Genomic DNA, 72,089 nt, shown 5'->3' with positions numbered 1-72,089 from the left:
CTGACTTATTCATTCTTGAATCAGATCCAAACAGATTCTATAAGAATCATTATATTGTAGATGTTTACAATTTGCAGTGTGGCAGTGCCTCGAAATCCCAGTCAAGGACCAAGTTTATATATATGTCATTGGAAGACAGCCCATGCCCTAAGGATCTAGATGTTTCATTTAAAAAGCAAAATAATAAAATGATGACCATGCACTTTCTAACAATTTTAAGAAAGAAGTCAATTCATTAAGCAGTGAAAGATTAACCACACTTATTATTATTCTTGTACTGGAAAGCACAATGCCTTCAGCATGTCAGAAATCTTTCATGTCATTTTATAACCTAAATAAGTTCTTACCTTTTTCCCATTAAATTCAATGGTTTTTTTTCCAGACAACAACAAAAGCAGGACTTTTGTGAGTTATAATTAGCTTCAATTGTCCAATCGCCATCTAAAACAGACAACAAAACATCTAGATACCTACAGTGTCATTTAATAACATTTGTCGTTAAAGAACGTTAAAAGGCTAGACATTTTTTACTGCTAGTCATTGCTTTTCCGGCAGCTGCACCTTTAGTAAAGTATTAGACTGTATTTTGTGAAGTAGTGTATTTTGCTGGTGACAGCCAGTTGTTTTCTATCCATCCACAGAATAATTTGGAAGATGCATTCTCAAGCTTATGTGACATATTTGTGTGGGAGCAGAGGTCATGTCCACTTACATCTATTTCTCATCATACAAAAATTTGAAGAAATTCTGCAGGTGCTCTGCTTAGAGTCGGTAGTTTCAGAAATGCATTTCTTTAAGTGCACGCCTACTCAGATACCATAAAGATGTGTGGAAAATAATAGAAGGGCCTGAATTATCAGTTATCAAAAAACTGTATCAAAGTGTGTCTCTTGGGATCAGCTCAACCATCTACCACAGTACAGGTGAAGTTTCCTCATTCTACTGCCTCTAAGTTCAGGTATGTAACAGTTAACTAACAAAAAAAAAAGTGTAAAAAGTTAAAATTTTCCAAATATTCTCCCTTATCAGCTATCACAAAAGGGAAGCACTGACTGAAAATAGGATTTCTTCTATTTAAAATCTTCTTTATCTTTCTGTACTTAGTACAAAGAAGCGGCAGATTCAATGAACACTAGTTATCGCAAAAGACTTCATACAGATATGCAAAATAATGAGAGCAGTTTAGGATGGATACAGTGGGTCTCTCACAGGTTAGTCTGGAAAAAAGATCTGACGTAGGGTGGATTTGGATGTATAGGAAGGGGTGAAATTTAAAGGTGGAAAAAAAGAGACGAGGATATGTTGAGAGTGGTAAGACAGAGATGACAACTGCAGCAATAAAGAAAGAGAAGTGGGATTGTGCATCCTTTATAGGCAACAGCAGAAAAGAAGAGTTAAAGGAGACATGAGAAAATGAGTGTTACATTGCCTTGAAGATAATATTTCAAATCAGTATGAAAGAGGCCTCCTTCCAGCAGAACACTTAACCACATGCTTGGCTTGAAGGACATGGAGAATTTCACCGAAGCCAATGAGCTAATGTCTCCAGCAGGCAGTTTTCCAGGGTTCAGCTATACACAGCCATCACTACAGCAGCAGCAGCACAGACCCCTATCTGAACAGATAGTTGTGTATTACATATAGTTGTGTATATATATTGTATATATATATATATTAATATAGCTGTATATTATTTACCCCAGTGCCATTTACCTCAGTTTAAAGCACGAAGAGGGAAGCCAGCCTCTAAGCCTGTACTAGCAGGGCTCAGCAGCAATCCCACACACAGCACTGGCCACACAGCTCAGGAGTTTTGCGTGAGACAAGGACTACCCCCAACAGGCAGAAAGGGCAAGGCAAAAGAACGTTTAGCATCTAGACGTTGGTTACGCCATGACACTTGTCTGCATGGCCGTACAGTGTGTCTCATCCTCTCTTATTTATTAACGTAAATGTGACCAAAGCAGTACACGCAGAGACATCCAAATTAACTCTAATTTTCCATCTCAGCTCCTGGCTTGCTTCTGCACTACCTTATGTAGCTTATTGAGGGGGGAAATTCTGGCATCGCACAAAAAAGATTGACATAGATGTATACCATGCACTATGAACTTTCACTATTTTGTGAAAGCAATAATTCTTTTCCTGCACAGAGAACAGCCCCAGTCTATTTGAACAAGTCCTTTGGCCTTCTAGAATTTCAAGAGGCCTATGATTCTGCAAATTTTAGTCCCTGTTTGCTTTTGCTTTCCTGCTAATCCAGTATTTATAGTACCTCTTACATTTCTTCCACTTAGAAACTAGTCCCAGCAATTCTAAAATAGAAAACTCAATGGCAACATTAGCGATGTTTTCTCTTACAGGGTTTATAAAGCCTGTTTCACTGTTTTGCCATCTTCTCCAGACTTGCTGAAATAATGACTACAATCCAAACGCAAGCACAGCCCTGACAGTTTCTTTGGTGTTCCAGTCCAGTTCTTGCGCACAAGGAGTACGATGTGAGCATTTGCAGTGATAGCAACAGCTATGCAGAAGAAAGGCCATTACACTTGTTTTACCTAAGTCTTGGATGATATGCCATGATTTGTTTTCAGGGAGTTTTGCCAAGTTACTAAAATGACAGAGAACTAAATTTGACTTTGTTGTTAAGGGAATAACCCCAATGGACTCCAGACCTACCCAAGGACTGTGTTTGGTCTATTTTACCCTGAACTGATTATATATGCATTTTGCAAATTCTGTGTTTCGCAGTGACTGGACCCTTATAGCAGAAAGCGATCAGATAGCAACCATCTTCCAAGGAAATCAAAAGGCCTGTGGTCACATCCATAGGACAACAAGGCCACAGTAGCACACCTTGCCTGTTCAGATCAGCTGCTTTGGATTTGGTGGTACTTTAACAGAATCACAAGGCTTTTCAATAGGAAAATAGCTCACCTTTGCAACATTACAGGATTGTTTTGTTATTAATTCAAAAAAAACTATTTTGGTTTGATTTAACACTGATAGGTTTTGATAATCTCTCTTTCCTTGCATTTCTATTTCATGAATGCATTATTTTAGTTAGAAGGAAGAGATTTACTTGGACTGGCAGAGAAATAGATATTATAAGTAGATACAAGACTTTTAGACAATAACAATAAAAAAGCCCACATAGCAACTCTTAATGCATTTTTACAAACTATCTAGTACAAAGGCAAAAACAAAGTCAGTAAAGCAAGCAAACAAACAAAAAACCAGTTCAAACTTTCTCCAAAATTTTTTTTTTGTCTAAATACATAAAAGGTGCTGACTTTCATAAGTTCATTAAAAAATCAAAATAAATTGTCTTTTTTTGTTATTTTACAAAACCCTAGTTTGAATGGACTCAAAATGTTTAGGGAGGAAGAAAAAAATCCATTTCAGATTTCACAAAATTATGATTTTTTCATTACTTCTTTTTTCCTCACACTTTTCAATGCATAAACACAGGTTTTCAACCATGTCAATGTGTTCCTTGAAGTCCAATGGCCCGCTGCTGAGCTTTCTCTTCCAGTACTCTGATCATATTCTAAGGGTCCATATCCCAACTCTTTATCAAATCTTATGTCAACCTGAGCTCAGTGTTACTTTTACCAAGTTAGATGGTCTTTCACTCAGAGGCCATAAATCTCCTGATGAGTACTAAATGCTAGACTGTAAGTATCAAGGACAGCAGTCATTCTCATCATGTGTGATCTTGGTGATTGCCATGTCATGATAACCGACAAGAGTGATACCTTTTTGATCTTTGCTTATAGAGCAGTTGTTGGTTGCTCTAGAGAGCTTCCCCCCCTGTGAAAAATCCTCTCACCCTGCCCTGGTTTCTCAATGTAGCCTAAGCTCTGCCTGATTGCCAAATTAACCTTCTTTTTCTGCTATGTGACTCTTAAAAAATTGCTCGAGGAGAGGAAAAGAGATGACACAATACGATGATCTGCAAGTTAGTCACAGTATCAGCTACCATCATTTTTTCCATTCCTATTGCCACCAATGGCAGGTTAGCCATCGCGTTGTTGAGCTGCGACTTGTTGAGATGTAATTATGCCGGTTCAGAAAGCCTAAGCTAGTGAGTACATTACCATAAGAGAACACTGGCATTGAGCTTCTGCCTTTTATACTGCTCATGGTACATAATAGTATGCTTCTGCCCAGTATCTCTGCTACTTACAGCTCACAGCTTTGTCCTGCTGTTACCAAGCAAGTCTATTTATATTCAAGTCTTATTGTGTTTATACAATAGCAAAATAACTTTCAAAATTACATCATTTTTGTCAGTTTATAATGTAAAGCTTTCCAGTTAGATTTTAATTCTTCATTTCTGGTGAACACCGAAGTCTTGCAAAGGCCTGAATAGCATTTAAATCCTTAGTTGCTTGCTTTGTCCAGCATCTTTTCACTTCACTGCCACCAGGCACAAGATCAGCTGAGACACTTTGATGCTGTCATATTTCCAGTTATTCTTACTCAACATAGCCTTCGTATGTTTATTTTTCAAATAAGTATGGAGTGATTTGGGAGACCATTTTATAAGCTGGTAGGTGATTGACTGACTTTAAAAAGCCAGAGGGATTAATCTGGCTGCCCTATTTTAGGCTAAATTTCCAGGCAGCCCCAAGAAACTAGTGGCTGAGCAAGCTGCCTTACTGATCCCTTCACTTTCCTGTAGTGTGTTCTCACGAAGTAAAACACCCTTGTTGAAGCCGCTTCCACTGTGGTTTATGCTACCATAGCACATTCATTGAGCTCAGCTTAATGCACAGCTCCTTTCTCAGACAAGGTGACCCAGGTGCCTGCAACTTGTATTAGTGCTAGCAACAAATTCTGCTTGAAGTTCCTGTAAAGCAGTAGCCTTCTCGGAAACATCTGGCAGAAGCTGCCACACTGTAAGAGTTGGTGCGCTCAGCCTAATTGCTACAGAACAGGTTTTCACCTTAAAAGAAATGTTCCATAGTCACAGTGAAAGACCTAATTGTTTACAATGTATGATCCCTCAACAACAACAACAAAGACCTTTACACGGCAGGATTGAGACAATACTATTTTCTTTCTAGGTACCCCATTAAAAGACTTTGGTCTCTCAACAGACGAAGCAACTTCAACAGTCCTTGCCCCAAATTTTTATTTGGAAGAGAAAAAGATTCATGAGGCAACATTGTTAACGACTTTTGGGGTTTTTTCCTGGCTGCTGTAGTTCCTGTACATGACCAGAGACTAACCGGCTGACAACATAGCTCTGACTTTAGAAGGACATCAGTTATTTCTTCCTAGTCATTTTAAGAGCGATTATCCTGTTTAAATATCTTCCTATCTGTTATAAACTCACATAAATATTTAGTTTAAACAAACATCTTCAAAGTGTCTCCTTACAATCAGTAACAGAACTTTCCCAGACAAATACAGCTGGATGTTTTGAAATCCAGCATGATGAACTGTGAAAATATAAACCAAAAATTGTTAACTGCACATTCTTACAAAGCTGCATTTTTGAGGCAGTATTTCCATCCTCTGAAATATTAGCTGTTTATATTGCAATGTCTCTGGCAAAATGTGAATTTATACTGCAAAAACTCTGGCAAAAAAAGCCGTCCTTGCTGGATGGCTGGATGCTGACCAATGATGGTCACAAGAAGAGATTTTAATTTTCAGCCTGCTATAACAGAAGACCTCTGAAGAGGAAGGGGGTCAAGGATGAAAGGTAAGGCTAATTGTGCTTTATTTTAGCTGTTGACAAACTTGCTTCTTCATCAGAGCTAGTTCTTATCTGTGTGTTCATGGAGAGTTCAGTCAGTGGAGCATGAGGAATGATCTGTCCTGCCCATAAGTGGGTGCCTACATTTGATCAGATGGATTTCATCTTGAGCACTGGTTGACTACGTGATCAGTGATATGTTTCGGGACATGGTTTAGTGGGCATGATGGTGTTGGGCTGATGGTTGGACTTGATCTTAAAGGTCTTTTCCAACCTTAATGATTTTATGATTCTATGATTCTATATGTAAACCTGCAACATTAATCTCCTCTTGAAAACATTGGCATTTTTAAAATTGATTTAAGGAGAAGCAAGATCAATGATTTTCAAGATGTAGAAAAGTAATTACTACTATGAAAACTTACTTAATTTCTCCTTAGAAAACAACATTTTTAAGGGGACATTAAATAACTAAAATCTAAGCATGATTATTATCTAAGTAAGATTATTCTAGAGTCACCACATCAATAGTAGAAATTATTACTTTTAAGCTTTAAGTAGGATACACCAAATACAAACACTTCTTTTTCCATGTTAAAACTTAAAAAAAAGCCAAAGAATGAGAAATTATAATGTCTGGCAGCTGTTTAAGTTCACAGAAGAAAATTACTGGGAAAGAATGGTTGGATATAAATTTTTACCTCAGCAAAGTTTATGGCATCTCTCTGACAATTACAGAATACAATGATGCATACAAAAGTGTCATGATTAAGCAGACTGACCTAGGACGAGTTACATAACAGAAGTTTTAGCTAGAGCAGAATATTTATTACACATCTGACAAGCTTCTGTCTCTACAAATCAGTATTTGTTTGCAAAGTCACAGAGAAATAATGTCTTAGTATGCAAACTGATGTGCAAGGAAAAAAAAAAGAAAATAAGATCTTCAGGAAAAAATAAGATGTTTGCTACATAATTTCAGCTCTTAGAGAACAACTACAATTTAAAAATACAACAGATTGAAAGTATTTTTACTCTTTGGATGCTATTAACATCATCAGTGAGTAAGTAACAGAAGCACATATCAAGTCATTGCATTGACATCTGTATTTGCCAACAGCAAGGCACTGTCCGGGGATTGTTACAGATCCTTCCTCCCAAGCAGGACATGCTGGGGCACGTGCCTGACCTCTTGCTGGGTGGCAGCTAAGGCAACGCTGGAACTGCTCTGTCAGTCACCAATAAATTTTTAAAAGTTACATGACCATAACTGTACTACTGCAAGTTCTCTCATGTGATCTGAGACAAGAAATCATCACAAATACCAGGACAGATACCAAAATAAATGTGAATGCTAAAAAGTTGTCAGCATTGTGTGTCTATGCCAGTTGCTGCTGACTATTTTACTTCTGACAATTTACTTCTGCGAGGTATATTTTCTTTACCACCACAGATTATTACCTTTAGATTTATCATATGGCACTTCATGAGATCTAAAGCTTCTGCATTCTCTGCCATCTTTCTCTACATCTGTTCCTGTCTGCAAGCAATATGGATAGAACAATTTTTTTTTTTTTTAATTTTTGTCTAGAGACATGCAGAACAAGAACTGTAGTGCTACAGAGTGGTCAGAGTAGTGATACTCAAAGTGTGCACACATCAGATGTGTGGCCCATCATGGTGGGTCACACGGGCTTCTTTTTGTCCAGTGCAGTTCCTTTTGCCTGCTTTCAAAGCAAGATGTGCAGGTATTTGGATAGAGCTTATGACTGGGAAGGGTTTATCTAAACGTACCTGATAGATATATTCTGTAAACAAAGCACAGATCCCTTGCTCATCAGCTGATTTCTACATTAGAAAAATGCTCCAAATCAAAAGGACAGCAGTTATGGAACCAGACAGGGCTAAGGAATAGGGTGAGAAAAAGAAATCATCAACATTTTTAGTTAGACCTCATTAGCAAGAAGTGTTAATTATTCTTGCTCTATTGCATAGCCAGGACAGCCACATTACTGCTAATTTTCTGCTGTGTGCTAATATATAAATCCCATCAAAACAAAACTTTACATAGGACTTGTCCTCACATGCTCATGGTGGATTTTGGGGGTCAAAGAGAGACATCATAGATCTAAAGTTTCAGCTTTAAACAATGTCAAGAGAGCAAGTTACAGCTGGACCAAAGGTTTAAAACTAGGGCTCAGCACTCAAGGAGAATGGATCCAGAATGGACAGTCCCTGTGTCATTTCTACCCAAACACCTTTTATTTAACTAGCACTTTCTTCTGAGCAAACATCAGACGGATTCTAGCACAAGTTAAAGCCACTATCAACTTGCTTTGACTCGTGTCTGTTTGCCATGACCTCAGGAGGCTGCTCCCACCGATGCACCCCCACCTTGTTACCCCCAGGAACGCCTCCCATGCCGGACAGCAGGAGGAGGAGATCTGCATCATGTGCTTTCTAGAAATGTCAGTCCCACACATCAGACATACCTATCTTCACACTATATTTCAGCATTAAGCCAGTTGTCCAGCTCTTTTGTGCCCAAAGAAAGAGGAATAACCAGTGACTCCAAGGCTATATCAAAAATTGAAGTAGAAAACTGTCTTTATTCTCTCTGTCTATCAAGCTGCTACTAAGCTCCCTACCAAAGAATTCAGTGGATCATGGCTGGAGTGCTGAACAAACCATAAAATCTGTACCTAGCAAATGAAAATATTTACGGTTATTATACTATGCAGGAGTAGAAGTTACCTTGCTCAACTAGAATATGCCAGATAATAGAACCAGGGCATGCCTACTTAAGTAACAGTTATTTTGATAATAAATGCTGATATTAAAAAAACATCCAAAATAATGAATTTATATAAAGTCACTAATGCCCACTATTAGATGTTGTTAAAGTGATTGGATTGGATCAAAGACAGGCAGATGCCTGTCTGTGTATGTCCATTATTAATACCCAGGATTTAATCCCTACATCTAGTTTATTCAAAAAGATATCTTTGTTTCAAATAGTTATAAGCTCTTTTATTGTCTGGTTTTAGCTTTCCTGAATTGGTATCAGAACAAGATATGAGTGTGTATTTGTTTTTTCAGGTTTGTTTTGCTTTTAATGTTGTTATTTCGTAATTCAGCTGCGATGGCTTGAAATTAAATTTAACTAAAATTACATTAAAGTGGAGCACCGATCACTAGATAGTATAAAAAAAAGAGTTATGTTTTTTGGTTTTGTCTGAATAAACGAATTAGAGTAGCCTATTGAGATTAAGAGCAACTAAAGATCTCTGGCATAAATGTTATCTCTGCTGACTTTAAATGGGGGACATGAACTTACCCTGTTAGTATATACTATAGGATGGTGCAATGGAGAGTAAAACAAGGAATCATAAGCTTTGTACCATAGGTGACATCAGAAGGAAAACATTGTCTGTGGACCCCCTTCTCTACAGATCATGGCAGAGTCATCAGTTCTTTTAAGGGAAAGTGAATTCAACCCCATTCACAGCTACATTATATGTTTACAAGGAAAGCAAACATTGACTAACTTCATTTAAAGCAAGTCACACCCTCCTCCTACCTTTAATAATTTCAACAGCAAGGACACATGCGCTCCTTGGTCATCAGCCTTATGGGAGCGTATGCTTACAGAAGGCAGATCTGGATACAAGCCTTATTTTCCTCGTCTTTATCACAGCCTGCTGGATTTAGCTTCTAAATGCACATTTTTCCTTCTTAAATTTCCTCATTGTTTTCTTTTGAAAGCATCTTTTAAATAATGAGCAGTGCGAGCTAATTGCCATAAAAGCACAACTTATAACTGGGTAGTTAAAATCAGATGTTTCCTCGCTATTTCAGAGCAGCAAATTGCCAAAGCAACCCTGTTAGAATGAACAGTTCTCCATGACTCCCTGGGGTTTGTTAGAGAGAAGCTAGACTGCACTGGGAAAGCACTGACAGATATTTAACTTCTTTTCCTGCAATTAAAAGAATGGAAACAAAGTGAATGAACAACACATGATGCCCTGCACTCTCCAGAGAGCATCCCACAGAAGGTTCTGCAGATGACTGGTGGCCCACAGAGCACAACTGAGGAGCTGCTGGAAGAGAGGTGCCTTTGAAATGAGCCTGTTTTGCTTGCGAGTTAAACACGCATTTCAAAGCGCGTTATGCTACCGCGTATTTTACGTTCTGTACAAAACTCACGTAGACTTTTCTTTAATTAAAGTGCCAGTACTTAAGAATACTTGTGAAATCACAATAATCCCTGTGTTTTTCACACTGTAGCAACCCATGGAATAACTTCACAATATCTTAGGAGCAATGGCCAGGGCATCTGAAGAGGAAACATGTTGATATTTCTCAAATCAGGACACTACACGCAAAAAGTACAAAAGCCCTTTTTAACATTAATATCGATCTAAATATTACGAGACATAACTGTATTCAAATGGTTTTAATTCTTATTTTTAATTTCCTTTCTTATTTATAAACTATTTTTTAGACTGCAGAACTTCATAATCTGATTTACTTGTTTATAAAAATACAAAATAAAATTGGTTGCATTGCTGTTTAATACAGATGGAAACATTTTTGCACACACAATCAATCAAGCAATGACTATGTTATGCACTTTCTGATTATGGATATAAACAGGCTGGAAATTATGTGACATATTATGCAGACAAGAAAAAAGGAGTAGCTAGACAGAAAGCATAGGCAGGAACTTGCAGCATTAGGGATAGAGATACCCGCCACTCTCCGAATAGGCTTCACTGTGTACATTTGTTTCAACACTACTTTTCCAAGAACAGCCCATTTTATGAAACAAACTACCCTTAAATTCAGAACCATTTCACGTTTTTCTATTTTCTTCATTCTTTCAGGTCTTTTTTTTTTTTTTAAAGAAAACCTTCTTGCCGCATAGTTTTTTTTAACCACTGCAGTGATCCCTAATCCAGCAATCAAGCTTCTGCAGCTCTAAAGGTGAACTGACTGCAGCAACACTGAGAAATCTGATGCTTTATGAGAGCTGGGTTTTGCTTTCAGATGTAGAACATGCAGGTTTGATAAGCAGCTCCCTTCACTATACTGTTCCTTGAATGTAAGTCTTTAATTGACCTGCACTGTCAGATAATACCCAGCAATATCAGTCAGAAAAACTACTGGGAAGATGAGGCTGCATAATAAAATTCACTGTAGGTAACCCACATACACAAAGGTCATGGGATGATTTTAAAAGCCAAAAAGTTAACCTAACGAATACACATAAGAAAATGTATTTGTTGGCTAGCAGACGTGGGTGAACATACTTTCTTATACCTTTTTCCTGATCAATCAAAACAACAGACTATCTATCTCAGTTGCTTTTATTTTTACTTGGGTACAGTATATCTAGTGTGGGGGGGTTTGTTTTATTTTATTGCTTGAATTACCAGTCCTTCTTCAATATTTATCATCACAGGCATTTATATCCATATGGACAAGTCCTTAATGCACAGAATCACAGAATCACTAGGTTGGAAAGGACCTTCAAGATCATCAAGTCCAACCATTAATCCAGCGCCACCATGTCCCCTAAACCATGTCCTGAAGTGCCACATCCACACGTTTTTTGAACACTTCCAGAGATGGTGACTCCACCACCTCCCTGGGCAGCCTGTTCCAATGCCTGACCATCCTCTCAGTGAAGAAATTTTTCCTAATATCCAATCTAAACCTCCCCTGGCGCAACTTGAGGCCATTTCCTCTTGTTCTATCGCTGGTTACTTGGGAGAAGAAGCCAACACCCTCGTCACCACAACCCCCTTTCAGATAGTTGTAGAGAGTGATAAGGTCTCCCCTCAGCCTCCTTTTCTCCAGACTAAACAACCCCAGTTCCCTCAGCCGCTCCTCATAAGACTTGTGCTCCAGACCCCTCACCAGCTTCGTTGCCCTTCTCTGGACACGCAAGGTTCAAGTTGTGAAAATTAAATGGATTTCACATGAGTGTGCGATTCAAATCTCACTAAAGAAAACACACAGATCACAGTGAATATTGAATCAGATTCACGATGAATGACTTGATGCACACTAAAGACACTTAACTCCATTTAGGACTTAAAAATACTATGCAGAGCGTTACATATATATGTATATATATGACTTTAAGACTGCCAATATATAGCATAATTGTTGTAGCCTTACCATGATCATTTTTAGCAAGTTATGTTGCTAAATATGGCATGAAATCTAATTAGTCAAGCTATTCAAGCAAATATAATGAAACGATCTAACTTTAGGAAGAACTACTTTCTAATGATAAAAAAGAAAAATCATTAAAAACAGCAACACTGAAATATTTGTTTCTAACCACAGAAAAATTAGAATCATTTGCTTTCTTTCATTGAAAGCTGTTTTCCCAGCTGTGTACTTAACTGTGTTTATGTCATGTTTATTTTAGTGGAAGAAATTTAAATTGTTTAGGCATTAGTACAACAAAAAGTTTAGGCTTTCCCAGGGCTTCTGTTTTAAATGACAGAAAGTTACAACTGCAGGACCTGTGGACATACCAGACATACTGAGGTTGGTGCCTCTGATGTAGGGGTTGCAAAGTCTAAACTGGATAAGCTTATAAAATGTCAGATACATATATGTGACAGAAATTTGCCTGTTGAATCAGAGAGCCCTTTAACAGATGAGATCTAACCAGATCTGAGAGATGATGTAAGCTACATTCAGTTTTAAAATAAAGGCATTCTTAATAGTGAGAGTAATATATTAATGAAACAAAATAATTGTAAATTTGAAGGTTGTGCATTTTTTTATTTCAGAGTGATAAGATTAATTAAAGTACTATTCAAAAACAAAACACATGGATCATGACTTATTTTTTACTCTCTCTTTTTTTTTTTAGATCACCTTGTCTAATTTCAACGGCCTACAAGCTAGAAGTCTAGTTTAGCCTCATTTGTTAGGTTCTCTTTACAGTTAGAATCACCTTCAGAAGGAAATTCATCTTCCCTCTTCTGAAGAAACCATTGTTACTTCCAAACAATACCACTGTGCAATCCTGGGCCATAACATCAATAACCAAGGTCCTGCAATCTGTGACCCTCTGCATAAAAAGTCAAGTAGTTTACATCTGTCAAAGCCAAGTTACCATTTTCCTAGATGTTTGGCCATTTTCTTCTCACTCATACAGTTAGACTGTGTTTCTTTCTCCTGTCCTAAGCATCAACTCCCTCCAGAAGTTCAGTAACATGCAAATGACTGCAAGGAGGAGCAGCAGCATGGGGCCATTGGCCATTGCGTAGGCTCAGTTAAATCAGTGGACCTCATGCTATGGGTAGTGTTTTGGGGATATGCACCATACAGTATAAACTATTCCACATCCTTAAAACACAAGCTTCCTGATCTTGCTCTTCCAGTTCAATACAACTAAACAAGGTAGCAAGATTTGCCACAGTATTATAAGCAGTCGCATGCATTTAATAACACTGCAATTGTCTTTTTTTTCTTTTAATTTACTTCTTTGAGGTTAGACCCAGTTGTAATATCTTGAGGACTAATAAGAGTGCCAAGAATCTTCACATTATCCAGTCAAAGCTGACTAATGAACTCCTCAGGAAAAATAACCTATGATAAAAGCCAAAGTAAATAAAATGTCTGGCACTTTCCAACATACAGATTTCACAGATAACTTTATTTGGCCAATTCAGCTTTTTATTCATGAAGTCTTTAAGATCAAATATTGCTCCAGGAAGACTTGCAACTAGCTGTAGAGAGACTGAAAGATGATGATGTTTGTAGCATCACAGAAAATGAACCCACTGATCAGCATGAGCAAGAATATATATAAAAGAGAAAAGCAATGAGCTGCAGAACACAGCATGAGGCAGCTTTTCAGATACTTTTATGATCCCTAAAGGGACACTTTAACATGGTAGATGTTTACTGAATGACAGAGATACAATACCTTCAAAGTAATAAGACATAAAAATTATTTCTTTGCAGTCATTTAAAACAGAAAAATGAAATTAAGTGGATAAAAAAAACCTGTATCAAAATAATTCAGCCAGTAAGTTTTTCCTCAGGGATGCAGAAGAGATGAAATAATTGTCACTTAATCTATGTTAAGTGTGCATAGTGTTATACAGAAGTGGGAGAAAAGATGACACTTCCAGCTAGTTTTCTAATCAATGATTAACAGACATTAGGATATGCCACTATATAAGATATACTAAACATCTTCCATTGACAGTTTTTTTCTTTAGAAATTCTTGTTTCTAAATGGAAATTGTCTGGAGCTCTTCCACTTTGGGAAGTCAAGGCACATTAGTAGTTAGGTATAAATCCACACCTTACCACTGACCTCCTTAGCCAGGTATGTTCTGAAGTCTTGAAAATCTAGAAATATCCAATTCCATTCTATTTCAAGCCTAAGGACTATACAGGTTTGCTTTCTTCAAGTGCTGGGAAGGCAAAGTTTTAGGTGATAGAGCTACCTTTTATAAAAACACTTGTACATAGGAAGCTGATATGAAGTCATTCTTACGCTGTCAGTTGATAACCTTAGCATATGGTCATATGCTATTTTCCCTAGGGTGACAGCTGTCACAATAAACATTGTCTTCCTCAATGGGAACCAGACAGAAAAACCATACAAAGGTACTGTGGTCTCTTAAAAAAAAAAAAACATTATGTATAAATTCAGTAAGGATAGATATGTTCTTGCTACTTTATAAGAAAGAATATTTAGTTATAGATAGATTTCTTAAGAATATTATTCAAGCTTGTTGGTTTGTTTATTTGTTCAATTATAGAGCAAACCATAAGTATTTATAGACAGCGGCACAGAAAACAACCAGCTTCTGGCAGACAAGATGTGACTGAACATACTGCATGAAGAGTGGTAATATTAATCTCCACTGTTTAATACAGCAACCCGAAGAGGCCATCTGCCTGTCATTTGCAAGCGTTTCATAAAACCTACTGAAGCATAGATGTGGATGGCTTGTTGGAACTGTGATAAGAGCCTGGAAAAAAAGACATCTGTATTAATTATACTCATTCCTAATTGCTTATCCTTTAGGAAATAAACAATACTGTTTCTACTGAACATGAAATAAGAATGTTTAAAAATGCAGATGGGTGTGTGGGCACAATCAGTAGCTTACAGAATGCTTGAAGAAATTCAAGCCTGACATGTGAATCTCTTCTCCAATTATTTGTTCTTCCTGCTCCTGGTTTATGGTAATAAATAAAAAAAAAGAAAAAAAAGCTACTCGATATGAATACTTCATTTTTGATAAAAGACAAAACAAGCAGAAAGATTTACAAAAAATGATGTTTTATTAAGCAAGGCCAGCCTGATTCTTGCAGCTTGACTCATTTCTTGGGCATGAGGAGGTGGACCAGAGCTAAGCACACAATACTGGTACACTGGGTTCACTAATGAAGAAGGAAGTACTCAGACTGAACGAAATCAAGCCAACAGGAGGGCCAGTGTTCATGAGTCACATTAGCTCTTTGCTCACCACAGTTGTCTGCTGAATGAATTCAGGTCTGCATAAATACAAGGAGAAACTATATAAAGATACTTGCACTCCTAATCCCAAATGCATTATTTTTCTCTCGAACTCTGAGTCTTTGTCATTTCTATTATATTACACTTGCTCTGTTTTACAGGCAACTAGCTCCCTTTCAGTGAACAGCATTGGGTAATTAGCAGTACCGTCAAATTTATGTCTACCAGGGCCTTTAATTACCATAGAGGAGGCCTAGTTTCTTTAGCAGGCAAGCAGGCCTGGGAAATACTGTTGTGATCCAAGTCTTCTAATACTTCATTATTAGGTTCATATTTCGAAAGAAAATGCTCCTGAACTTGGTATCTCAAGTCATTTCTCTTGCATTGATTTCTATTTCTTTTTTACAGCATCACAGTCCCTCTTGAGCTGAATGAATGTGGTCAAAACATTGCATAACCTGTCTTTTTACCTGTTTTCTGAAAGGATGAGTCTACATTAGGTAGCTTCTTCTAGAGCCAGACAGGTATTTAGCCAACTAGTTGTGATCAGACCACTAGAAGACATACTAGAGACTAGGATGATTATAGCTTCCCCTTTCTCTCCTACTAGCAGTATTCTTTGCCTCATATTTCATACTACTTTGCCTCAGTCTTCACTGGCAGTGTCTCTTCCCACACCTCTCAAGGGGATGGACTGCAAGATGGGAACTGGAGGAACAAAGTCACTCCCACTGTAAGAGAACATCCAGGTTCGTGACCACCTGAGGAACCTGAACCTGCACAAGTCTCTGGGACTTGATAAGATGCATCCCAGAATCCTGAGGGAATTGGCTGATGTAGTTTGGAAGCCAATCTCTGTGATATTTGAAAAGTCCTGGCAGTCAAGTGAAGTCCCTGGAGACTGGAAAACGGGAAACATTGCATGCATTTTTTAAAAAGGATAGCAAGGAGGACCCTGGGAAATACTGACCCGTCAGCCTCACCTTTGTGCCTCAGAAGATCATGGAACAGGTCTTCCTAAAAGTTATGCTAAGGCACATGGAGGGCAGGGAGGTAATTCAAGACAGCCAACATGGCTTCACCAAGGGCAAGTCCTGCCTGATCAACCTCGTGGCCTTCTGTGATGGAGTGACGACATCAGTGGACAAGGGCAGAGCTACGGATGTCATCTATCTGGACTTCTGTAAGGCCTTTGACACGGTCCCCCACAACATCCTTCTCTCTAACTTGGAGAGATACGGATTTGATGGGTGGACTGTTGGGTGGATGAGGAATTGGTTGGATGGTCGCATCCAGAGGGTAGTGGTCCATGGCTCAATTCCAGATAGAGATCGGTGATGAGTGTTGTCCCTCAGGGGTTCGTACTGGGACCAGTACTGTTTAATATCTTTTTCAATGACATAGACAGTGGGATTGAGTGCACCCTCAGCAAGTTTGCAGATGACACCAAGGTGAGCGGTGTGGTTGACATGCCTGAGGGATGGGATGCCATCCAGAGGGACCTGGACAAGCTTGAGGAATGGGCCCATGTCAACCTCATGAGGTTGGGGCAACCCCCATTATTGATATGGGCTGGGGGATGAAGGGATTGAGAGCAGCCCTGCCAAGAAGGATCTGGGGGTGTACTGGTGGGTGAAAAGCTGGACATGAGCCAGCAATGTGCACTCGTAGCCCAGGTGGCCAGGCATATCCTGGGCTGCACTCAAAGGTGATTCTGCCCCTCTACTCCACTCTGGTGAGACCCCACCTGGAGTCCTGCGTCCAGCTCTGGAGGCCACAGCACAAGAAAGACATGGACCTGTTGGAGAGGGTCCAGAGGAGGGCCACAAAAAGGATCTGAGGGATGGAACACCTCTTCTATGCAGAAAAGCTGAGAGAGTTGGGGTTGTTCAGCCTGGAGAAGAGAAGGTTCCGGGGAGACCTTATTGCAGCCTTCCAAGAGGGCTTATATAAAAGCTAGGGACAGACTTTTTAGCAGGTCCTGTTGTGATAGGACAAGGGGTAATCGCTTTAAACTAAAAGAGGGCAGATTTCAACTAGATTTAAGGAACAAATGTTTTACAACGAGGGTGGTGAAGCACTGGAAGAAGTTGCCCAGAGAGGTGGTGGTAGATGCCCCATCCCTGGAAACATTCCAGGTCAGATTGGATGGGGCTCTGAGCAACCTGATCTGGTTAAAGATGTCCATTCTCATTGTAGGGGTGTTGGACTAGATGACCTTTGAATTTCCCTTTCAACCCAAAGATTCTATGATCCTATTTTTCAGCACCATTTGTGCCTGACAACCCCATTCACAGAACGTCTGGCTCAATCCCCAAGTCAGGAATTTTTTCTTAATTAAGTGATGACTGTTCACAATATGTTTTCTACAAGTCTGTCCTCGTCTCTGAATAGCAGAAGGGGTTTTGATTGGCTTCTGATACAGAGAAGCATGATTTACTGTATTCTGTTACATTTGCAAACAGGGCCCATTGTTGTAAATGTTCTTGCAGAATATTATCTGTGTGGAAGATTCTATTTCACAGCAGTGGTCAAAGGCTCAGACACCGCATGGCAATTACAGTTCTGCAGCACTTTTAGATGGAGGTAAACTATTTTAAAGGTGATTAGGAGTATGTATACATGATTACACTAGGGCACTTAAACTGTTCCTGCTGATCAGATGATCACCTGATCTGTAAATGAGTACGTGCATGTTCTTAGTTGATCTAATGGCAAGGTAAAGCACATAATTTTAACATATACTAATTCTACTATGTTAGATACCTAAAAAATGCATGAAGTGCCCAAAACTTGATTCAGTCTTTCCCAAGTACAAGTATCCCCAAAAAAAGCAATAATCCACTTCTAAATTACTACGTACAGCATGTTGCCTAGTTCCTTTCAGTTTAATTTAAAGGTTTCCAACCTCTAAGTTCATCACAAACAGTAGACATTATATGACTTTTGAATGATTCCCAGAAAGAGATTAAAAGAGATGTCCCAATTGATTGAGCCAAACCGCTGACATACAGCATACAGTGGTTTTCATACTGCAAGCCTTCAGGATTGGACTACATCTTTGTCACAGTGCTGGAGAACAAGAATGTAAAAACTCCTATAACCATACAGAATTTGATGGCTACTGCTCTCCTGTTAGTGGAGGTCTCCCCCTCTGACAACTTTAAAGCTTCCTGATGAGAAATCTTCTGTAAGATGAAATTATAACCTGTTGTTCCACCTGATTCACCTCCCATGGCATTTTGCTAGGCAAACAGAAGTGTAAGGTATTCTAGAGACTTGCAGGACATGGGATGATAAACTGCCCAAAATTTCAAGGGGAAAAAAATGTCCTGTTGATCAAAAACAACTTTCACAGCACCTATATGAGAAGATGAGACACTCTGCATGCAATGCAGGTAGTCTAAAGCGTTGCGAGATGAACAATGTTGAAATGTTCATTATTTTTACTTCCAGCTCATTGAAGTCTTCCATTGCTATTAACAGACTTGAGCAAAATATTTGTAAGCTATTACCATTACCAGTAGACAATACAGCCTAGGTATTTACTACATGCATAGCAGTGTATGTAATACCTGACAGACATTGTTTAACAACTTTCCAAATCCAAAAGCAAAAAAATACACTAGCATGTATGCACAGTCTACATCAATGGAGATGGTGTATTACTGTACAATTAAGACAAGATTTTGGTTCTAAATATTCAAATTCATCATTCCTTCTCTTAACTGTGGCTCTGTGAAGTAGTAAAATAGAACGATATCAGGTGACAAGCCTTGGCTAATTTTCCCAGGAATTATTATAAAACTAAGAAAGCTGTTTTTCTTATGGGAGAGGATTTGTGTTTTAGCTAACTATCTCACTCAATTTGAACAGCTCTTCTGAAACTTTTAATTTACCTGTCTTTCCACCCTTAACAGCATTTTCTATTGCAACTGTGATAGAATTCTGTCAGTATTCTCCTCCTGTTTTCCTAAAGCTTAAGGTATTGCATTCTTCTGAGAGGCCCATTGGCTTCCTTCAACTGCTACATGAAGACTGCTTTACCTATGAACAATAGTATGTTAGAATATTTTGCTACCAAGATGTTTAGCAGATTTTCCATCCCATTTTAGTATTACAAAGACAGGGGGAAGCAAGCTTTTAGCTTGCAGATGGTAAGAGCTCAGTTTTTACCTCCTACTTTTCCCTAGTAGGGCTCTAGCTGGAGCAGCTTTCATTTTCTGCTCAGCTCTGTATTTTCCTTCAAAATCAGCTTTACAACTCTACCTTTAAAAACTATAGAGCAATAGTTACCAGCTTTCTCATAACGCATCTCACTTCCCAAGCCTTCTTTTCATCCTCATTCCCTCTATTTTTCCTCATTCCCAGGCTCACAGCTTGGACTCCAGCCCAAACCATTTCACTCCAGGTCAGAGTTATCCTTCCACAGTGTGTACAAAAGGCAGAGAGACCGAGGCAGCAGAACTCCTGCAGCATTCACTGTATGCTGCAGAGTTTTGCTCAGCTTGTCATACAGCACGTACGTACAGAAAAGCCTAAGTGGTGGAGGGGCTACTTTCAGCTTCTTTTTGAAGGAATCCCTGTAGATAGCTCTGCAGAATCTTCCTTCTCCGGACCTCCACACCTCTGTCACATGTTGGGTGTTTCCAGGAGACAAAAACAGAAGCTTTGAGAAACTCAGAGGAAAAGACATAAATATTTCAAAATGCAGTGTACTACAGAGCTCAGTTCCCAGCAGCGCTCCATTGGCAGGAATGTTACAGATGTTCAAGCATTTTGGTATGGAATGATAATTTAATCTAATGTTACATTTGTTTACAATTGTAAACATTTCTTCAGAAAGAGGTAACAATCTTTTTATACTTTCATTCTCTTCATATAGAGCTACTGCAATTCATGCTGCAGTCAGCATATGGCTTTAGCCAACCGAAAACTGCTTACTTTTTGGTATGTAATCTATTAGTGCCCAGTTGCAAATAGCACTTTAATCACAAGTCCAGTGGAACTGTGAATGCAGTACGGATATTTATCCATGACAAACATGTTGAACCACGCAGCCTTCCTACTTCATGTTTAGTCAAGTCCTTCTGATGCAGCAACAAACTTCTCCCCGGTGGTTCATGAACTGCATACTGAATAATAAATAACACAAAAGAATGCCAAGATCTCTACTTCGGAAATTATTTACAGAGATGCTGCAGATGCAGAGGTGGCAAGAAGTCAAGCTGTCTACATATACAGTCGGATTTTCTTGTACTGCCGTTGAAGTACTCCTTTGTGCAATCTCACTTTTGAGTTCCTTGACAATAATGTCCTTGCCTGTATTTTTAACATACCACCAAACAGGTGCTCACTCAAAAAGAAGGCTGCCGTGAAGTATTTCTCCTGATTCAGCGAAGTCCAGACTTAGTCAACACAACCCGTCTGTCTTTGAGCTTTAGAGCTTTAGATATTTTGATCTGAATTCACTTTCCCAAATACCCACATGTGCAAAGAGACAGCTGTCCACAACACCCTGCAGACTGGTTCCTGTCTTCTAGCATATTTTAGCTTTACTATTTCCAGTCTACCGCCAGCCTACTTCTGTGTTATGGTTGGCTGCCTAAGCTAGAAGGGAAAGAACGACTCACAACAAGTAACATTTTCCATCATACAAGCACAGGTTTCCCTCTGTAACTAACATCATTCTCCATGAGCAGGTGTTGATGAGGCACTTGTCCACGCTCTAGAGCACACATCCCTTGCTGCAGGCTCCACTTCAGGGCCCAGAGAATGAACTTTTGTGGTATTCAAGCCAATCCCACCCCCCCCAGCTCATTTTCCCACCTTGCCTGACTCCCCAGCTCACTGCAACAGCCGCCTTTGGAAGCAGCAGACATTTTTTTCTGCTGGGTTAGTTTGCTGATGGGTTGGGAAGCTAACCCAGCTTTCAGAGGGCTGGACAAGCACCAGACCCAGCTGGAGGGAAGCAGCAGGGACATACAGACAGGTGGGTGAGGAAGGAGGGACACGACTGTCTCTGTCAAAGCAGCCAACAGGTAAGTTGATGATAAGATGCCATACCTTAAGTGGCTTCTCATTCTCCTCTTGCAACTTTCACCTCTTTTGGAAGTAAGGGAGAGGTTATAATAAAGGCTCCTTCCCCAGAATATTTTGTCTTCATATAAAAACAACATAGGAACAAAGTTGTTTTTTTGTTTTTTTGTTTTTTTCTGGAACAGATTGTTCATCTTGCTATCTGCATGTATGACAATATTTTGTGCATACCTAAGATACAAATGACCCTCTGCTGGCCTTTTGGAAAAAATCTCTTTTATATGTCTTCTGTATACTAGAATTTAAGCAGAAACGGGCATTTCTAGTCAAATGAATATATGTAGCATTTTACCAACAACTGAACTCAATCCATAATTAAATCTACAAAATCCATACCCCCATATTTAGATTAATATTTGATATGAATAATGGTTCCTCACACAGCACATACCAAGAGACAAAATTTCAAGAGCCCCCATGGATCTTGTAGAATGCATCAGTCTTGCATTACTCAGAAAGAAAACTACACTGCTTGACCCAAGTTTCTTGACTATTATTTTGTTAGACTTCTAACAGATAAAAATTGTTAGTGTTACTAATAAACTGTAATATTCCTCTACTTTTATTTAAATATGTTTTAGATTCATTATAGTTTCTATTTCATAAATATGTTTAAAATAATTTAAAATTATGATGAGCTTTATTAAGATGCAGTAAATCCTAGAATCCATTAATTAATAAATAGCTGTGTTTATAGCATCAAAGAGTGATTCCCCATTTCCTGGACGGAGGGTGCTTTTTGAACTTGGTACAGAATCAGTGGCAAAACACCTTTAATATTTTATGTCAACTCTAGCTTCATAAAAATGATACAGTTCCGTGTAACTGATTAAGGAGCTGAATCCTTTTGTCCATTATGACAAAACCTGATGTTTCCAATTTTTCCAACCAGCATCAGTTTCCTTTTCTCTGCTTAACAGGTCACATTTGGCTTAATTACTGGTTCTTGTTCATCACAGTTTTTTGTCATAATTCCGAGGGGATTTCTATAGCACAGGCAAATGTCCAAAAAGATCCCATATGGAGAATTCTCAAGCAGTTCCAGTGTAAACAGATTAAAAAAAAAAATGAAATTTGCATTTCATTCCACAGCAAATGTTCAAAAAACATGCAAGAAATATGAAATGACATTAGAAGAATTATTCTTTTGAAAGCAATGGTTACGAAACAGTGTTGGCATAGATGAATGAATTGAATTAACTGCTTATACTTTGTTTTGAAGCACGTTCATAGATTTCCACTCAGCTCTTATCATAAAATATAGAACTAATTGAAACTTAGTAATCATTGTTAGTCTATCTTTGTGTTATTACTATGTGTATTGGAAAGATTATTAATTGCATGTGTTACTTGGAAGATACTTGCTAGCTATTCTCTATCAATGCTCTCATATTTTACTTACTACCAAACAAACTTTAGATGATGGCTGGATTCAACCTACTGAGAACACTGCTGAGATGTGGAAAGACCTCCAAAAAAATTTGACAGAAGGAACTATCAAAGTTTGAAGTTATACAGCAGTTTGCAAAGAGGTTGATCAAGAAAGTGTTTACCACTATTCCAAATATAAAGTATTAAACTAAATGCCTAAAAACAGAAGGTGAAAACATTGCTATGCCCCTAGTTACTACCCATCAGTCATACCAACCATAAAATATTTTACTCATTGAAGTAGTACAAGTTTGCAGGAATTTTAAAGAAAGTTGAAAATGATAAAATATATTGGCTAGTTGTCTAGAACAGGAAGTGACTAAAAAGTTAAATCAGTCTGTTGGGACATTGTCTTTTTGCCCATGAATCAGGTTATTTGGCTGAAAAAACAGAAGTCAAGAAAGTCATAAATCTTGTATTCTTCTTCCAGCTCAGAAATCAAAATGAGATGGACAGGATCTATTAATTCTACATCTTCGAAAGACTTGGACATGTCTTGATTCAGTTAAATAATTAAACACAGCCTGTATTTCTTCCATATGACAAAGCAATTTAAGCACCTGATATTTTTATTGCTTTTATTAAAGAAGTGAAGAAGTGTTTCTAATTCAATAGAAAGAAAATCTAGTTTGCATGTAAGTGGATCCTAATTTCCAATCAAATACAGCTTGCCACAACTTTTAAGATATATATTAGTTACTTAGTAATCAAGAAATATATTATTTACATTTTCCTATGTTGAAAACACTTCAAAAGCATTTATAAATACATGTAACTGTAAAAGTTGTTCAACTTAAAGAGATTTTGTATTTTGTATGTCAACGTGAATCTTGCAAGTTAAATTTAACTGCAAGGCAGGGTTCAGACAAGTTGTATTGGGAATGCTATTATATAGAACCATAACTGAAATGTAAATATACAAAAAATGTTAAAAAAGCACTTAACTTAGTTTTTCCTTTAAATTGTGATTTATGATCAGTGAATTAGATCGCTTAGATTAAATTTGATTATCAGGCATAGGGCAGACAAAGGCTGAAGTGTGTATTGTGATAACTGAGAAATTATCACTAAATGAGATCTGAAACAAGCAGACTTTTCTGTGAGAATCCAAATATTGAACTGCTGTTGTGTAAATATTAGACATGAACCTCACATTGAATAAATATACCCTTTTCTTCACTTTAAATAAAAATAGTGACTTTCCAAACAAGCAATTAAATAAATTAAATAATTAAGAAACTGTGCTTTTATTTCCAGTTACAATGTTATGATAATATTGTAAAAAGACAAATTAATTAGCCTTTTGGTCATGGATTAGTTAAAATGTGCCCTACAATCTTCTGGACTTCAATGTCAGTAGGTTGTCAAATGCTCTCCAGTTTGTTGGAGATTAAACTAGTGACATCAACCATAGTCTTTTTCTAATTACACAAATAATATAAGCAGGAAAGCCCTGGATTACACTTCTTCCTAAAAGTAAGCAATCTGCTGTTCTAATTCTGGCTCGCATTAAGCTTGAATCAAATTATACGCATGTTAGACATATCCAGGATAAATACACAATTTCAGAATTAAAATAATTTCTCACAATTGCACATTCCACCCTTTTTCAGAAGGACTCCATCTCAGGAATGTTTATTACTCCTAAGTGAAGCTAGATCAATTTTTATTTAGTCATAAAACAGAAATAGCTTTTTTATTTATTACATGCAGAAGGGCTTTTTGTTCCTGTTCAAACATACTCAACCTTGAAGCTAAATTCCTAACTAGAGATGGCCTACTGCATCATGTGTTGTCATGATGCAGCAGAAAAGCATAATAATGGATTTTGACATGGGTTTTCATCAGGGTCATGCTGAATTAGCATCTTGGAAGGCCTTCATCTTCCGTGCCTATCTGTAAAATGCATATGTCAAAGACATAACCAGAGCCAATGACTCAAAAAGAAACCATACCAAATCAAGGTGAAAAAAAGCAGTGGTTACTATGGATAGGATTAGTCAATACTGAAACAAACTATCATGAGAAGTGGTGGATGCTCCATTTCTTACTATTGATAAATCATGTCTGAATGCACGGCTGGAAAACATATCTTACAAGTAACTCTTATTGCAGGGGTACTCGAGTGAAACTCTCTGGCTGTTTGCATAGACAACACAAGAAGGCATCGCAGCCCCTTCTTTCCTTGAAGCTTATGTAGCAAAGAAAGTGAAGTGTTGTGTGTCACAGAAATGATCCTGCTGCTGGTTCTGCCCCTTTTAAGTGAAATGGTTTTTATTTATGTCACCATATTTGGTGAGACGTTATGTGCATGTCTCTGTTCTTAGAAATTTAGTACTGATTGATGGTAACTTTGATGACGGTAAGTATTAGTTTTAAATTTGGGAAATTAACATTTGACTGGTAGATATTTAAAAGGAAATTAAGTCTTTCCAAAAAACAAATGTTTACCTTGCATTAAAGAGGAGGTCTGCTGTATTTATTCCTATGCAAAGTTCGTTTAAGACATTTAGTGAAATACTCATTTTACTCCAGAACAGAGACACCAAAGCAAAACCTACTCAGAAAGGAGATGGTACTAGTTTTTGTTTTGTATTCAGGCTTCATTTTCTGGAATCTTCATCTTTTAATACATGTAAAATTAATTAGATCACTTTATTAACCTTCAAGGAAAGAACTGTCATTGTAACATAGCATACACAGTTCAAAAAGCCCTTTACAAGTTACATTTCTCACTTCAAAGTACAAGCAACTACTACACAAATCTGGGGGGAAATGGTGATGAAAAAGACAATACATGTGTATACTTCTGGTTTTCCCATTTGCCTGAAGTCACTTAGAAGGTCTGTCATTGTCTGTCTTATTCCTCATATTTTTCATCTATGAGATGACCATAATCATAGGACCCATCTTCATAAAGCTCTTGCAAATCTGCGCATAGATACTTATACATATGAGCTGAGCAATAACACTATTATACTGCTCTTCAATTAACTCCTGAAAGGACCAAATGCTGAGTTATGCAAATTAAACAGCATTTAAGAAAAATTAAATTATCAAGTCTTCTCTCATCCTTTCATCCAAAAATGTTGGAAGAGTTCCAAAACTACAATGAATAGTCCCAAGGTGTCTGGCACAAAACACAGTACTTGCAAAGCATTCTGTCCTCTTTGACTGCCCATGAGGAAGACAGACAGGGGTGTCACAAAAACAATTCCTTTGCAGTACTTTCTTTATGACTTGACTGTGAAGAGTTGAGGACATTTCCCCAGTCAAGGGTTTTCAAGTTTGTTCACTTCAGCTTTCTCAGTGCTGTTTTCCTTTCCCCAGGGGCAGTTGGCACTAAAAGTGTCATTACCTGAAAGTGGATATTTTGCCTGAGGAGAAGGTAGATCCTCCTGCCTGAGTTGAAGCTTGCCTGACTCCAAAGGGACTTTCCTGGCTTCACACAACTCTTCTGAAGATTGGCTGGAGAACTCTCAAAGCGAGAAGAAAAGGACTTCAAATATGAAACAAGAAAGTCTAACACCACAACAACCATTTCACCACCAGAAATGATCCATCAATCATACATACATCTTTCTTTGTGACCATGGAGGAAAAGGCTTTTTTAGGTTATACGTGCTTATAAAGCGTATAAACGTCATTGTGAATTGTTTCAGAGCTACGATTTACTACCACACATTGTACTAAGCAGTTTGGAATGAGTGTACTAATCCCAGGCCAAACACAAACTCCTTAAAAGCAGAACTGTAGGACCACACAAAGTCCAGCCGGAGCCTCAGATCAGAGTTCAAAGTTCAGAAGGAGGCTGCTAGGATCTTAGAGATCTTTTCCAACCTTAATGGTTCTATGATTGTACGAATCGTATTTAACCATAGTGGGTAGCTTACTATAAAGCATCACCATGGCTTAAATGTGGTATCTCACTTTTAAATTACAAAGTATCACATTTTTTCAACAGAGGAATTCATGAGGCTTTGTTTCTTATTGATCTTTATTTCTTACTGATCTTGCAATGCTGAATTTCCCCCTGTCATAGTAACTCCAGCGTCATTCCTTGTGAGGAGCCCCCGTCTCCCGCCCCAGTTCCACCCACCTCGCCCCACAACCCCTCACTGTCCCTGTCCCCCGGGGCCAGCGCTGGGGCTGGTTCCCAGCTTTGCTGTGCTGAATTGCTGAGCAGCATTCGTCTGGTGACCGGCCAGCAGCAGGACAAACAGAGAAGGCAACTTGCAGGTTTTCTCCCAGGGAGGGTTTTGCTCACCCAGCCGCAATATGCACTAAATTTTGGTAACTTCATGACAAAAAGTCTTTTCATCTGAGAAATGTGATTAAGATTGGGCAGTAGAGTAAAACTTTGTTTTCATGAAATGGAAATACACAGACACACAGCCAGTGTGATTGCACAGCCCTTATTGCCTTAGAAAACCTGCTTAAAGACCCTGTGTTAATGAAACGCACACAAGGAAATCTGTATTCATCACCTGACTCTTTCAAAGAGAAACTTAGCACGGGGGGGGGGGGGGGGGGGTCTGATTTATTTTTGTTCATTTAGACTCTATGTAGATGTATGGGAAAACAAAACAAAAAGAGGTAAAAAAATAAAAGGTGGGTGCTATTTTGTACAATATCTGACAAATGACTTTGTGCTGTTGATCCCTCATACCAGACGGTATACTGCCATAACCAAAACTGGTACTGACATAAATATTGTTCATACTTGCAAATTTTAATTATTTTTGGGTACAAGCATTTTAATTTTTTTTTGATCTAGGAAGCTTTGTCATACAACCTTGAAACAAGCACATACTGCTGATCAAAATATTGCTCTAGATTTTCAAATATTCTAAATCAGTTTGTACAGCTGGGATAGGGACAAAACTAGCTTTTCTTTTTTTTTTTTTTTTTTCTTTTTGCAATGTGGGGTGATTTTTACTTTTACCAAATCTTTGATAACTTGTGGTGTTTTGTGATATTCTTGGGTGGATGTAAGAATAAATTGTACAGCTGATTTCCATGAGAACTTTGAGTTCTACCAAGTTAACTCCTCAGGCTGAGTGGACTGGCTATTAGAAGCAGGAGGTGGCTCTTTTACCCGGTGGTGACATGCAGAGCTGGGTTTAGCTGAACAAAATCTTAGTTTCCAGTAAGATCTCCTTCCCATTATATTAGAAATACATATACTGGAGGAAAGGAGGGAAGACAGAGGGAAAAGTACCTTTGTGTCAAAAATGAGGGGAATACAGAAGAGAGCTATGTAACTCCAGACAGATGCTGTAGGCTATCTGTACACTTCATTTTGTGCAAGTGACTGTCTCACAGAAAATCGCTGTCAGAAATCTCACAAAAAGCTGCCATGCACTGCCAAGATCTACACTGAAATTAACACTTTTACCCAATGTTACTAAGCAGCATTGAGTGATCCAGAGGTTTTCCACTCATGAGAAAACTTGTCAATGATATCTGCCTGGAAAAGGATATCTAGGTTGTCTCAACTTGGGAAAGCTGAAGTGTGACACGGGAATGGGTTGCTCAGCGAGGCTGGAACTAGGCAAGACCTTGAGAAACCCGATCTGACTTCAAAGTTGTGCTGGTAATGACTGTTCAAGATGAGAAAGGTAGCAATGGCCAAAGATGAAAAGGACAAAGTTGTCCCAATTTAAAAAAATAACTGACTCAAAATTGAATTCTACAAGTTAGGAGAATTCCCCTCTGCATTTCAATTACCAAAAAAAGGAATTACCATTAAAAACAGAGTCAGACTCTTACTTGGATCTTAATCTTACCTTTGTCTCTACTCACACCAGCTTTCGTGACATCCTACTGCATACAAACATGAATACAGAAATCAGCACCAGCAAATCCAGAGAGGGAGGTATTAATGAATTTATGTGAGGCCAATAACAGCCAGAAAAGATGCCCAAATTTTTATCTTTGCATCTTCTCCCAATGTGTATGATCATAATTATTGTAGCAATGCCAGAAAAACAGGGAGCTATATTTAAACCCCAAGGAATGTATTTGGAGTTCAAAATGCTAATCATATTTACGTAGAAGGGGAAGGAAACCTCATAATCACATACGTATGAATTTTATTGGCTTATTTGCGTCCATTAAAAGCAGATGCTCCCTGTAGCCAAAAGAACAGGGGCTTACAGCAAGAGAAAAACAGATTTGGCTGGTTAAAACACAGTAGTTATTTTACCTCACCATGTGTTGTTTTTCAAGCTTCTAGCGGTCAGATGTCTGCTGGAAAAACATGGTCATCTGTGAGGGCACAAGGAGTTGATCAAATAATAAAGGCTTTGTCTTGTCTGATAAAAACTGATCTAGTTCTGGGGACAAAAGAGCAAAACTCCTTCCACAGGTTAAAATGGCATTTTATTTCCAATGCTTGGAATGAAAGCTTCCTATTTAAAGTATTTGACTTCATAATACAAATAAAACGTTGCACTGATTTTTTTTCTGTTTCCTTGAACACAGTAGTTCATACAATAATAAACTTACAGAAGATCAGCTGAAGGCAGATCTGACATTCTTCTGACATCAAAATTTGTTGCTTTATAAATCTCTTACCTCGGGTTACTTACTGACATGAATGATAGAGATGTGTGTGTCCTGGGCAAAAAAAAAAATGGTAACTTAGGTACCATCATGATCTCAGGCAGCCTCAGATTTTGCATTTTAAATTTGCGGTAGAACTGAAAAGCCTTATAGCCAAAAATATAGTCCAAGAAAGGAAAAAATAAGATCAGTTCAGGGAACAGTTGTAATGATGAGAAGAGTTTACCTGAATGAATAATGGATGGAAGGAGGTCCATTCTGCCCTGCATTTTTAAAGATTTTTGAATCAAGAGGTCAGAAGACTCAAAAGTGTCATTTACCAGAATTATCCAATACCTTTTTAACTTCAGTAATACCTACCAATGTAACTCAGTTTAGCCTCTTATCAATTAGATCAGCTGTCAATGAGGCTATATTGGCTCCTAAGTGAAAGTACCTGCTGAAATCAATTATACCATACGTACATAACCATTAACACAGCTGACTACAGTCCGCTACGCTTAAAGGCACAAATGGCAGACACAATGCACAAGGCCTCCCACTTTTCCTTCTTCAGGGCCTGGGCACTGTAACCCTGTGCTCAGATGTTCTGTTTCTAACATGGTGCCTCAAGTAAATGAGGTTTATGCAGACAGGCTGTCTGTCTCTGTAGCTGTCTGTCTCCCCGGGGACTTCGAGTTTCAGCCAAGCTTACGGAGGAGTGGAAGTCTCAGACATAGTGGTAGACCCACAAGCTTCACAAAAATAATCGCCTGGGTAAGGAGAAATAACAAGCACATGCACTGACTGTGGGAAGAAGAACCAAGCAACTGAACGTGAGCTTTTTAGCTTTACCAGAGATTCCATCTGGACAGGACATCTAGCAGATGCTCCAGTCATATTAAAACCTTCAATCGGAACTTGTAATCAAGGCCAAAACACAAAGATAAAAAAAAAAAGTTTTCTTGTTTAAGGATTTGAAAGAACTAATTGCTTTTTCAGGACATTGAAATGAGAATAGAAATGGACTGCAAGGCAGAGTGGGTCAGTCTCTACCATGTGCTCTTCCATGCTCCCAAATATTGCTGCTTTACTTAATGTTACTGCAGGTGCTGACTGCAGTAATGGCTTGTGGAAGCTTCCAATTGCAGCAGGTTTTTTTGCACAAAATCAAAAGATGCTTCTCTGTTTTATTTGCTGGGTAATCATTTTTCAAAATGCTCTTTTCCTCCACTTTAAAATTGACCTCAAGTTGTAGACTTGCCAAGTTTTTTCCAGTTACATCTGAAGTTCAAAGGACAAGCTGTTTTGAAATATTTTGAGATTATTCTGAATATGTTCATTTTTCTAACTCCTCCATTTTTCAAAACCCAAGCACTCAGATGCCATCAGCCATCCAGATACCACAGGTGTATTGGAAATGAATCTTTACTAGCAGAGACCATAACCTCAACCGAGTACATTGATAAGTGTTGTGGTTTAACCCAGCAGGTAGCCAAAACAACCACACAGCCGTTCACGCACCCCCCACCCCCAGTGGGGTGGGGGAGAGAATGAGAAAAGGAGTAAACCTCATGCGTTAAGGTAAAGACAGTTTAATAGGATATGGAAAATAAAAATGATAATGATAAAAGAATACACAAAACAAGTGATACACAACACAATTTCTCACCACTCGCTGACTGATGCCCAGTTAGTTTCTGAGCCATGGCCCCTCCTTGGCCAACTCCCCCAGTTTATATGCTGAGCATGAGGTTGTATGGTATGGAATATGTCCTTGGCCAGCCTGGGTCAGCTGTTCTGGCTGTGCCCCCTCCCAGCTCCCCACGCACCCCCTGCCCCTCGCTGGCAGGCCAGAGCACGGGAAGCTGAAAAGTCCTTGACTGCTTAGCAACAACTAAAAACATCATCACTTTATCAACATTTTTTTAATCCCAATTCCAAAACATAGTCTCATACTAGCTGCTATGAAGAAAATTAACTCTATCCCAACTGAAACCAGGACAATAAGGATATATAACACATTCTCGAAATTTACTCTTAGTAAAAATGTATTCATTTATATACAGGCATTAACTGCCATATTGAAACAGGCATACTATCAAGTCCACAATTTGGTCTCATAACTTTTGCCACACCATACGCCTAAAAACATAGATTAAAAAAAAAGTTATTTCAATGAGTCTTGCCCTTCCTACCAATAGGGTTTCAAGGGGACTCTCTGGCATCCCTTGCCATGAAACTTAGCCCAGAACAGATGCTGATACTGACTTTTACCTCAGTACAAGCCACAAGCCAGAACAAGAGAGCAGGACAGGGAACTGGAAAACTCCAATTTCTGCAAACACACATAAACTTCAGAGTTGAACAACACTGCGACCATTTCAGTCCCGAAATTTAAGGCTCAGGAAGAAGAAGAGAAAGGTTCTCTGCAAGATCTGAAACGGGTCAGAGGCGTGCTCCGTGTGAGAGGCCACCCCGGCGCTCCCGCAGGCACTGCAGACGGGAAGGCAATACATGGTCATTATGGAGACGCGTCGCTGCGTTGGACCGTGCTGCTTTATGGCTGTAACAGAAAGAATGAGCAGCGTACTGAACACGATTCGGCATGAAAACAAAATTCTACCATTATGGTAGCCCTTGCTGATTTCGAGATGCATGGTTATAAATAATGGGCAATGTGTCCTTTCATTTCCAGCTCATATATTGCCAAAAGAAGTAAGCAGGGAAGCTGCTTTCATGTCCAGGATCACAGTGCCTGTTCCTGACAGATTTTTTTCCTTATATCCTTTTTTTCCTTATATCCTTTTTTTTTCCTCCCCAAAAGTGACTAATGATAATGGATGGTTGTGCTCATGCCTGTTATTAGTTGAAGCAAAGTCAGAACAGCTTCAGCCTGGATTAATACAGATCATAAAAGCCTTTGCAAAGTAAGTGTCGTTCACCAAAGTAATATACAATTTTCTTTCTTTCCTACATAGTTTCCCTATGTTATTTGGCAACTGCTTGCTAAATGCTAGTAGTAAAATAACTGCTTTAAATAGGACACCAGCTGGGGAGAAGGCAGCATAGTAATTATTAGGAACTTCTTATAAGAGATGAAAATATAACATTGGTTCATATCTCCCAAAGAGCATTTCTGTTGCATTGCAGCCATACCGTATCATCATGAGGAGTTATAGATCTGTAACCACCTTTTGCAGGAATTTGTGTGCAGAAAATTGACTGTCTTTTGCAGCCATGTAACTACACCCCCCCTCCCCAGAGCAAACTCACAGCTCTGCTGCACTAGACCTAGTGTCTTCACATCAGGCTGGAGGGTCCTGCAACACCGTGCTCTGGGGTTCCACGTGCTGGTCACAGGGCGGGGGTCCACGTCTGGCACCTTGAGTCACATGAGGAGAAAGAGAGGCAGAGGAAGGGTGCAGGTGGCAGTTCATCTTCTAGACAAGGTTTTTTGTTTCATCTTTTTTCTTCTTTTTTCTATGCAATGTACTACCTCCTGTGCTCTCTCCCACTCGATGAGTCCGGGCATCAGGCACACTCGCCTGAAAGATCATGTTTAAGACTGACCATTCATGATCTGCCATACCCAGCATGTGGGGTCCTGGAGTGGGAGAGAAAAGGTGCGGAAGCTCCATGAAAAGTGTGAGCAGGAGCAGGAGGTAGGAGCCAGTTAAATGAGTCACACACTCAATATGAGACACCTCACAGAACCTCCCCAGACTCCTACCAGTGCTGCATATCCACAAAAGGGAGTTGTGCTATACCTCCTGAGAAGTATAGCCACTCTAACGCTGTGTCCGTGAACGATTAAAGTGAAGAGGGTGAGATCACCCATCTTCCTTTTCCTTATGCCTGGTATTGAGAATCTAGAGATTATTCACAAATACTTCATATATTACCATAGGGTAGTGTTCAAACTTTAATAGAAAATCTACTTGCATGTTCTCTCTTTAGATGTTATTTTAGAGTTACTGCAGTAACTCACTACGGCCCATTATACTGAAAAATGAATCTGGTGTTCCAAAAAGCTTTCCTGCTTTTATTTTGGCTATATGGGAGACATACGGTATCTCAAGAGATAAGTAATGCCTGACTGCATTCAAAATCACCTTTTTAAGTCCATCAGCAAGGTTTATTTGCATGAAGAACTGTATTTTAAAGGTTAGGCTACCTACCTGTTATCATAGAAAAGCTATCGTGCTGCTTTAAAAGAGACTGCTCAAGGCCATGACAAATAACTTTCCAAAATGTTCTTACTATTAAAGGCTAAATTCACTGAACCAATAACTTTCTGTTAATTTGTAACATTTTCTCAAGTGCTGCCTTGGAATAGAAGATGAAAATAAATTATCCTCCAGTGCTTAACAATGTCTTCCTTGCATATAAATGTGCTCCAAAGACTTGAAGACTGCTTAAGAAAGTCTCTGGGTGCATGTGAGATCTGTAAATTCTAAGACTTAAGGAGCCTAAAAATCTGCAAGGACACACAAGCTACTGACATTTACCTCCATTGTTTTTAAACTATTAGATTTCAACAGCCAAACTAGCTCAAAATAAAAATACATCTCAGAAAGTTCATCTACTTTTCATAACATGTGCAACACACTTGTGGATGGTGAATACCTTGGTTCAAGCTCTTCAAGTGTTTTAGAAATCATCCAGGATATAAACTGCACGTTTTGTAAGTTATACACAAACTTGATAGCACCAGCACACAGCAAGGAGACCCTTAAAGTAAGTCAATTTGATTAACAGAGACACGTAATATATATCTGCTGGTCTTTTTCCCATCTTCAGTCTTATGAGGTCCTGGAGATAGCAAAGACATCGGAGAGGACTGCAAGTGACAGCAAATCTGCCAAACTGAGGAACTGACATTCTGGGTACTAAAGAGGCATTTGAATGGAGAAAGGGGAAGAAGTCAGAGCTAAATCAATAAATATAAGTACTGAAAAGCTTTTATTCTGAAGTACACTCACCCCTAATGAGAACCTCAACATAACGTTCGCCACTCTGACTCCCTATTCGACAGTACTTACCAGCTGGTGGCAGTTCTGAGGACTGAATGGGGAAAGATGGCACTGGCAGACAGGTGATATTCCATATCTGTTTGAACATCCCCTTCAGACCTGCAGATCTATAAAACTGAAAATAAGGAGCCATAGAATAGGTTTGAGTGACAGAGAGGAAGAAAAGGCGGTTCTGAATGCCTAAGGAAGAGGAGCGAGGAACCGCTTGCCCAGGTAGGGAGTGAGTACAATCCTCCCACATCCCACACATTGGGCTAAAGAATCAGTCTCTTATTTTCTTTCTCCTTAGTCTAATGAATAGTATTCATTCCCATGTGGGAGTAAAAAAGGAGCTTTTCAGCAGGGAAAAAAAAGAAGAACTGAGGTTGAGCCCTTGTAGACTGAGCAGCGTGATGAACAGTGTTCTGGTGGAACGGAAGAGCTGGGCTTAGGGCCCAGCTTCAAACTGCTTGAAAAACAGCATTGAAAAGAGCAATTACTACTCTGAGGTGACACTTCGGCTCATCATCACAGCTTTAAAACCCACGCCTGCCACTGCCACCTCTGCCAGACCTGCCTTTTGTCCTCTTCATCCCCTGGCACACTGCAGGATTTGACCCTCAACTTCCCCAGACAGGACAGCGGTCACGTTCTGCTTGTGGGCATGCCAAAAGTGCTAGAGCCTTGGCAGGACAGAGCATCTGTGCTTTTATCTGACACCAAAGCCCAGGCAGGATCCACGGACCGAGTGTTCTCTGCTACGGGGCTTGGTCCACTAGGTGTTGCCAAGCTGTTTGGTGTAGACTTTATTCAAAATACAGCGTCAGCTACCGCTTTCTTCTAAAACATGACTGGGGCAGGAGGAGATACTCTTCCCCATAGGTACTCACAAACTGATGTTTAAGTCCTTGTGTAAATTTCTTCCCTGCCTTCCTCTGGGGGTTCAGTTTGTGCACATGGGACTGCAGCCCACATCTTCCAGCTCACAGAAGGACTCTAACTGCCAGACTGGACTTGCACTGAAACAGAATTAATTCAGGACTGAGAGAGAGGAATCATGAAAAGAACGATGGCTCTCTAACCCTTTCTACTGCATGTTAGCTAATGGCTCTAATGTGTATAACCAGACCTTAAACGGGAGATCTTTCCTGTGCGAACACTATGGCAGAAAACACATGCCCTTGCCAGAAGCAGGGGTGAGGTGGAGGATATTCCTTTCTTTCAGTACCCCCTCCTAATTAGACCCTAGTCCAACAGTTACATCGCTTGCTCATGAAGGGACTGTAAACTCCCTGAAGCCCAGGTGAATAAGGAACCTGCTTTAGAAGAAAAGTCCTTTAATGATCAATTTAATGATATAACTGTAATAAAATTACTGTTTTATTTAAAAGACTTCTTTTTAGAGGCATTTCTGTATTTGTGGTGGCTTTCAACAACTCAGGGAAAATATCATTATTAAAAGCCCTTCTCAAGCCCTATCAGTCTGTCTGGCACTGCACAGGACATGAAAACAAGAACTGAAAAGCTTTCACTCTAATATATAGTTTGGTACAGGGGCAGGGAAACACAGGCAGGATCCTGAAGGTTTTTGGAAGAGGAGACAGCTATCAGCAATTCTCTGCAATAAAAATCTCTACTGGTGATGCCAGAAATCTTACATTTGTACATATTATCAAGAGAAAGGTTTCACATCCTAATTAATGTACTGTCAGCTTCACACAGGTTGTGCCCATATATGATCAACAAAGATTTTGGATAGGTACTGTTTTCACATCAGTACTATTTGGTAGAAGAAAGCTAATTACTGATTGTTCCCATCCAAATTAGATCTTTTAAAAAATATATATTCCTTGTAATTTAGTACGTAACGAGTGACAAAAGCACCTTTATGTTGTGAAATAGCACAATGAATTAGGTTGCACCATGCCATGAGCAAACTTGTCAACTTTCAGTGGGAACGAAGAACAGCTGGGCTTATAACCAGCTTTTGCAGATTTACGAGAATCCTGTGGTTCTGAACTCCTTTCAGACTGTTCGATGCATCCCTTGATCATGATTTCTCTACAAAAGTCTGCTTATTGGCAGATGGCCTCTATTTGTAAGCTCAGCAGCTCATGTAAGGATCATCACAGCTCCCATCAATTTCTTGAGCATCTGGGCCCTGAGATCTCCGACACAAAAAGCAAATCCTAGTCAGTATTAACGAGAAAAATAAAATTGGAAAACAAAATTCTTATTGCCTTAAGTATTAGGCACTTCACTGTGATTTGGGTCCTGCCCTCCCCAAAGTAATTATCACTATATCCAGATCTCAGGGCTGGAATCTAAATAGGTTGCCTACAAGCAGTACTGCCACTTTGCCCCTACCAGTGCTCCACACTTCCAGAGGTCTGAATAAACTGCTATTAAAACTGATATTATTTTAAAACGAGTTTAATTAAAACAAAGCATGCAAATTACTCGCAAATGGACAGCTACTCCATATGCTACTACAGGCAGGATTTCATTCCATAAACAGGTCTTTTAAAAGGATCCAAGCTCATCATTTTCAGTTTTGATAGTAGGGGAAGGGGACTACAAAATTATTGCCATCTTCCTCAGACTGTATTGGCTATGTGATCAACTTAAATCTCACACAATATTTTGATACACTGAGGCAACTAGACAAGTTTAATGGTTTAGTCTAAATGAAGACAACAAGCTTCTTTACACAAATGTATATTCCAACGGAGGTTCTGAAACCAGTCAATGTTGAATCAATAACCTAGAGATTAAAATTACTTCCCTGGTGTACTATCCAAATGCACAGAAATGCAGAAATTCAACACAGAATAAGAATGATTAATAAAAACTTGAATTTTTATGATAATGTAGTGCTCCAAAAGTCTTTGAAATCAATAGCAGTATCACCCACGGCTCACCAGGCTTCAATCTGTATTGAATCACATCTTTAACAGATACCTTGTACCACGCTAAAGAATTTTAGTTTGCCTGTAGCATGAATTTTAGGACAAGAAGGAACCCTTGAGCATTACATGTAGTCACGAACCCTCATATTAAAAATCATGTTGCTATGTGCCCTTGGAAGAAAAGTGTGATTTACAGCAGCTTTAACACACAAGCCCGATTGCCGAGAATTATTCTATAAACCGTATGCCTGGATGACAATAAATCCACAATCTCTGTTATTTGCTAAACTAGCCCCCGTTCAGTTTCAGTCTCTAAATGTAGGGTACTCTAAATTCTGGTGGAAATGTAGGGAGAAACTTCGCTGGGGAAGGTTAAAATCAGGCTGGCACAGGGGGAAGGGTGTTGGGAGAATTTCAGCTGCAGCTTTGCCTCTGACCTGGTGGCGCTTCCCCACTTGCCACAGCTCTCCCACAGATCCCATGCTCAAGACAAGTCCGGTACACGGCAATTAATTTCCGATAAACCCCCTGTATCGTTTGATAGACTCTTTTGTTGTCATCAAAGCCCAGTTTACTAGGGAGCCTCGGTGGGTTTTGATCATTTAATTAACCGGAGGACCGTTTTCCAGAGTTAACACAATGCCTTTTAAATTTATCTGCCCCTTATGACCACCCTGCGGTTCCTCCTCCGCGCACGGGGACTTTTGATGCATTTAACCGGGACCGCACCTTCTTCTGCTCCCTCCCGAAAAACCCAGCCTCCCCGGCGGCGGCTGCGAGAGCCGGGCTGCCTGCCCCCAGCCCGGGCGCCGAGGAGCTCCTCGCACCGGAGTGGCTGAGCAGCCGCGGGTCTCGGGGGGGAGCTTTGCCCCCGCACGGCGAGGTGCGGGGCGGAGCGGAGCGGGGCGGAGCGGAGCGCACTCCCCCGCGCAGGGCCGCGGCCCCCCCGCCCCGCGGAGGCGAGGGGCGGAGCGGCGAGCAGGCAGTGCGCTCCTCCTCCCCCGGGGCACCGACGGCTCCGTCCCGCTGCCGCGGGAGCCCCTGGGGGCGCGTCGGGGGGAAGCGGCGTTGGGTCCGATGCTTCGCGGCGGGGCGGGGACCTGGAGGGGATAAAAACCCCGCCGCCGCTGTGAGCGGGAGTCTCCTGCTTTCCCTCTTCACCCGCTGCCGGTACCGGGCCTCCGCTTCATCCCCGGGGCGGCGGGCCAGCGCTGCCTTTGCCCGCGGGGGAGCGCAGCGGAGCCGCCGCCGTTCTCTCGGCGGCCCCCAACTTCCCCCGGCGGTGGCAGCGGAGCGAAGCATGCGGGACCGGAGCTGGCGGCGGCGGCGGGGCCGGCATCGCCCTCCCCGGACATGAAGCGGCCGCCGGGAGCTCCAGGTAAGGCTGCCCGGCCGGATGGCGGAGCAGACATGCCCCCCGGTAGCTGGGGTGTGGCGGGCGGGCAGGGTCCGGAGGGGCAGAGTCGGGGATGAGAGGGGCCCCCGGCTCCGGCGGCGGGGGCAGCCGGTGGGTGGGCGAGGCACTAGGGGGTTCCCCCCGGACCGCTGCCGGCTTAACCCGCCGGGTTGGCCAAAACTTTGCTATTCGCCGATCCCCGGTAGGCATCGGGTGGCTGCAGCGGGTAGTTCCCCATCGGGAAGCCGCTAAGAGGCTCCCCCTCATTTTAGGCAGGGGGATTTCTTTGGAGTTTAGCCCGTCAGAGAAGCTTTTGGAGGCGGTAAGGATCCTACGCTGGGCAACTAAACTTTCGTAAGATCTGGCATTGCTTGGCGACTGGTTGCTGATACTGTAACAGGCACTGCCGCTTGTCACTGCATTTTTTCCTAATTATTTGCTGATCTCCTTAGCAACTGAAGTAATTTGCAAGGTTTAAGCTAGGCTACAGCTTCATTTCCAAAGACACGGGCAAAAAGGGTGCATTGTCGTTCCACTGATGCCTGTTTCCCCTGTACTCTCTCAAGAGCGGTAAGAGCTGCAGAGTGTTGACTTCATGTAACTGGTACTGCTGTAGACAAGCTGCTGCTGATTAGTCCAACTCAGGCTCTGTGGCACGTCACCCAGTTGCTCATCTGCATCTCAGTTTTCTTTAAGCCAAGTGAGTTATCATGGGTGCAAACCCCCCCCCCAAAAAAAAAAACTGTCTTCAGAGAAATTCAGTCTTTTGTGAGGGGTGAGTGGGAAGATAGCTTTAGCTGGCTAAGGTTACTAGAGCAAATTCATCTCAAATTCAGCACTTTTGAGGTCTGGCCAGGTGCTGGCTAGAGAGACCACTTCATTTGCCAGACTGACCTCAGGATCAGCTTGCTGCAAAGGTGATGTAAAGCCATTTTTTCATCATTGTTAGGTCCTGCGTCAAGCACAGCTTAGCCCAGTTCAGGGATTCAGTCCAATGTATCAAGCCAACACTCACATGTAACTCACCAACAGTCCCTACTCTCTGATCCATCATGTCACTAAATCTCATGGATTACGATGACTGGGTAATCCAGATCTGCTCAATCAGAAACGCTGAGCACAGCTGTCAGGCAGATTTGATTCAGAGAGTGCCTTTCCCACTCAGGAGTGCTGAAAGCAGGGTAGAACCTGGAAACTGGAGTGAGGTGGCCACTACGGGGATATTTCCTCTGACAGCATCCCACGTACACACACACACACGGAATGGAAGTTTATGCAAATCTTCTTTATAAGTGTAACATTTTAAAATATTAATTATGTAAGATGCCACCAGTCTGTTTGTAATTAATGGCTCTATCATGTACATAAGCAGGATTCATAAAGTTAGTACTAAAAGCATGAATAATTGTGCTTGCATAATATTGTTGTTACAAATTAATGAAACCCCATTCAAACAGTCACTTTTTCTTCAAAGTTCATAAGGAAAGCTTTGTTAAATGCCATGACGAAAAAAAACAGGGCTGTGAGGAAATATTGTTAACACCTGAGCCATCATGATTTCATTTTATATATTATTATATTTAACTAATACATCCCTGATTCTTCTGATATGTGGAGTGGTAAGAGGGGAAGAGCAACTGTGTGGGCATTAGAGGTCAATGTGAAGGTGCAAAGGTGCATGAGTGACTTGTGGGCTGGTCATACCGGGGGACAGAGGAGTCACAGGAGATGTGGCACAAGGGAAAGAGCTAGGAGATGTAGTGTATTGGGTTTGCATGGCAAGGTTTTAGCGGGGGGGTGGGGCTGCAAGGGTGACTTCTGGGAGAAGCTGCCAGAAGCTTCCCCCATGTCCGATAGAGCTAATGCTAAGATAGACCATTGTTGGACAAGGCTGAGTCCATCAGTGGTGGTGGCAGTGCCTCTGGGATCACATCGCTAAGAAAGAGGGGGAAAAAAAACCCACAATAGCAATTGCAGCTGGAGAGAAGAGTGAGAATGTGTGAGAGGAACAGCCCTGCAGACCCCAGATCAGGGCAGCAGGAGGGGCAGGAGGGGCTCCAGGCGCCGGAGCAGAGGTTCCCCGGCAGCCCCTGGGGAAGCCCATGGGGAGGCCGGCTGTGCCCCTGCAGCCATGGAGCTCCACGAGGGAGCAGATCTCCACCCGCACCCGGGGAGGGCCCCACGCCAGAGCAGGGGGATGCCCGAAGGAGGCCGTGACCCCGTGGGAAGCCCAGGCTGGAGCAGGCTCCTGGCAGGGCCTGTGGCCCCGTGGGGAGAGGAGCCCAGGCTGGAGCAGGGTTGCTGGCAGGACTTGTGACCCCGCGGGGGGCCCAGGCTGGAGCAGCCTGTTCCTGAAGGACGACACCCGTGGAGGGACCCAGGCTGGAGCAGTTGGTGAAGAACTGCAGCCCGTGGGAAGGACTCACGTTGGAGAAGTTCATGGAGAACTGTCTCCCGTGGGAGGGACCCCAGGCTGGAGCAGGGCAGAGTGTGAGGAGTCCTGTCCCTGAGGAGGAAGGAGCGGCAGAGACAACGTGTGATGAACTGACCACAATCCCCATTCCCCGACCCCCTGCGCCGCTCGGGGGGAGGAGGGAGAGAAATCGGGAGTGAAGTTGAGTCCGGAAAGAAGGGAGGGGTGGGGGGAAGGTGTTTTAAGATTTGGTTTTAGTTCTCATTATCCTACTCTGGTGTTGATTGGCAATATATTAAACTAATTTCCCCAAGACGAGTCTGTTTTGCCCATCGTGGGAATCAGCCAGTGCTCTCCCCCGTCCTTACCTCGACCCAGGAGCCTTTTGTTACATTTTTCTCTCCCCTGTGCAGCTGAGGAGGGGAGTGACAGAGCAGTTTTGGTGGGCACCTGGTGTCCAGCCAGGATCAGCCCAGCACACATGTAGAAATGGTGTGGACCTTCTGGAAGGTGGACTTCGAACTTTAATATATTCTAGTGTTTGAGCTCTCCAGAGGCTGAACAGTTTTCCTGCAGTAATACAAAGGGGTTGTGTGCAAATATTTGCATTTTCACTGTGCAGAAAATGCCAGCCAGATGTGGGACTATTTGCATCATGAACGTACAGGAAGATGTTATTCTTACTGTAAAGCATTTCTCATGCCAATTTGTTTAACGTTGAAAAGACTAATGGTAACATTTACCAAAGCATTCAGGTGACTTATGATCTCCAGTCCAAGTCAATGCTTAAATTAAGAGATGTGCCACATCAGGATTTTGTATCAAAGTCTCAAAAGAACTGGCAGAGATAACTTGGTGTACAGATTTCCCTGGAAGAGACAGCAATAAGCCTGATGGTACTTACAGGAGAAGAGAAAGCTGGTGTAGAAGTTATTAATGAAGCATTATTGGGAGAGTCCAGAGAAAGTGGAAATGAATGTTTAGTTGATCAACATTAGTTGATCTTGCGGTGATAACTGATGGTGAGGATGTTTATGGTTGCCTGGCATTCCCCTTTTCCATAAGCAGCTTTAGATGCCCATTATTTAAACACAAAAATAAAACAAAACAAAAACCGAAACCACACACAAACCCACACACACATACTTTAAAAAGATCAAAACCAAGACCCAAATCCTCAACTTCTCTGGGAGTTGATCTGTTGTAGTCAATTGAGCTGTTCCTGATGACAGAGGATATTCCCTATCATAGGAGCACATGTCCTGCGTTTCTTCTCAAACAGTTAAGAAGCACGTGCACCACTATTGCACAGATGATTTATCTCCAGGAGTACTGTGTTTTTGTCAATGAACTTAAAATATCACACTTTAACACCCCAAAGAAATTATTTCTTTGAAAATAATTCAAGTACCAAACTCCCAACCATGTCCTTCAGTTTAAATCAGAAAAGCTATTTATGCGGCTCATTCAGAAATAATGGTGAAGTACTTAGCCAGAGTCTGTTGGCACATGTTAGCTGATAGTATTTAACAGCAATATCTCTCTTGAGAAAATACATAATATTGAAGTTTGTAAAGTAGCACATTTCTAAGACCTGAAGCAATGTTATTGGGATGAAACAAAATGCCACTTTTTAATATCAGGCTGATTGTAGGCTTTGTTCTTCCTTGCTACTTAACATGTACACATTACTAACCCAGAAATGTTTATGCAGTCATTTTGAAGAAGTTCAAATGATCACATAGGTTATAGTATTTATGTTGAGCGTGCTTGGCTTTGCAGACCAGCCTGTGTAATTTATGCAGAAGTTCTGGGGAACCCAGATTGAGGCGCAAGTTGCAACTCAACAGTCCTACTCTCCAAAAGGGCAAAGAACTTGCTGGGAATGTAGGCACTGCACTGTCAGTTGTGCATGGCAAGGAAGGTTTCTGCTTGTCAAGGTAGCCTCCAAACAGTCTTGTGTGTCCCATGGTACGTTTATGATGTCTGTAATTTGGATTTGCCTTGCGAGGCAGGGCGAGTTATTTGAAATAGTTCTCATTTCACAGCTTCAACAAGCTTTGGAAATGGACAACCCAGTTTTCAGCCCTTGCAAACTGTTTTAGCTCCTTAGAACTCAAAGGTATTATGCTGCTTTACACCAGCCACTGATCTGCCCTTGATATTTGTTTGCAGACTAGCTCAGAGTATCTGGTGAGATAATTGTAACTACAGACAGAAACAACCATGCAAGGCTATTTAGTGTATTATACTTGGTAACCCTTCCAAAATTGAGCATTGACCTAGTATTTGGAATATCTCCAGGATTGCAGTTACAGTCAACATAGGAGCTGATTTTTGAAAGTACCATTCATCTTTTTGCAAGTGCAGTTACATTAAAAATGGCTGGCAGAGATTGCCGAATCAGGTATTCAAATATTAGTGGGAAACACAACGTATGCAACAGCGGTTTGTCTCCCATTATGTGGATGCTTTATAATTCAGTCTTCACACACATGGTTTTATGGTATGCTTTTTTCAGATACCTTGCTTCATGCAATGTACTAATTAAATGAGCAGTTATTAAATTCTTTTTACATCTGCTGGTGTGTTTCCATTGTACCTTGTGTACTGCATGCCATACAAATCCACACTGAGGTACAGAATTATTTCCTGATGGTCATTTCTGTAACGCTTTCACAGGTCTCACTCTCTAGAAGAACTTGCATCTATTAATTGTTGCCATAGACTAGCTAGCAAGCAAAAACGATTAAGTTAGGTGCGTAGGACTGGTTAAAAGAATAATTCTGCTGGGTTCCTAACTTGCCCCTGAAAACCCCATGCAGTTAGATCCTTCAGTAGCATGTAAAAGCCTAAAAGACTTTATGAATCTTGATACTAAGCTTCTTTCTAATAAATTTATTTATTTTTATAATATTCCTATAGTTAAGATCATGTTGCTATATCCCTTTCATAGACAGGGAAGCAAGGAGAAGCCTCTATAGTCAGAAGTGCCCACTACAGTCACAGCATTTTGACTCTCATCTCCGCACTTCTTCAGATCAGTCCTTCCCAAACTTTATAATACATAGAGGTTCCTCATTTTCTAAGTGTCAGGCTGGTGACTGTAATATGTCCATTATTTTCTAACAATCACCAGTTCACATAATTTGCCTGATCTCACAGGAATTCTGTGGCAGAGGCTAGGATATGCTCCAGTTCTCAGGTATAGGCATTTACAGAGCTCTTGATGTAATTACCCTCTGTTTTCCCTGTGTTTCCTCAGATCCTGTGCACAGTGTGAGGGAAGGTTGTGGGGAAAACAGTTTAAGGGATCGTGTAACTAAGGACTGTATATAAAATTCAAAATGGCACAGAAAACCTTAATTCTGAAATGTTCTAATTTTTTCACACTTGACTTGGCAGTCTTGCCATTCTCTTAATATAGTTTTTGGGAATGCAAACATTTAAAGCCATTGTATATAGAAATTCTTGTGGAAGGTGAATTCTCCCATTCTGCTGCCTTCATATTTCTTCTAAGCTTCATCTCTTCAGATTCATAGCACATTCTTTACCACTTGACTTAAGAGTAGAAAATTTGTCAGCAGAAGATAGCAGCCTGCCAGATTGGCAGAGGGTTAGAGAAGAGGGGAGTATGGAACTGAGTGGGAGTGGAAATTAGTGCATTTCACATATATTAATTAATTGCATAGATAATCTGACATTCTTAAGTAGCAGATTCAAATTCTCCAGAGAAGTGTGTTCTAAGGTTCACCTCCCGAAACTCTTGCCTCTCTTCTGCTTAACCCTCTTCTTGCCCTTTACACCCTCCCTGTCTGCTTTTCCAGTCTAATATGCTTTATCTGACTTCTGCGCCCGCAGACTACCTTCTCCTCAGTTGCTTCATTAGTAACGATGTTGATGCTCCATTAGCATCCTCCTCCCCTGGTTTTGCCCTTCCTTCCCTATACACCTCTTATCCACCTTTTCCCTCTCTCCCCTTCTTTGCCTGCTTCTCTGCCATGATGTCCTCCACCCTTTAGGTCTTGATTTTAATGTTATTGTACTCAAGCCTCATCCTTTCTTCATCCACCTCGCCTCATCAGAGAATACAACTTCTCCTTTTATTCTGCTTCTTTCCATCTGAGGTTGCTTCTTCCTCCTCCTCCCTGCTGCCCACAGGCAATCTCCCAGCTCCTGGCCGTAGCCGCTATTAGCAGCGTCGAGCAGACATTGCGGGGTTTGTCCTGCTCAGATACTGTACCAACGGGTGGGTGAGATTGCAGAAATGAGTATGAGGTTAATATGTGGGAGCTGAATACTGTATTTGAGCTGTGAAGGAGTAGGGATAATCAATGCGTATGGATTCACCTGGGAATTTACTGACAAACTCTTAACAGGTATCCAGGGAGAGCAAGAGTCAACAGATGTTACCTCCCTGCTTCAAACAATAGTGACACTAAAATATTCTCAGAAAAGAGTATGGTCGGGTTTGTTCTTACTATTTAAGTATGAGCAAAAAATCTTTTTTCCTTTACTAAGTTTTGAGAAACGGCTGACTCATTCTTACTGAAAGTTCTCAAAACTTGCGCCTCAGGTAGGCACCAGGCATAGAAAATTTCCTTCTCAACAGTTGTTTTGGCAAAGTAGAAGTAGCAGAATACAAAATTTTCCAATTGGACATACTGAATAACTTTAAAAATAGGCTATTTGTACCTGAACTATCAGTTACTGCATTAAAAAAAAAAAAAAAAGAAAAAAAATCTGACATTTAAAGCTAAGTAGTCTGAGAAAATTCTTTGCTTGAAAATGTGTGACATTTTCTGATTGGGAAGAAACACGTGTTGTGACTGCTCCCCACTAGAAAAGAAAAAAGCATTTTTGGATGAGGCTTTTTCTTTCCTGTACCAGGAGTTTTCTATCTGGGTTGGTTTGGAAACAGGTAGGAGATGCCATTGCCCAGCCGTGTTCCACTGAGGAAATTTTGGATTTTTTTTTTTTTTAATGAACTGTCAGAAATTCCATCCCTTGGTCCAAGAATGAAGAATAGTTCCATTGTTTTTGAACAGATGAAATACCATATCTGTAGGGTGAATATTTACACGTGTGCAGAATTTCATGTTTACATAAAGCCAATGTTAAGCTTACATCACCTAAGAACAACTAGATTTTATAATTAACAGTATGAAACATTAAGGATTAATTCCCTGTATTTTTCAAAAGGCATGCATGAGAAATCGGTCAGCCTATGAATTGTACATGTTAACGTGCTGTACCTCTGTATCCCTCTTTTGACAGCGATTAGTGCAAAGCTAACTGCACATACAATCTGCGGCAAGGGGCATTGGGAGACAGCTAAGAGGCAGTGACAATGTCTTTAAACTGGCGGACAATTCCTACTCGACTTGGAGTTTTTAAAGTGAACTGCAAAGGACTGGCATGCCTCTTGGTCTTCACAGTGAGCGTCTGCGGCAGCGCGCCGGGGATGTGTCCAGCAGCCTGCATCTGTGCCAGTGATATCGTAAGCTGCACCAATAAGAACCTCTCTCGGGTGCCAGGAAATCTTTATAAATGTATGAAAAGGCTGGATCTGAGTTATAACAGAATTGGGTTTTTGGAGCCTGAATGGGTCCCAGCGCTGTTTGAGAAACTGAACACTTTAATAATCAATCATAACAGCATTAGCAGCATTATCACTGGAAGCTTTTCCACAACCCCGAATCTGAAGTACCTAGACTTGTCATCCAACAGCCTGAAGACGCTGGGCAGCCCCGTGTTTCAGGAGCTAAGGGCGCTGGAGGTTCTTCTGCTGTACAACAACCAGATAACACAGATAGAGTCTTCAGCCTTCGGAGGATTGTACAAATTGGAGAAACTGTACTTAAGCTATAACTTGCTCTCGCATTTCCCGATGGACTTGTACACTGGAAAATTTAAACTGACAGACCTCGTGTTGCTGGACATTTCCTTTAATCACATCCATTCGATGCCTATTCAGCGCCTGAGTTCAGTGCCGGCCAAATATCTTAGTGGAATTTATCTTCATGGCAACCCATTTTATTGTGACTGTATGCTGTACTCCATGCTAATCTTCTGGTATCAAAGGCACTTCAGCTCGGTGATGGACTTCAAAAATGAGTACCACTGTTTGCTGCGATCAGACCCCAGAGGTTATAATAAACTGCCTTTACTGCACGACAACTTTCTGAATTGCTCTGAAAGCACCGTCAACAGCTCTTTCCAAGCCTTTGGGTTTATTCACGATGCCCAGGTTGGTGACAGGCTGATTGTACACTGTGACAGCAGAATCAGTGATGCGGGCACGCACTTCGTCTGGGTTAGTCCGGACAACAGATTGCTGGAGCCAGACAGGGAGACCGACAATTTTAAGGTGTTTCGTAACGGCAGCCTGGAGATAACAGATGCCCAGCTAGCGGACTCAGGGCTGTATTCCTGCATCGCAATAAATAAGAAAAGACTATTAAATGAAACCATAGAGGTTAGAATAAATGTTAGCAATTTCACAGTGAACAGGTCCCATGCTCATGAAGCATTTAATACGGCTTTTACCACCCTTGCTGCCTGTGTAGCCAGTATTGTTTTAGTACTGCTGTATCTCTATCTGACCCCCTGTCCATGTCAATGTAAGGCGAAAAAGAGGAAGAAGAAGCTGAACCAAAGCAGTGCCCACTCATCCATACTGAATTCCACACCATCGCAAGAGCTGCCAGCCGACGAGAAGAAGGCTAGCACTGGTAAACGGGTGGTTTTCCTGGAACCCGTGCATGAACCCAAACACAGTCAGAACGGGAAAGTAAAACTGTTTCCTAATGACAATATCATTGCTGAGAGTATCTTAAAAACTACTCGAACAAAATCTGACTCCGATTCTGTCAACTCCGTGTTCTCAGATACACCTTTCATGCCGTCAACTTAGTTTGCTGCCTGTGTTTGTATCGCGCAGTTACATTTCTGAATACCTCCTTTGCTTGTAGCAATCATCAGGAAAAACAAATAAAAAGAGATAAAATGTTTTAAAAAAAGTATCTATTGTCACTCCTTAACTGCGTCTCCTCTCTTTGTGACTGCAGGGCCATGCGACAGTGATATCTTGTTCGGGAAAAGCAAACAGTGTGGCATTAATGGGAGTGTCTTCAATGCAAGCTTAGCCTTGGCTTTTACTCTCTGGTCCGTACACAGCAATTTCTCACGCATGTTTAGAGGCGCTTTCAGTACATACAGCTGACTCTTCAGAGGCAGAGACTGACCCCTATAAAACACTCTCGGTCGTGCTGATAACTCGGCTCCTCTGCAGTGAGCACGGAAGAAAACTCAGATGGCTACTGGGAAAAATGCCCAGGCTTCCTGCAATTCCTTCCACAGGCTCATAAAATCTTTGCGTTAAAATCACTAGGGGGAAAAAAGTTAAGAGTTTTCTTGGACTGAGCGGAGCAAAAGGATTTGATTTGCCACCAGGATGCCTAGCAGCACTAGATAAATGTTTATGGCCTTCAACTGATAAAATGTTTGCCAGTAACTCCTTGAAAACTTTAAATGGAGGGTGTTGTGCTCATTTTATTCAAAACTTAGTCATGGGATTACTCATGAGAAGTAAAGTGGTTGTATTTGTTTATAGTGACACATAATGAAAACAGGTAAAAGTTAAAACATTGCCTTTGCAATTGCCTTAGTTAAGGAATCAAAATTGTCAGTCATGAGGACTCAAGCTAATCGGCAGTAAGTCATTAAGCTGCAATAACTGGATTGATCGTAATCAGTTGTCTTATCCTCCGCTGCTTGCTGTACGCTTAGCATGACATGTGGTGAATAAGCCTGACACCATCACCAAGGCTTGAGCTTCAACTTAGGGGGGGGTGGCTTCTCTTCAGAGGTAACGTCACAAAATAGGAGGAATATTTCAATTAATCCTTTCGGTGGCACATGGTTCCAGCAGTCTTATAAAATTTTCTTCCTGAAGATTTTTCTTAAAAGAGGAAATACCATATTTGGACAAATTAATGAAAAATATAGAAGACTTTACGCACTGTGAATTCAGAAAGCACAGCTTTTCTCTAGAGTTGGCCCTTCTCGTGTATGTGCTGCTTCCTTCCTTGCCCAAATGTATTGTTGTCAAAGTTTATGAACCTGCTAAGAGTAGCCTGGACTGGTCATGCAACATACATTGCATGAAGTGTTGTATTATTTTAATGAGCATATGGATATATTTGCTATTTCTTTTCTGTTATTTTTGCCTTTTTTTTTTAAGCTAACTTACATTGGGATTGGGCTGGACTTTGCCAGTCTTCCTCACATTGATTATTACCAACTTCAAAGGAGTTTTGCAAGGAATTACAGCTTACCGAAGAAGAGTAATTGGAGCATGTCTGTCTCATTCTATCTTTGGGGAATATACTGACAGGGTAAAGGATAAGCAAAATCAGAATCAAAGAGCTACATGGTATGGCAACTGTAATTTATTTTGAGAGGCTTACTGTAACAGCCACTTGCCATTTCTTGTGATTTCTTTTGAGAGCCATGTCATCTTGCTAAAGCTTATATCTGGCTGAGCCAAAGCTATCAACAATTGATTTGCTATGGAGAAATCCTGATGTAGCTAATTGTTTGAAAGCAAGCTATCTGGAAAACAGATTAGATCAGGAAACAGTGTTGCTCTGATGTGCACAAATTATGTGGAATTAGAAAATGGCTGGAGATTTTCATTCAGATATTCAGGGAAACAAAAGATAGACTTTCTATTTCTATGCAGATGATAATAAATATTTAGGAGAGAAAGATCACCAGGGCTTTGGATCTTTTATTTGTACATCTATCTGTGCAAATTTAAAAATAACTTCTGCTATCAAGCAGGTCAGTGTCCATTCATAAAGCTCTTTCTCTTTTATTTTTATGCATGCATTAAAAGAAAATCCATATGTTTCTATATAAGATATGATGGGAAACCAGTGATTGTTTTTGCTAAAATCAGTGATATAGTTGGGTCATCTGTCGATGAGGCAAAGGCCTGACTTTTAAGACACTGTCTTCTTCTCAAATATTTTTCAATGAAAAGATTCGGCTAAGCTGCGTGACCTGGGGCTGTGCCACACGTGGTAGGTGGCTGTCCCCCATGTTGTGTAAGGAGGCGATCAGTGACCTGGAGCCAAAGGGCTGAGATGGTGGTGAGGCAGAGTGGGAAACAGAGAGGCAAATACTCCCGCGGAAAGTTGTACAGATAGGTTACAGCTCTGGGCAGATACTATGCTCTGTTGTCGTACATGAAGTTAATTGACACAGATTTCGATGTTTACAAGAGCACTGACAGCCGGTACCATATTGGGCTGGAAAAGAAAACAGGCTGTTGCCGGTGCGGCTGGGAGGCAGATGTGCACATCTGCTTAGCAGCTATGGCTCAGCAGGTGCACCCCGTTGCCCTTCGCAGTGCAAGACAGTGACACCATGTATTGAACTGACCGTCCGTTTTAAAACTGCACGGGAGTCCTAAATAAAAAAAAAAAAAGTAGAGATCCCACAGCCTGCCTGCTGTCCTGCAGCAAGGGCCTGGGGATTTATGGGATCAGAGTAATCCTGCCAGATGACTAGAGAAGCTGAGCATTGATCTAAACAGCAGATATTTACTTTGACTTAACTGGCGGTGTTTTACTGACTGCTTCAAAGTCCTCACAGTTGTAACTGTGATTATGAACAAGGTGGTAAAACCAAAGCTTTTGAAAGAGCTATTGGCTTGTTTGCAGCTTCTTTACATTATCATAGCCTCATGAGTTCAGTAGGTGCAGCTTTAATAAAGATTTAATAAAGTCTCCACTGAATGTTTATCATATATGGCACCAACACAATAAATCTACAATGCCAGTCCTCTCCTTGGAATGCTGTGGAAAGCCAGTGCAACTCAACTGTTCCTCTCTTCCCACCGCAGCACGAAGCCCCCGAGGGCTGTGAGCGGGGAGCCGGCACTGCCGTCCAGCTCCACAGCTACGCAGCAGCCTGGGCGGTCGCATGGGCAGGAGGGGCTGTCCAGACACCACAGCAGCAACCCCAGCGTGGTCCACCCTCCTAGCGAGTCTTCATCGGCAGGCCTGTCCTGCCGCCATGTCGTCCCCGTTAGTCTATGTCTCGGTTTTCCCGTTGCTGTTTCCAGCAACTACCAAAGAGCTGAATGATATTTTTAATACAGAGTGAGCTCAGTTCTGCAAGGTGTTGAGTGCTCTGGCACCAGTCCATCCACCCTCTTAAAATGGGTTTGCAGTAAGGCAGAAGTACCAACCCACTGGCAAGAAGTCTCTGGTTGGGTGTAGGGTCACTCACTGCCTCTGCAAGATGTCCGGAATGAGATATTCCCCATGCGGCTCAGATAATCCCGGGTGAGTTTTGCTTTCCCTTGTCTTCTTTCCAGTGCCTGAGACTGTGCCACACAAGGTCATAGGCAAAGCTCTAAGCTATAGCTGAATACTGTGTCTTTTTCTAGGTCTCCTTTGAACTGAGGTCCTCCACCAATTTAATGGTGGTGAGCAGCTTTTCTTTTACTCAAGGGCCTGTTTCATCAGTTCCAGCTGTTTCACAGATCAAAAATAAGGGTAATGGCCACAGACAGCTCTAGGGGGTCGTATCCTTGCCTCTGTGCTTTTCCAGTACTGCACATGCCTGTAAGACATAAACTTTTGTGGAGTGCATTGGAAACTGGTTGTGTGAGGCCAGCATGAAACCTCTCAGGTCAGTCCTGAGTGTAGCAACACAACTGCACAAATGCTTTGTCTCATATCACCCACCTGTAGTGGCAGGTGAGAGGGAAGGCTGCGAGTCATCTCGCCTGGCCATGGTAAGGTTAAGTATCTGACTGCGACCACCTCGCTAACAGTGAACACACAGAGTGGCTGACTGCCCCTCAAATGTGCTGAGCAGCTGCCGACCGAGCTGGAAGCTGAGGGTGAACCAAAGTGCTTTCCTGATACCAGCCCTTAACCCACAGTTGGTTATGACAGCCAGCGCCATGTCCTTTTAGCCCAGATGTTCACCACTGGCTTGTCAGGCAAATAGTACTCCAGGTTAATAATGCATCTATACCCTTAGCATTGATCCTTCAAAAAGTCAGATTTCTGAGGACTGCTAATGACAATGTCAAAGGACTAACAGATTATATAGCTCATTATTCTGAACAAGCAAAACCCTAGGGTCCAGTTGTGATTAAATCATAAACTTTCATTTAGGATAGCAGATTATTTCTTCCTACTAGAGTAAATCAACCTCCTTCAGAGTGCTTTTATACCTCAACTAGAGGTTCCTAATAAACTCTCACGTCTCTGAACTGGGTGAGAATAAACCAGCCTTTATGGGCCAAATCATGCTATTGTGGTTGTCTCTAAAGTAACGCAGAAGTGACAGTCCCCTGTGGACTATAGTCGCTGGCATCCCACCTAGCACACACCTCTGTTCTCTTCATTGAGACTGAGCCATCACCATTTGGCCATGGCAGGTGCAAGGACCATTCCCAGCCTCTTCCTTCGTAGTTCTCTGTGTGAAGACTGGCTTCCTGAAGATGGTTTCTGGACCTACTGCAAAGTTGCTGGAAGGGATCATTTTAATTGATAAATTAAAGCAGCTATTTCCAAATGGCTTCTAAATGATGAGAACTGCCATTGGTAAGTAGTAGCTTTTGAGAAGACAGGATACACATTTCATTTACAGATTGAGAAATTTAGATTTTACTGACTTGCTTTTTGCTCTTTCTGGTAAACAATACTCGAATCATTGAATACATAGAGGAAGAGAGCGCATATTTAAGGAGTTTTTCCTGTGTTTCTTTTATGACTTTCCATTTATCTAGCAGAGTTCAGATGTGGATAACAGTAGAAAACTGAGGACAAAGGGGATAAGGGCAAGAAATAATTTTGGCCAAAGTTCACTTGATATTTTTAATAAAGGCTGATATCTGAGCTCTTGCCTTCAGTGGGTACATGATAAAAAGTAAAAAATGAAACCCTTTATACATTTACCTAAATATGGGATTTATGGGTATTTTGGAGCATCTGGGTGTTTACAGAGTTCTGACAGCAGTACAGGTAGGAAAGTGGTGCATACAAAATCAAAGTGTAAGAGTATTAGTACTTGTTTTTGAAGTAGAGATATCTCAAACTTGCTGAGGAGGTCATGTCATAGGTAAAAGGATCATGCCTCTCTGCCTTACTTAATAGAAAGCTCTAATTTTAATATTCAATAACTGAACAGATGCAGTGAAAAAAACGTTTTTCTTGTGAGTTATTGGTTTACATTCTTATTATGTTAGGTGGATTTTTTTCCTTATATAAGTATATTTTCCTTTCCTTTGCAGACTAATTTAATTAACTGGAAGAATATCTTCTCATTTAGTTTTCCTAATGACATCTGCATTTGGTAGAGGAGGAGAGGGAGAGTCTAGAACGATACAATTACTTTGATGACACGTAGGTATCGGGAAAAGTTACTTGTGGATTCAGGTGTTTTCTCTGATCAAACATAGAATCATTTAGGTTGGAAAAGACCTTTAAGATCAAGTCCAACCCTATCCAACCAAATCCAACATGATATTATCCAGGCATAGACCTGTATGTTGTTTTAATTTAACTGAAATTTTCTGTCTCATTTGACTGATTTAAAATGACATGTTTTAAGCCTTTTATTTTTTTAAAGGAGAAAGACTATTCATGCAACTTCTTGCATCAACTTAACCGAATTGATCTAGAAGCCATCACTAATGCAAAACAACTCTGTTAGCATAAAACAACTCTGGTATACAGAAAGGCTGTCCAGTCTGTATGAATATTTCTGATGACAGTCAAAGATCAACTGTTAAGTATTTCGATGGCAAACGAGAGCCAAAATTGCATGCAGATCTTTCCTAGACAAGCGGGAAGATGTTTTCTTCAGTCAGATTATCTCAGTCAACAAACTCAATCGAAATCCTCATTTAGCCCTTGCCACAGATCACCTTTTGAATTCAGTGACTTCATTTGCACTTTTGAACTATGCATGGAGCATCACAGGCTGCTACAGCGCAGGGACGTCAGGAGAAGGGAAGAGTGGTGGGGAGGGAATGAACGTGGTTGCTCGAGAGCTGCCTGGTATGGTACTCTGACAAATTCTCTCCTCAAGAGTTAATGGCCCTAAAATCAAAATGCTCACCAGGGCCGAACAAACCTTAGATACCCTCTCCAGATGGGGTTGGAGGCTCTGATATCCGCTCCTTCCATGGAGGACAGAGCCTCAGCAAGTGCAAACATTGCCCTTTGCATAAGACAAAATGTCCTTTCACAGAAAAGAAAGGATTTCTAGCACTTTCCCTGGTAGCTGAGGTGCTGTTGGCAATAATATACCACAAAATAAATTAGCTCTGATAAGAACTGCTGTTGCCTGGAGCAGCTCAATTAGCCTTTTGCACTTGGAGCAGAGGATTTTATAGTACTAAATAGAGCCTCAGACCAGGCTACATCTGACTTTTGTCCTCTTTGCTCTTTTTACCTGGCACCAGAATCACTGAAAATCACTGGTACTGTTATATTTTTTTACCTGAATATTTAGAACAAACAAAATCTTGAGCCTTTTCCCAGGCAGTCAACTGTTTTCTAAACATTGGTGGAAGCTTTTCTCCTCAGTTTTATTGCCAGAACCGAGATTCTTTCTGATTTAAGCCATGGAGGGAACAGTGTTGGTATGGTGTTACTACTTCTACTAGCACTATCAGATATGTCAGTCATGGATCCTGCTGAAAGAGGTGTTTTGCAAAATAACAGAGGGTGTACTTGCTTCTCTGACCTTGTTTTTTAAAGCAGAAATTAAAATCCTTGAGCTATTGCCTGAAATAATTTCAAATCCCACTTTTTAAACTAACATTCATGAGGGCACGTAAATGACATTTGTAATTGCAATCCAATCAGTAATTTTGTAATTTCAGGATGAGAGTGCTTTCCCTTGATTTTATTTCCTCTCCTTCCCTTTTTGTCCATATACTAAAAAGATAGTTGTTCCATTTTTCAGTGCCTGTGCCTCCCCTCCCTTGTTTATTTTAAAGCACGGATAATCACTGCATACAGTTTAAGCAAAATGATCATGTTGCAGTGAACGGTCTCTATGATCCATATGTTCTGTAGAGATAAGCTGATTTGTTGAGTATGACATCCCGTATATCATTTCATATTTTAAAAATATATTTAGACGTGCTGTTATTATTGTTGCTACATTTGCAGTATATAATTTCCTTTAAATTTCCTTTCCATTACAGAAAAAAAAATACAGCAAAATGTCAGAAATCACTGGATTTACTAAAAACAGTCATTTTTGTTCTTTAACGCTGTAATGTTTTTGTCTTTTAGGAGTCCCACCTATTAATTTACATCTAACACAGATTCAGTCTGCCTTTCAACAGCACCTGCTTCACATCAGTTGTGAAAACAGGCTTCCTCCTTTCACCTAACAAGGAAAACACTTTTATACTAATAACAATACTTTACCCACATCTACAAGGTCTGTCATAAAATTAGATCCTAGGTAGATTCTGTGTCTGCTTTAAGAAATGTTACAGGTATGTAGAGGCTACATTCTCATCATTTGCTCTCCAAGAATTTTATTATAGGGTTAGCATTGTGGCTGTTGGCATTATCATTTTGTATTAAAGAAAATTAATTCTTATTGGTGCTCCATCTGCAAAATTGCCATTGCAAAGTGCTGTTTGCTGTATTCAGACTGCTTGTGATGAATCCCCAACTCAATCATGTGCCTGTCGTCTTGTGTAAGTGCCTGAGAGCGATAAGAACGCACATGGCCAGCTCTCCAGCATGACCAGACCCTGCTCCTTTTATACTCAGCAGGGAGAAGTTGTTGGAAAGCACTCCAGAAGAATCAACGTGCTGTTTACTTGGCACATTCGTGATGATTTATAACTGCTACATTATAAAGAAATGCGATCGAAGGAAGTTTTAAAAGTCTCATCATCACAATGCATAAAAACGTTATACAGCTACCCTGTCATCACTGTGCCATTTTCATATTCTTCAAAAGTATAAGTAAATCTCTCCCTATACAGTACATACAATAGCATCAAATTAGGCCTATACAAAATGCCACGCTCTCTGGGAATAACTCAGAGTTATGCGTGTATTTCCTGTAGCTCTCCTACAGGTCTTTCTCAGTAAAGGCGTAACTTGCAAAATTTACATTTATCTACTACGAAGAATCACGGACTGCACTAGTTTTCATTATCAGTGTGGATACGTCCCCTGCTGAATTATGCAGGGTGCATTCCATAGTGATGACACGTGCGAGGGGGGCCCTTTTTCTTATCAAAATGGTGTTCAAAAGGCAGAGCAAGGTCTGAGGCTCAGAGGTAGTGCTGTTTATTTGCCACCCAGAAGTAATGAGCTTCTCTTACGGAGAGCACACACTACAATTTGTTAAAAATAGAAATGTTGCAGAGGGAAATTTTTGCCTGGAGAAGGATACTACTCTTTGAGTTAAAGGTGAGAAAACAACATACAGGAGTCAAATGTCTACACTGAAAAACAAAAGCAGTATCTGAACCTTGGTAGGGGCTCCGGCTTTTAAAAACATATTAAAACTTCATAGTCTTAATGATTTCTTCCTGTGTAGAGAACTGTTTTCTCAATAGTGCAGATGCAGATCATACATCCCAGAAATGAGAAGACCTTACCACAGCCAGAAAAGAAGTACTTTCTGATTATCTTTAATTGTCATCATGTCATGAGTTCAGGCCACTTTGCTCACAGTAGGTAAACTGCAGTAATATTAATCCATGATCTCACTAAGAGGCAGTGGATAACTGGACTGATCGGTAAGGATGGCACAGGACTAGTGACCTGGGTATTTCCTTAGGTTTTTGTGCTTTTGAGTAGATCTCCAAGCCATCACTTGTAAAACTAAGTAACTTTCAGGAGAGATGCTCGAACCTTGTCACTGAAGTAGGAGTGATCAGGCTTTTTACAGAATCACAGGATCAGAGAATCATTAAGGTTGGAAAAGACCTTCAAGATCATCAAGTTTAACCTTAACCCAACACCACCATGCCCACTAAACCATATCCTGAAGTGCCACGTCCACACGTTTTTTGAACACCTCCAGTGATGGTGACTCCACCACCTCCCTGGGCTGCCTGTTCCAATGCTTGACCACTCTCTCGGTGAAGAAATTTCTCCTAATATTCAATCTAAACCTCCCCTGGCACAACTTGAGGCCATTTCCTCTCATCCTATCGCTAGTTACTTGGGAGAAGAGACCAACACTCACCTCACCACAACACTCTTTCAGGTAATTGTAGAGAGCAATGAGGTCTCCCCTCAGCCTCCTCTTCTCCAGACTAAACAACCCCAGTTCCCTCAGCCGATCCTCATAAGACTTGTGCTCCAGACCCCTCACCAGCTTCATTGCCCTTCTCTGGACACGCTCCAGCACCTCAGCATCCTTCTTGTAGTGAGGGGCCCAAAACTGAACACAGTATTCAAGGTGCAGCCTCACCAGTGCCAAGTACAGGGGCATGATCCCTTCCCTACTCCTGCTGGCCACACTATCTGATACAGGCCAGGATGCTGTTGGCCTTCTTGGCCACCTGGGCACACTGCTGACTCATATTCAGCCAGCTGTCAACCAGCACCCCCAGGTCCTTTTCCGCCGGGCAGCTCTCCAGCCACTCCTCCCCAAGCCTGTAGCGTTGCATGGGGTTGTTGTGGCCAAAGTGCAGGACCCGGCACTTGGCCTTATTAAACCTCATACAGTTGGCCTCTGCCCATCGATCCAGCCTGTCCAGATCCCTCTGCAGAGCCCTCCTACCCTCCAACAGATCAACACTCCCACCCAACTTGGTGTCATCTGCAAACTTACTGAGGGAGCACTCGATCCCCTCATCCAGATCATCAATGAAGATATTGAACAAGACCAGCCCCAGAACCGAGCCCTGGGGAACACCGCTTGTGACCAGCCACCAACTGGATTTAACGCCATTCACCACAACTCTCTGGGCTCGGCCATCCAGCCAGTTCTTTACCCAGCGAAGAGTAAACCTGTCTAAGCCACGAGCTGCCAGTTTCTCCAGGAGAGTGCTGTGGGAGACGCTGTCAAAGGCTTTACTAAAGTCCAGGTAGACAACATCCACAGTCTTTCCCTCATCCACTAGGCGCGTCACCTGGTCATAGAAGGAGATCAGGTTGGTCAAGCAGGACCTGCCTTTCATGAACCCATGCTGGCTGGACCTGATCCCTTGGTTGTCCTTCACATGGCCTGTAAGCGCCCTCAAGATGAACCTCTCCATGATCTTCCCCAGTACCGAGTTCAGGCTGACAGGCCTGTAGTTCCCAGGATCGTCCTTCCGGCCTTTCTTGTAGATGGGTGTCACATTGGCAAGCCTCCAGTAGTCTGGGACCTCCCCTGTTAACGAGGACTGCTGATAAATGATGGAGAGTGGCTTAGCAAGCTCCTCCGCCAGCTCCCTCAGTACTCGCGGGTGGATCCCATCAGGCCCCATAGACTTGTCAGTATCCACGTGGCTTAGCAGGTCCTTAACTCTTTCCTGCTGGATTATGAGGAGTTTATTCTGCTCTCCATCCCTGTCTTCCAGCTCAGTAGGCTGAATACCCTGAGGATACCTGGTCTGGCTATTAAAGACTGAGGCAAAGAAGGCATTGAGTACCTCAGTCTTTTCCTCATCCTTGGTGACAATGTTCCCCGCCATATCCAGTCAGGGGTGGAGATTCTCCTTGCTTTTCTTTTTGTTGTTAATATATTTGTAAAAGCATTTTTTGTTATCCTTTACAACCGTGGCCAGACTGAGCTCTAGCTGGGCTTTTGCCTTTCTAATTTTGTCTCTGCTTGACCTAACGAGATCCTTTTACTCTTCTTGAGTTGCCTTCCCCTTCTTCCAAAGGTGATAAACCTTTGGAAGTTTATTTTAACTGTACAGAAAATCAAAAAGCTATTTTAATTGTGCCCTAAAGACAGAATGTAACATTTTCTTCTTTAAAGATGTATTCACTAAAGGCTGTGACATTGCAACAGGGAATGTGTGCTGCTTTCAGCTTTACCAATTAATATTGCACCCTTGTAGTGGGAGAAGAACTGACGCAGTAACAGGGGGAAATGTGTGTACATCTCTGGAGACTAGGTAGGCTCTATACAGTTTCCTAAAGACCCTGTGTGGGAACTCATGTTCTCATGGAGGCCAGAAGAAACACAGCTCTTCTGACTGCTAACCGCACCCAAACAGACCAACTGCAGCTGTCACCAGAATGGACAGATGCCACAAATTTCTTGTATTCCAGTACACTGATATAGAGCAGAGTAAGATTAGCCTTATCTTTCCCGTAAGGAATATTTCTCTTTTCCAAAGCTTGTGAGAAGAGTTTGACCAGACTTATAGGACTTGAAAAAGGAGATTCATGTATGTGTAAGAAGCTGTAAGCTACAATTTATGAGTATTGATAACCACTGCATACATAGTGTAATGATATTTTAGTAATGCATACTTTAAAATCTGTCTCTGAGCATCTTTGTGGAGCTTTGATCCATCAATAGCTGCAAAACATTTTGATTTCTTTGGACATGAGGCATTATAGTGGCCCGTATTATATTAGGAACCTTCCACACCATGGATGCTTTTTGAATGTCTTTCTGCAGCACAGTAGATGTGCATTGTACTTCAAGGAGAAAATACTTTCTCAGGTAGGTACTTATCAATATGCAATGTCTGTGTTTTCAAATATATGGTGACATTACCGGCTATGACCATAGCATTTTCACACAAGTACTCCCAGATTGTAGCCTGCTGCCATCTGCTTAGGTTGAAGAGAAATATTTTCCTCCAGAGGATGGTTTAGAGCTTCAGAAAGCCTTTCTCTCTGCACTGACCACACAGGAAAACTAGGGAGACTAATGTCACTGAACGTGCATTAGCCTGTGGGAATGCTGCCATAATGGACCGTTTAAGTCTAACTCTCTGAATCCTTTCAAAAGGCCATGCTCTCGGCAGTGGCAAGTGCTTTTCTGTAATATCCATGCTGAAAGAGTCTCCAAAAACTGTCATATGAAGCCAATCCTTGAAGTCAAACTGCGTGCTCTAGTAACCAGAAAGAAGCCTCGCTGATCAGTAAAGATTTGATGCCAGATGACCTTTCCTGGCTGCCAGAAATGCTGATTTTGGCTGTAAGGATTCAAAGCCTCTCGTTGCTGAGAAAAGAGTTGTCATCACTGCTCCATGGAATAGCACTGGCATATTAGTGACATTAATTTGCTGACACAACTCAAGTTCAGGCTTTGCTTTCTGCCAACTCTACTTCCTTCTGTGAATAATAGCAGAATCTGGAAGTTTTGTGGTTTTTTTTTTACATCCTGTTTTTATGTAGTTTCTACATGAATTCATGAACATAAGCCAGACTTAACAGCACTGCTCCTGTGCAACCTCTTTTTCCTTTATCTCCTCTTCTCTGTATCTCATGGACATTGCACATGGCCAGGCTGAGGTTGTGATGTGCACCCATGAAGAGGTCCAGGGAGGATCCAAGAGGTCCTAGGAGACCTTTTTACCCCTGAGGAGTCACCGCAAAGGTGAATAGTTTGGAAATATCCAGGTAAGGTCTGACAACATAGGACACATCACTCTTGATCTATGCCAAAGTCTAAAATTGTCTTTTGATATTCAAAGTAAGGTTTCTTGAATGTTTCAAAAATCTTCTGAGATTGTCAGTAATTTTTACATTAACAACATATATAAAAGTACTGTGTCTGTGAGCAATTTTAATTTTGGCAGCTGAAGCACAAAGCCATTGCAGTTTTCTATCATTGTTTCCAATTTAAGAATATCAGTAACAAAACCCTCCAATTTAGTCACCCCCAAACCAGCAATCACACCATCAGTGAGGCTGTTAAAGCTAGAAGAGAACCGAGCTACATTTTAGAAGGGACAATGAAAGAAACCTCGAGATCAGTAAAAAGAACTGTGACGAGTCTCTAAAGTAGGTAATCTAAGGAACAGAGCACATCAGAAAAGGCAGGAATTGGTGATAGGAGCTACATCAAATGCAAAATGATAAACTTACAGGAGGTAACTTAAAAAAAATGGGAGCAAAGTGCTCTCAACAACTGCAAGCCAAACAACTGCACCAAGACCTTCCTAAGAATGTAAAATCAAAAAAAACCAAAAGTAGAAATAAGGAACATAATTAGATATGAGTTTAAAAGGAATTGAGAAAGTTCAGATGCTTGAGGTGTTAACAATATTTTGGAACATAAAGGCAGCAAAAATATGCAAGGTACAGTAAGTACCTGAGAAGCAAAAGAAGGGCAAAGTAAAGGTTCATTGCTTAACAGGCAATGAACAGAGTACTGAAGTGTTCACTGTCTTCACAGAAAAAGATTAATTTCTGATCAGATACTTAACCACACTAAGTTTAATGTGAAAATAGGAGCATAGCCAGAACAGGGAGATATTAAGTTTAAAAATGTCTGGATAAGATAAGTGTAATTGAAGCCATAGGGCCTGATGACATTCACCTTCGTTTGCTTAAAGGAATAGGAAGAAATCTCTGAAAGATTCACTGTTATCTCTGAAAACTCACAGAACATGAGCAGGTCACAGGTAATGCAAGAAAAGCAAATACAATACCTACCTTTTAAAAAACAAACAGGGAATTATAGATTATTCAGTGCAACACCAATCCGTGGAACAATTCTGGAACAAGTGATTAGAAAACCAATTTGTAAGTGCCTGGAGCATACTAAGTTGGTAAAAACAGCTTACAGATTTGACAAGAACAAATTGTATTGACCCTGTTCACTGCTGAACAAGTTAACTGGCCTTGGCTGGATAATAGGAACAGCTTTTTGGCCACCTGGACAGTAAAACAATGGGAGACACTATTGACTGATGCTGTTGCATCTCTTATTTTTGCTAGAGGTTTTCTAAAAACAAGTTAGGCACACACCTTCTAGGAATGGTGTAGGCATGTTTGATCTTTCTTCAGTGTAGGATGTTGGACTAGAGGAGCTGCAAGATCTTTTCCAGCCCTATAGTTCTATGTAGGCAATGCTTGTTTAGGTCCCCCTAGCCTTGCCCTGTGAAACAAGTTGCAGGTTACTGAAGAATGTCTGGGATTACATACAAACTCTTTTATTCAAAAGTGACCTGAAACTGAAATGGTTCATGTGTGCTTCATTTTCCTTTGGAAATTTTAGCAAAAAGCAAGCAGCCTTTTTCGCTAGAAGTTTGGTTTGGTATTACTCCTTAGGTTCACACAGGTACTTCTGAAATCTGCCCTATCCCAACAGTACCTCTGAAATACAAGTCATACATAGGATGATGAATGAATCAGTTGGGGGACCAGCTATGGTCACTCCATTATGGAAGTGAATGCAATTTTGTCCTGAAACGGTCTCATGCTGAACACTAGTGTGTTGGGAAAATCTTGGGCCATGCTATTACTTGTGAAACAGCTCCACAAACAGCATCATTTGGGTTCACTTTTCACTTTTCAAATATTTCCAGGTCATTGGACCAAGATATTGCCTTTGCTGCGACCACTGATCATTTGAGATCTTCCTCTGTTTCATAGTTTCTATCAGTGCAAACAGGCTTAGCTTGGCCTTGGGGTACAGAGATGGAAAAACTTCTCAAACACTCTTGGGACCTCTAGTAAGGCTGAAGTTTGCAGTGAATGCAGGCCAGCATGAAAGAGTGCGAGGCACGGTCCGTGTGATTGCTGGCATGATTTAGTATTACTCAGCAGGAGAAAATTGTACAGTCAGAGCTGGACTTCGAGAGGTCTGCTTCCCCAGTCAAAACGTGGGCCTGTCACCATCGAGTGCCCTAAAATGGAATTATTCCTACTCCCCCAAATTTATGTGATTGTAACAGGTTTTCAAAGACAATGTTGTCTTTGAAAGGCAGGATTGCATTCACTGTATATAACACATCTCATTTGACTGTCTACTATTGAGTAGTGGAACTAGTAGGTATTTTTTCAGGTACTGAAATACTTAATCCCCAGGTGGTAGGCAATCCCTTCACATTTCCAATAGCACTTCCAATAAAAGGAGACATTAATCCTCTGGGTGAGCAAGGCAGAGCCACCTCACTACAGTTACCTCCTTACCACTTTTTCTGCCTGGCCTCTTTTTTGGGATCCAAACTCTTCAGGAAAAATGGAAGACACTAAAACATCCTTAATAAGTGACATATATAAGCATTCAGACCTATTGAAAGTATGTTTTGCTGGTTATAGTTTAACAAAAACAGAGTCACAGTCTGAAGAAGCTGGTGATGTTAACACATTTTAAAACTCAATCTGTCTGTAGTATTTTATTAAAATAATGAGACCTTATTAAAAGCTAATTGCCACATCTCATTTTAAAATGGGAGCTCTTAAAGAATGCAAAATACATATTAGCCTCATACAGATTTAGGGCTTGACTATTCTCCTTCAGATGGTTGCATCAGAAGAAAATATTAAACATAATAAAATGATAATAAACTAGGCTGAGTGCAGAATTAGGGCCCACAGTGCAATCAGTAACCTTTTGAGATCCTGATAGCAAAGCAACAATGAGATGGATCTTTGCAAAACTAGTAATATGCTTCTTAATTTTTACCCCAAGTATGAACTCTGACTGAGAAATTTGGATTTCCCACATTATTTATATTCTGTTATACTGAAGAGTTCAGGACACATTTAGTCCTCAGAAGCATGAGACTGGGCTCCTAAATAAGTTTTTTTATGTACTTGATGGAATAAAAAAAAGACACCGTTATCAGCATTCAGATGAACAGCATCTTTTTATGTAACATGATGTTTTTCATCCTTTACATTATGGACACTTGGCATTTGTGACATACCTTTGCAGAAAGCTGAACAGAAGAATGCTAGATGATTATGTCAACTGAGGAGACCACAAGATGGTGCCAACAAAATGATCTGTATTTTGGTCTAGGCTTCTCTTTTGTTCCATACTAGAATTGCAACTATGTTTTAAGTTTATTTATTTTAATTATTTAATTATATTTTATCACTTTAAGTATTTTTATTAATAATTTTTATTAAATGTTTAATTAATTTTATTTTTTTTATTTTATATTTTTTTTTTTATCCTGAGACTATCCTGTATCTTGAGGTTATCGTATGCCTTCAGCAAAGTTACTGAGTTCATCTGTGCCTTGGTTCCCCAGAGATAAAATGAAGAATGCAAATGAGCTGATTCACAGTGGTACTGTGGGCATAAAAAATTACTCAGGACTGTCAGAAGCCTGGGACCTGTGGCTGGGCTGGGACCGCCAGCTTTGAAAGTGTACACATGCCCTCAGCTTAATCCATCATGACTCATCCAGGGCCAAAGTGGGACCCAGACTTGTCGTTTTCTACCAGCCACTGGAAACACGTACCTCCTGCTGCTTGTCCTCCTAAGCCAAGTGCAAAACCAGAGATCCAGAAAAGCTGCTACCTGGTGTCAGGTAGATGGCTGGAAGTTTTTGCTGTGGACAATTTTTGGATTTTCTGTACATTTTGTAAAGAAATAAAATTATTTTTAAAATATTTGGTTTTACCAATTTCTCTTGAGAATATGACACTTGCAGAAAAGGGCAACAGTTTCTTCAGGTTAAATAAGATGCCAGACTCATATCCCATTTGCATCATAAAAGTCAAATAAATTCATTTCAGGGCACGCAGGTGTAACTGAGATCAGACTCCAGCCTTTCGTAAGTAATCCATGTTCCTGTGGCTGAAAGTCACCTACATTTACGCACAATGCATGCACATTTCAGGCAGAGGACTCATCCTGTGAGAGATGCTTCGGTTCACTGAGCAGCATTTCACAAAATATTACAACTGCCTCTTGTATTTTGCAGATGCAGTTTCCATTCTATTATCTTTTTTCCTACACATTATTCTGAAAGAATTACACAAGGAGAAAAATCTCATCAGTAGCCTGCCACAATGAAAAACTATTCGTGATCAATGTAATGTGTGCATTGATTAAGTTCCCTGTGGAGTCCTCAACTCCATGTCATCTTTCTGAACATCTTTCTGAACACAACAAAAGATTTTGCCTTTACATCTCTGATGTAGCCAAGATATGTAAAAATTAATATAAGCTGACAACTTCTTATTATTTACACATCTGAGGAGTCTCAACTGGATAAGCTGTTGCTCTGCAAGTCAGTTGTGAGTTACACCTGCTAATTGACTCAAATCTTTCTGGTTTAGGTACTAGTGTATTAATAACAGAGGGCAAATGGTGGCTAGAGCTAGGGCTTTTGAGTCACATCATGCCAGAAACAATTTTCATTAAAGCCACCAGCTGTCATTGTATTTCCTCAAGCCCAAATCCTCATATAATAAGAAAACCTGTTTCAGAGCCAGGCTCAATACTCTGCTCTGTCAAGTGGCTGTCAGAGCTCTTGCTGTGAGCTGGAAGATGGGATCGTCTGCTTCCCATCTGCATGAGAAACGGGGCAGCCCGCGGCTCCTCGGGGCCCGGAAGGAGAGCGGGCACGTCGCTCTCCCGACAGCCATCGGAGCGGGCACGGAGGAGGAGGGACCGGGAGGAGGGGGAGAGAAAGAGGTTGGGGGAAAGAGGTAGGAATGGGAAAAGGAATAAGAGCAACAAAAAATGAAATTAAGAATGAACCTACTGTGAGACACGGAGAGTAAGAGCATAAACACAAGTCTGCGAGGTCAGAAAAGGTGCTCAGTGAAGGCGTTGCTCAGGTCTGAGCTCGGCTGTCTCCGGGCCACAGGTAACTCAAAAGAAGCTGTTTGAGATGCCTGAAAGCCTGCTGGAACTTGGGTTGTTCTGCTGCACTGGCTCGCTCATCACGCCAGTGTCCAAAAGGAGTCATTCTTCTGTAGTTTGGACGCACTCTGCATGAATTTAAATACTTATTATCATTTATTTTGATTTAAAATCACTTTATTGTGATAATTTCAAAATACTTTCAAAAATAAATAATACTGCATAATAGGAAATACAGATTTCATGCTACATTGTTGTACACAAACTTTGAACATACAGCAAATCAAAATGAAAATAAATGAAACCAAAAATCTGTATTTCTCTATAGCCAGCATTTTGATACTATCATCACAACAGTTTTAATGTGTGTTTTATTCCTGTTACAGTTTATTCACCTTTTGACACATTCTTGGGAAAGATCTGTTCTTTGGAGCATTTCCAAAAGAAAATTATTCTCTAGAAAATTCTTCAGCCACCTTTATTAAAGTTAGCCTCCTGTAACTACAGTGAAAACTTAACAGCTGAAATAAAATACATTCTCAAAGGAGTAAGTCTGAAGCTGTGAAGGGCATGGATTAGAAATTAAATGCGTAATAATGATTTCATCTCTAACTGACTTGTCTCCATGATGAGGGGAAAAGATGGATAAAAGACCCATGTATTGGAAGAAGAGGAGGGAAGGTGAATAAATACACCAAAAGAAAAAATTCAAGAGAATTATTTTCTATAAAGCAGACATTTGCATTACCATATTGAATTACATGAACATTTTTGTTGTTTATAGCCAGAAGGCTTTAGTGAAAACAGTAGAAACAGGACATAGAAAGAAAAGATCTCCAGGAGCACTAGTATGGAACAGAAACGGGAGCAGGTGCCCAGAGTTTGCATACACAATTTCATGCGTAACGTATTTTAGTTTTAAGGACCGATGTTAGCTAACATATTTCCATATGAATGCTTGTACCTCTGACATTTGAGTATTTGAGGTCTCCCTAAAAAATATGGTTTTAAAACATTGAAATCTCTTTCTCTCACTGTGGGAAGTTTATTCTTGTACCCTGTCCCAGACAATAAAAATACTTGGCAAGACCTGGTATTTCTAGCACAAGCAACACTAATGGACGATTGGCTTCTGGCCTGGAGCTGAAGAGCAGCAAGGTTGCATCTGTCTGCCACCCAGGTACGTAGGCACTCCCCAGCGATACCCATGCACCTTTAGTAAGACCATCTGGGATAAAGCGTGCCAAATTACAATCTGTATCCTTTCTTTAAAAGTATTTCACATTTTTTCTAAGATTCTCAGGATATCCTTGAAATGGAAAAACTTTTCAGTGTTCCCTTTCTATTATTTCCTCTCTCTGCAAACACACTTGCAGTAAACAATACGCCCAGTTCATGAGGATGCAGACTCTGAGATTTCGGGACAGGCTGAGTTACAAGTATGTAAACCTAGAGTAACAGCTGCACAGTCAGTGATGTTACTTTAGATTCAGAACGGCTCAGCTGAGATCGGATTCCAGTCAAACCAACGTCAACGTGCACAGAAAATGTAGGTCTCCTTCCAAAGAGCTGCCATTGCACATGTAAGGAAGGTGTGAACATGAGGCTAATTCTGCAGGATTCCTCTGCAGCACAGATTATCAGGCATTCAAACAGTTAATTCATTACTATTTTCTGTGGCTGCACTGTGATTCTTAAGGCAAAAATAAATCATTTTCTTTGAAAATCCAGAGGGAAAAACACATGTGAGAGACAAGAGGAGATTATATGTCTTACAAAATACTGCCTTTTCTCTGAGCCACATCCCTGTGATTTCAGCTAAGGTCAAATTTTACAGATGAAGTATTACCCTTCAGAAAAGTGTCTGCCTTATGTGTCTTGAGATCTGGAATTTAAAAAGAAATCGGCTTAGCTTAGTCCGTCAAAAGATTTATCTTTTCAAAGAATGTAGGCCATGTGCACAGGATGGAGGATCATGATCTGGGACGCAGTTATTTGGAAAGGATTTGAGGGTCATGGGAGAAATTTACTCATGCTGAGGTCCCAAAGCAATGTTCTAACATGATCTTTACAATTTGAAATGGGAATTCCAAGTAGAAGCAGGAGAGTATGTTACTTTGAGGGAAGGCTGTCCACTTCTGGTGTCCACTCTTTGAGAAGAGTGTTAAGAAACTTAGGGGAGTTCAATGCAGAATAACATATCAGACTAGGGAAGAGGGGGAAGGAAGGGAAAAATAATCTTTAAAAGCTGATTCCAGCAGCTTAGTATGGTTAATTTAATTTAAGCAAAGGTCAGGAATGTCACAAGCACGTCTCAGAGAAGAATGTATTTCACCTGATGTTAGCTGATCTAGTGTTGCCTAGTGTAAGCCACATCTTCCAGGCCCCCTCTGTAACTGATGGAAAGAGAAAGCATCATCACCCCAGGATGCTTTTCCTCCAGCATAAAATAAATGTCCCAAATCACTTGGATAAATCATTATCTGTCTCCATGGGCTATTGGGGGAAACTAAATGATTCATTCAGATTCGGCACCTGATTATGAGACAAGTGAATTAAGAAGAGATTAATTCCTACATGCACTGCATGGGAACAAAGCTATGCAATAGCTCACTGGAGCACACCAGAGTTTAACAATATCTATCAGCTAAAAGTTGAAGCTAGACTAATTCAAGCTATAAATAAAGCAAAGAGCTTTAAAAACAGTATAAACATAATTAACAGCTGGATCAATTTACTAGAAAATGCAGTAGATCCTTCATGACCAATCATTTTCAAACTAAGATTTGTTTTTTGTTCCATAAAATGCTTTAGATCAAAAAATTCATCTCAGAGAAGTCCTACATCTCACATTAATTTAGTAGTGGGATTCAACTGTCCTAAGTTAGGGATCTAAAAAGATAAAATCTACAACTAAAATCGGCACCTCAGGCTGAGGTGCTTTCCGTATTCACAAAAAATAGGCACCTCCAGAGTGAGACATATTTAATCCTAAAAACAGGGCAGAGAAATTGTTTACTGGAGGCACCTGTTTCTTTCCGTTGTTTCTGAAGGGTGCGCTAAGTGATTCACATTGACATAAGATATTTAACTTCTTGCCATCCTGAGTGAGATGATTCTTGCGCTAGATGGTTTCTCCTAGCCTGACAGCTCATGAAGCTCTGACCAAGGTGGTGGGGCCTGCTTTCACATCCAGTACAAGTTTGTACATATTTCTTCTCACTAATGCAGTTCATAACATAAAATGCCAAATTCTGTCAGTTTTCCCTGAGCAAATCACTGTTTTCTGGTGGTTTTGTATTTATATGCTATTAAAATATAATTCTCTTCCGTTACATGACCATGTAGGAACAGCAATGTTTTATTTACTGATTTGATCCCAATGCTCATTCTAAGTAACATTAACTTATTTCCACTTATTTTTAGGAAAAATAGAAAAACTAAGCTTTTCTCTGTTTTCCACTCTAGAACGTCCAGCAAAGCAGGATAAGCAGAACATTTTTATTAATGTATTTTCAGCTGAGGGAGTTCATCTGAAGAATCATTAAGCCTCGGTCATAATAGCATAATGGTTATATAATCCCAACCCACCATTAGAAAAGCATTTGTTCCTCTTCTACGCTGAATAATTTGAGAAGAAAGACATTTAGAGACAATGCTCTCCTTATCCTAGGCCTTGTCCTCTATTGTTCAGCCGTTCATTCAGAAGGAATCTGAAATGACATTGCTCAGTTATATTTCATGTTAATACATTCAGACAAAATTTCCCTCTTCACTCTCCGTGTGTTTAAAGGTATGTTTCACAGATATGTTTTTAGAGGCACAAAAAAAGCTCAAAATGCTGTCTTGTACAAAAAAGGCATTGAGAGCAGATGTTTCCTCCAACTCTTGACTAATAACAATATGACTCTTTCTGAAGTCTCCAAATAGCCTTCATCTTCATTAAACGCAAAAGTGGTTTCAGAGTTCTCCTTCTCACAGGCTTTGGGCTCATGCAATGAATCAGTCCTAAAGGTGAATGTGAAGAGCTGCAAATCCCCCCCCACCATCAGCATCACTCTGTCTTTCCTACAGGGATCCTCAGAGAGAAAGATTGTGTTTTGCAGAGAGAAGCAGCACAGTCTGTGCAGCAGAACCACATTTATCCCTCTGCCAAAGTGCATCTGCAGTGCTGGGGCCAGCTTTGCCTCTGCATGCCAATTTTTCAAAAGAAAAGCCTCAGCTTTCCAGGTCAATGGTGGAATATGTTTCAGCAAATCAGCCAGACAAGCAGATCAGATACATTTCCATCTGTACTGGGCCTGGACATAAACTTAAAAAAAAATCCCGCTTCACAAAAACTTTTGTGGCAAGTTATAACATCTATCCACCGTGAGACAAGAAACCCCAAATATGGGGAGAATTGTGCAAAAGCCACTCTGTTATGAGCTCTGTCAAAGTGCTACTGACACACACAATTCTTTGCAGAGAAACTTGCACTGTAAGTACATAGTCAAATGCACCCTGAGCAAATCATCGGAGAAGTCAGTCTGTGAGCAGATCAACACAAGAGTTGAGGGCACCATGTCTTCAGGGCTAGGGAGACCTTTTGCTCTATGGGACAACCGACAGCAACAAGACCATGGAAAGTGACCCTACTAGCACCGGTCCCTGATGGGGAAATGCAGCAGATTCCCAATTGCAGAGGCCAAGCGATAGAGAAGTAGGGAAGTGTACCCACAGTGAGATTCAGCAGATGATAACCACAGCCCTCCCTTTGGCTGATGCCTACATCAGAGCTGGTTATCTAGATTTCCTTTGTAGTTAGTGAACAGAAACACTTGTCCAATACAGGTCATATGTTACGTGCCCTAGGTGGCTCTGCTGACTAAAAAGTGCACCCCTATGACTAGCTTGGATGCAGACATCTGTACTACAGAGATCGATCCTTCAGTGAAACCTAGCCCAGAGAAAATGTCTGACAGTGCAAAGACACCGGGGACAAAACGACCTATGTGAGAAGCTTCTGGTCCCTCTTTTATCCTGTGTGCAGTATTATGGTAGAACAGGCTGTGTGGCCTCTCTACAGATGGAAAAGAAGGCTTAATCGTGCCGCAACAAATATAAATCCTTGACTTGACGTTTGTCCAAGTGATCAAATTTTGGCACTGAACTTTTATGGGGTACATGCACTCATAATTGCATAATACAAGAGGGAAGTGTTCACACTAAACACCACAGATGTTCAACACAAAATATGGTTTCACCAATCACAACCTATTACAGAAATATACAAGGTCATTAGATTGCAGAGAAGCCTCAGTGCCTCAGAGCGGCTGAAGAGCAGTTCTCGTGGTGAGTATCTTCCATATCTCTACCTGGAAGCCTCAGCTGTTGTCTAAACTTGACAATTCCGCTACCTCTTTTTTCATTTGTTTTTCACAAAGCAGGCAGCTGACAAAAATGTCAGTTCTTTTCCATTGCTACCAGAGTCTGGGGACATACATGTTGTGTGGAAATGCTTCACTACTCTCTAAATTACAACAATAAAAATTATCATTTCTCTTCTCTTATTTGTGAAAAACAATTTAAGAGGAAAACCTGTATTCCACATCCATCAAGAGCAAGATCAGAAGAGACCAAACTTCCTAGAAACCAGAAACCCCAAGTTTGGGTTATCTCCAAACCAAATATATCATAGAATCATAGAATGATAGAATCTTCGGTTTGGAACGGACCTTTTAAGGTCATCTAGTCCAACTCCCCTGCAATGAACAAGGACATCTTCAACTAGATCAGGTCACTCAGAGCCCCGTCCAACTTGACCTGGAATGTTTCCAGGGATGGGGCATCTACTACCTCTCTTGGCAACATGTGCCAGTGTTGCACCACCCTCATTATGAAAAATTTCTTCCTTAGAACTAGTCTAAATCTGCCCTCTTTTAGTTTAAAACCATTACCCCTTGTTCTATCGCAACAGGCCCTGCTAAACAGTCTGTCCCCACCTTTCTTATAAGCCTTTAAGTACCAGAAGGCCGCAATAAGGTCTCCCCAGAGCCTTCTTTTCTCCAGGATGAACAACATGAGCTCTCTCAGCCTTTCTTCATAGGAGAGGTGTTCCATCCCTCAGATCATTTTTGTAGCCCTCCTCTGGACCTGCTCCAACAGGTCCATGTCTTTCCTGTGCTGAGGACTCCAGAGCTGGACACAGGACTCCAGGTGGGGTCTCAGCAGAGTGGAGTAGAGGGGCACAATCGCCTCCCTCGACCTGCTGGCCACGCTGCTTTGGACACAGCTCAGGATACGGTTGGCCTTCTGGCCTATGAGCACACG

The 72,089-nt window shown here is 40.8% G+C and overlaps 1 protein-coding gene across 1 annotated transcript; it reads left to right on the top strand.

Moving 5' to 3' along the window:
• Positions 1–45,386: 45,386 nt before the first annotated feature.
• Positions 45,387–48,069, top strand: AMIGO2 (adhesion molecule with Ig like domain 2). The gene has a single exon (XM_082014067.1). It carries the CDS (start codon positions 46,378–46,380, stop codon positions 47,941–47,943), a length of 1,566 nt encoding a protein of 521 aa, XP_081870193.1. The 5' UTR covers positions 45,387–46,377; the 3' UTR covers positions 47,944–48,069.
• The last annotated feature ends 24,020 nt before the right edge of the window (positions 48,070–72,089 follow it).

The sequence above is a fragment of the Phaethon aethereus genome (assembly GCF_964289735.1).
Source record: "Phaethon aethereus genome assembly, chromosome: 1".
NCBI lineage: Eukaryota > Metazoa > Chordata > Aves > Phaethontiformes > Phaethontidae > Phaethon > Phaethon aethereus.
The sequence above is the reverse complement of the archived record's forward strand: the minus strand, read 5'-3'. Positions and strand labels throughout refer to the sequence as shown.

What these genes read in the sequence shown, in the direction of transcription:
- AMIGO2 (XM_082014067.1), top strand. Translation starts at nt 46,378, where the DNA reads ATGTCTTTAAACTGGCGGACAATTCCTACTCGACTTGGAGTTTTTAAA.